This window comes from Sciurus vulgaris (assembly GCF_902686455.1).
Source record: "Sciurus vulgaris genome assembly, chromosome: 17".
Classification (NCBI taxonomy): Eukaryota; Metazoa; Chordata; class Mammalia; order Rodentia; family Sciuridae; genus Sciurus; species Sciurus vulgaris.
The window spans coordinates 25,896,366-25,968,454 of record NC_136478.1 but is presented as its reverse complement, the minus strand read 5'-3'; the positions used below and the strand labels follow the sequence as shown (position 1 = coordinate 25,968,454).

Below are 72,089 nucleotides of genomic sequence, written 5' to 3'. Positions count from 1 at the left end.
AAGAACAGTAAACACGATCAGTCTGAATGTTAGACTAATTCGTGTTACGCCAATTATGCTTGCCACTTGAAAAATATATTTTAAGATGATTTTTCAAGTACCCAGGCAACATTTACAGTGAGAAAACTCTGATGATATTAAAGACTGAGTTGTTGATTACAAACAAGGTGAGTTTTTGGCTTTATGTGATTTGTTTAAAGAGGCAGTGAAATGAATTGAAGCAGAAACACAGTCCACTATATAGCCCTGTTCATCCTTCCTGAATTCGATCCTTACACTTAAATCTCTTCACCTCTCATTCAGCCTTGTTATTATATTGATTTAAGCATAAGGAATGCAAATAATGAAGAAACTCACAAAATGTCCAATTTTCAGTCACTTTTCTCCCGAAAAGGCACATCAACTGGGATTTTAATCAGAGAAGGCAGTCATTTTAATTCTAAGTATTTTCAAAGCATTTTGTGGAATATTTCCAAGGCAATTTGTGTATGATATAGAGATGAAGTAGGTTTTTTTAAAAAAATTATTTATTTATATGTGGTGCTGAGAATCAAACCCAGTGCCTCACACGTGCCAGATGAGTCCTTTACCACTGAGCCACAACCCCAGCCCAAGATGAGATAGTTTTAAAATGGGAGAATCACTGTCTAAATTGCTTTCCCCCCAAGTCTTCTATTAAAGGTCAATTTGATGCTGATTGGCATATTCTTGGAATGGACCATGGTCTGTATTTTCATTGTAGGTCATTAAATGTACACATGTTCTTAAGGGATTTTATATAAGTATAATCTCCATTTTTCAATTTGAAGCTTCTAATGTAGATTGTTTTGAGTAACATCATAGCCTTTATCAACTCACATCAAAAAATAAAAGTAAAATGATAATAGAAAATTTAAACGTATGACCACAGATTATTTTGACTTCATAATATTGTTGTCTACCATCTGTATTGCAGCAGAAACTTTGTGGTTTATTTTTTTTACAGTTGTAGAGCACCACAAAATTTAACATTTGCACATGAAATAAATCATTTTGCTAGGAAACCCAGAAATAGAATACAACCATTTTATTTTTTTTTCTTATTTTTTTTTATTTTTTTTTATTGTAAACAAATGGGATACATGTTGTTTCTCTGTTTGTACATGGCGTAAAGGCATACCATTTGTGTAATCATAAATTTACATAGAGTAATGTTGTTTGATTCATTCTGTTATTTTTTCCCTTCCCCTCACCCCTCCCACCCCTCTTTACCCTCTATATACTCCTTCCTTCCTCCATACTTGTCCCCCTCCCTAACCCTAACTCTAACCCTAACCCTAACCCTTCCCTCCCCCCCATTATGTGTCATCCTCCACTTATTAATGATATCATTCGTCCTTTGGCTTTTTGAGATTGGCTTATCTCACTTAGCATGATATTCTCCAATTTAGAATACAACCATTTTAAATATTGCTTCATAAAATGTTTTTTTATAAATGACAATTTTTAACATTGGTACCACAGTAGAAGTTTGCATTTTTTTTTTTTTTGTGGGAGTGTACATTGGTATCATTCTTAGGATAAATAATCTGTGAGTTAAAAAGGTAATTAAAAAAAACCCAACCTTATGTCTATGACATGTGTGACCTTGAACACATACCACTTAGTCTGAGTTAACTTGTTATTAACATACCACTACCTCTAAGAAGTCACATATATTGTGCACTTACCAGTGGGGCTAGACTATCCTGAGAGGTACCACACTAAAATTGTGCAAGGTAGATATGATTAATCTTGTGCTTCAATTTCTTCATCTGAAATTTAGGGCTAATTAACCTGTCTAGAATCTTACAGCTAATAAATGATAGAGGCAGGAATTGTAACTGTCTGTTGTACTTCACAGCCTGGGACACTTTGAACCACATATACTACTTCAGAATGCTGGTTTTCTTTCTCACCCTTCCATGGCAGGACATCCCATCCCATCCCATGTTCTCTGGGTTGGTAATTTGCACGTTCTTTTTTCTCCTTCCCTATATTTGAGATTTTTTTCTAACATACTAATTTAGGTCAAGGACAACTAGTTTTTCCATCGAGTTTCTTCTCTTTCCTTTTGATTTCCTGGAAGGAACAACAAAAAACCAGTCTTTTCAAAATGCAAATATTATTATATTAATATTTCATGCTAAAATTATTTAGTAGTTTCTGAATCGTCGCTGGCTCTTTGCGGTACAAAATCCATGGATATTTGTCACCGCCTGCAGCAACAACTTGCACGGGTTTTATGGGTGGTGGAGTGGAAACTGAGGCACTTCTATCTTTCTCTTTAGTGCACTGCTTTCTTGTTTGTTCATAGAGGATAGAGGAAATGAGGTTTGCTTGCTTTGAGAGGAGAGAGAGAGCCCGCTTATCAGAGAGAAAGAAACTTTGCTTAAGAGAGAAACTTTGAAAGAAAGACAGGCTTTTCTCCGTTCCGCAATTTGCCTTCCGCCGCTGCCCCTACTGGCTGCTGTGTTCTTTCTTCTGGCCTTTTTGCTAATGGCAGCTGTGGCGTGTCTTCTCTGGCTACTGCCGCACCGCCGCGTGTCTTCTGCTACTGCTTTTCTGGTAATGGCTGCTGTCCGTGTTTTTCCCTCTGGCTGCTTCTAATGGCTGCTGTGTCTCTGTCTCGCTCCGCCTACGCTTATATCACCTCCAGGAGGCGGAGAGCAGGGCCACGCCTCTTACGCAAAGATTAGGCGAGAAGCTCCCAGCAGGCAATTAGTGCTCGAGAACACATGCGCATACATTGTGTGCGTGGACGAGAAAATCACCTGAGTGTGCTTATGTCAATTAACCTCCTCGCTGCCAATGTGATCAGGCGCCATCCTGGTGCTGCCAACATGGCACAGCCCCCAACACTGAATGCTCTCAAAATGAAGTCTAACATATTTACCAGGTTTCAGATTTCTCAGGATCAGACCCCTGACACCTGACTTACCCCATCCTACCTCATACTTTGCTCCACACTTCTTCCTGTTATGGGTCTGTTATAGGAACTCCCTCTTTCATTGCAGAGGGTTCCCCTACTCTTCACCTATTAACTTTATTGGGCATATGTTTCTTTCTCATGTAGTCAATCTGTTTCCTTGGTTAAATGTTCTAATGAAAAGCATTGTCAGTTAATGTTTTCTGCATATTTGTTGACCATTATAAAGAAGCAAAATGAAACCAAACCACACAACCATTATATTAGTTCTCTAGGGAACAGAAGCAAACAGAGGTGATTTATTAGGGGAATTGTCCCCATCTGATATCAGAGGCTGAGAGTTCCCATTATATGTGGTCTGTAAGCTGGAGTAACAGGGAAACTGAGAGTGTGCTTCAGTTTGAAGTCCTGAGAACCAGAGGTGGTGGTGAAAAACCCAGAGTCTGAAGACTGGAGAACTTGGAGTTTTGATGTCCAAAGGAAGGAGAAGATGAGGGTCTCCACTCTGAAGAGACAGAGAAGGTGAGTTGGCCTGTCTTCTGTCTTTTTGTTCTATCTGGGCCCTCAGCCAATCGACATGCCTGCCCACAATGGGTGAGGGTGGGTCTTCCTTACTTAGTCCATTGATTCAAATGCCAGTGTCTTCCAGAAACATCTTCACAGATGGACACAGAAATAGCATTTTACCATTCGTTTTTGTGTCCCTTATCAAGCTGATACCTAATATTAGTCCTCACAACCAGTTAAGACAGAAGGAGAGGACTGCTATTTCTGGTCAAGATGGAATAATAAGGACCTGATTTATACTCTCACCTGCAATAATGTAAATGAAACAAAACAACCGCAAAACAAAAACAAAAACAAAACCACCACCAACAACAGAAACCTCCAACAGACAGATGTGTGAAAAAATGGCTTTCAAGATATTGAACATCAGTCAATAAACCACAGTAATTACTGAGAAGTGGAAAAGCAAATGACAAGGGCCCTGGAGTTTCTAGGCTGCAGAGGGGGAACCAAGGTGGAACCCAGAGTTGAAAAAGTGCAGTTGAGTACAGGGAGGTGGAGGCCACCTCAAAATGGAGTGCTAGAGAAGAGAAATCTGCACAAAGAAAGAACTCCAGGGGTCTGCAGGGAGTCCTGCTCAAGTGACCAGCTGAGTACTTCCTAGTGAATGCATTTGAGGAAAATATCTGATCTTAGGAAAAGAGCTACCTGAAAAGATTAGAGAAAACAGCACTTAGTAGCCACATGGGGTTGAGAATACTATCTGTTCCCACCACCCAGACTGTAAAAGCACGTGAGCTGTAGTGTGCTTGGTAGGGTATGTGGAAGGGTCTTATTTCAGTGGTGTGGAATAATTCCCCACTAGGTGCTATTTTTGTTTGAACCGTCAATGATCTTTAAAAGGTGTCTTAAAATTTAAAGTTCCGCGTTTATCCATATCATTGCTATTACTTCAGTGTCATTCAGTGAATGTCGTCAATAGTAAGATCTAAGAAGCTTGAACTGTTTCAGGTAATTCAACAACATTCAAGAATAATGAGGAATATGTGAATATCTAGCACCCCACAAGATAAACTCCTAATATCTGATATTCAATGAAAACTTAGGAGGCTCCAAAAATCAGAAAAATGCTATTCAAAACCAACTAAGGAGCCAGACGTGGTGGTGCTCACCTGTAATCGCAGCAGCTTGGGAGGCTGAAGGAGGAGGATTGCAAGTTTAAAGCCAGCCTCAGCAATTTAGCCAGGCCCTAAGCAACTTGGTGAGAACCTGTCTCTAAATAAAATATAAAAGAAAAGGACTGGGAATGTGGCTCAGTGGTTAAGCCTCTCTGTGTTAATCCCTTATATGCTCCACCCCCAACAACAGCAACAACAACAACAACAACAACAACAACAACTAAGAATTGATAGGTAATAGAATGATCAGACAAGGATATCAAATTTGGTATTATTCTTATATCATATGTGCTCCAAAAGTTAATTAGACACACAGAAGACATAAAACAGACCCAAAATGAACTTTTGCATGGTGAAAACTGTAATGTATGAGATGAGAAGTGTACTGGATGATAGTAACAGAAGATAACTTAATGTAGAAGAAAAGACTAGTAACATGAAGACAGTAGTAGGAACCAAGAGGAAAAAAGAGAATAAAAAAATGAACAGACCATCTGTCTAAGAACTTCAAGAATACTACACCAGGGCTGAGTTGTGGCTCAGTGGCAGAGCACTTGCCTGGCATGTGTGAGGCACTGGGCTCAATCCTCAGCACTAGATTAAACAACAACAACAACAACAACAACAACAAAGTTTAAAAAAAAACTAATTAAAAAAAAAAGAAAACTATACCATTATTATGTTTAAACTGATCAAAACCAGTAAGATAGAAAAAAAAATCTTAAAAGCAGCCAGAGGAATGATAAGGATGAAAGCAGGAGTCTTGTCTAAGACAATGAAAGTGAGAAAGCAATGGAATGATACTGTTGAAAATACCAACAGAGCAACCCTCAACCTAGAATTCACACCTAGTAGAAATATCTTACAAAAATGAAGTTTAACAGACTTTTTCAGGCAAACAAATAGTGACGAATTGATCACTAGCAGACCTTCACTGCAGAAATGTTAAAGGAATTCTTTCAGGCTGAAGAAAAACGAGACCAGTTAGAGATACAGTCCTAGACGAAGGAACAAAGACAGACATGGTAACTACAAGGATAAATGTGGGTTTTTAAATTTGTTTGAAAATATCTTATAAAAGGCATTTTCTTTAAAAATCATTGACCATTCAGACAAAAAAATAGCAACACAGAGTGGATTTACAACATGCATAAAGTATGAAAACATGCACAAGAGGAGAAGAAGGATAATGAAGTATACCATTAGAAGGATATTGTCCCATACAGGAAGGAGCAGTTGAAGTTCAGTTGTGATATACAGTGATATACAAATGTATATCAGTGTGATTGATCTTCAGAGACACATGCCATAAGCCCTAAAGCAATCACTAAACCCACCAAAATAAAAACACAAATAATCATGGCTGATAAACCAGCAGAGATAAGATGGATTTATAAAAAAATATTTGCTGTATCTGGAAGAATGAAGAGGGAAGAAAGGACACAAAGAAGCCTAAGAGACAGGACTAATAGAAAACAAATTGTAAAACTAAAACCTGACTGTAATCACATTAAATGTAAATACTCTAAATATTTCAAGTAAAAAGCAGAGATTTTTCAGATTAGCTAAAAAGAACCATATCATATGATGCCTACAGGAAATGCTCTTTCAATACAAAGAAATAAATGGGTTAAAGATAAAAGGACAGAAACAATATATCATGTTAATCATAAAGAAATCTGGAATCATATTAAAGTTCAGACAAAGTAGATTTCAGAGAAAACTCTTACCAAGGAAAAAGATAATTTCATAGTGGTAAAGGGATCAGTTTATCACAGTTTATGAAGAAAACATAATTCTAAATCTTCATGCACCTAAGATCAGAACTTTATAAAGTATATGACATGAGGAAATGCTAGAAGTGGAAGTATAAATAGTTTATTCCACAGGTTTAGCTGTCAATATTAATACCAATTTAATACGTTATTGGAAAATAGAAATTTGGCAAAGAAGTCTCAATATTTTTAAGATAGAAATTTAGCCAAAGTTATCCATAGATTCAATGCATTCCCAATCAAAATCCCATGCAGACTTGTGTGTGTGTGTATGTGTGTGTGTGTCTGTAAATTGACAGACCGATTCTATTAAAATTTACATGGCAAATGTGAAGGACCTGAAATAACTCAAACTTCTTTGAAAAAGAAGAATCAAGTTGTTAGATTTATTTGACCTGATTTTAAGACTTAATATAAAGCTGCATAATCAGCATAGCATGGTGATCATGGTGGTGGTTTCCCACATGTATACATATGCTCAAACTAATCAAACCATATACTTTAAACATGTGCAGTTTATTATATGTCAATTAAACCTCAACAAAGCTGTTTAAAATGATTATTGCTCTAAGAAATCATGAAATTTCAAGTAATATCAGTAACTCAAGGAAAATAGCAAATGCCAGAAAATAACAGAGCTGAACTTCTACTCTGAGTACAAGCCCATTGATCCCCACAGCGAGGTTCAAAGCAACAAGCCAGTGAAGTCAAACAATAAGCAGGATGAAAAAATCAGAGTTTTTTGAGGAAACACTTTGCTACATGTATTAAAAACACAGTTATTAACCACATTGTGTTTATTATGCCTTGAGATACTGATTAAAGCTGGTATGAAATCATCACCCTTAGCAAGATACTTAAAAACAGCACATCCCAAATACCAAGTAAACCCTTGCAATGTGTATTAAGTTACTTGCCATACCATCAGGCTCTCCTCCTCTCCATACCTCATTTAAAGATCCCTGTGTTTGGGGAGTTAGTTGCTCTGTTGGCCACTAAAATCTCATCTTGAAATAAGCTGAACCAACAAACATACCTTCGAATCATGGTGACATGATTTTAGTAATAAGAACAAGGTTACTTGTTCTAACAATGCATAGCTAACAATAATTAGTTTTAAAGCATGGTTTATATTCATATGTATTTAGAACATATGAGTGGAATTGTATACACATAAAATTTATAAATGAGATCTTCATGTGTTATCAGGGAATCCAAAAAAAGAAAAAAGCCTCTTGGGAACATTTAAGAAGCATGCAAACTGTCCAAGTGAATGTGACTGAATTTACGGAGAATTTATGACTGTGTTTCTTGCAATTCACCCTCCAGGGCTAGTTCAAGTTTGAGCTTAATAACATTGGAACTTAATAGTCCTGAAAAATACAGCATTTGGACATATTCTATTTTGTGTTTTATAGAAGAGTTGTTGAGATGCTGACCTACAACTATTTACACTAAATCCAAAAAGACTTCAAATTGCGGAGAAAATAGTGGAAATTTTCTCTAGCTTATTAGATGGTAAGGGGCATGCAGAATGTGGATTTAAGATTTTGCTTCTGTTTTTCCAATCCATATTATTTATTAAGAACAGTCAAAGCCTTAAATTGTCAAAGAACAATAGCCACACAGGGTTTACTAAGCCATCCCAAATCAGCCTAATTAACAAATTTATTGCAGTATCTATTATGATTGAGGAAATATTTTGATTCACTATTAAGAGAAAAAAATCAGAATATAAAACTTGTATAATGATTATGATTTCAAGTATTTATTCTGGTGCACATTTTGATACCTATTTTTCTACTTTCATTTTCTAAACAAGAGCAGTTGCCTTTGTGATATGGATCATGTATTACTATGTTTCTGCTTCTTAAATTTGTATACTATATAAAAATTTTGTGTGATCATATGTTTTCTTAAATATCTGAAAGAGTCCACAGACAAACATATCAGGGGATATTTTTTAAAGCTGTATGATTTTTATTAATACAGAGAAGTATATGTGAATTACAGAGTTACCTTAAAACTGTTTGTATATGTGCTTTTTGTACAATCCTCAAACCTGTATCTAAGATCGCATCTGTTTCACTTTTGAAAGATGTTAGAAAAAAATTCATAGTAATATTTGTATTTCCAGAGAATAAATACCGATTATTTTTGAGGATATCAGCAACTTGGTATTGTGATGGCTAAACCTCTAGGATCAAGAATGATAGGAGCCACAGGAGAGACAGACTTGTGGCTTCAAGGAGGTTTCAGAAGATTTCCCATTAAATCAAGAGTGCCAAGGAATACTCTAAAATTATCCATCCCTATTTTCAACTGTCAGATACCCCATGTTGATAAATTATAGATCCTGTTCAACAGGACCGCATAGAGTATAGAAGATGGCTTGCCACAATCACATGAAAAATCAGAAAGGACACGATAAGGCATGATTACACAACATTCCCTCATAAAGATTTTAGCTATATTGAGATCTGTTTGAAAAACTTCTTAATCCTTGGGGAAAGGAGATATCTGCTCTAAGAGTTAGTTGAAAAGATGTCAATATTATTTCTTGGTCCCCTTTTTATATTTTTTTCTTTTTATGTGACTTTATTTCATATTCTTTTAGATTTATTTTAAATCTGTAGAAAACATAGGTAAATGTTTTTATGTAAGCTGCATGCTCTATACATATCAGAATATTGGAAAATTAAAATCAACATACTCAATATGTATGCTATACTATGTGGGAATACCTGAATTTCCTTACAGACATCAATTCAATCTAAATCTCACCAAATAAATTAAATTTTTGATAGTACTGTTGCTTTATGTGTTTTTTGGTATTTTATTGGTTCTTTTTAGTTGTATACAGCATTAGGATTCATTTTGACATAATAATAAATGCATGGAATATGATTTGATCTAATTCAATCCTCAGAACTTCCTCTTCCCTCCTCTCCTCCCTCCCCATTTCCTTCCCTCTTTCTGCTATTTACTTATACATTTTTTAAAATTGGTATCTTGTGGATATACATGATGGTGAGATTCACTGTGGTATATTCATATATGTACATAGGAAGTTTAGGTCAGATTCATTCCACTGTCTTTTCCTAAACCATCCCTCCTCTCTTCCCTTTATTCATCAGGGAACTTTATGTATCATTTATTATTTTTCACTTTTTATAAAATAAATGAAGCACATTTGCCTTTTATCTGAGTCTAATTTTATCTTTTCTGAGGTTTTTTAAATTAAAAACTTCAGAAATTAGAAATTATCTTTAGCTAATCAATGTAGATGATCATTACTTTCAAATGGAGAAACATGCATAGGAAAATGATACAATAAGGATATTTTGTATAAGATATCCTTTGCATCTCTTAGGAAGATTGTTTTATTGTCCAATTTTTCTCATTATAAAGTAGTTTTCTATATACTGTCAGGGAAAACTGACTTGTAGATTGTTTCCTGTTCTCCTTTACTTTGTTTTTAGAATAGTCATATTACGGATGCATTTTTTTCAGTAACCGCCAAATTGAAGTGTGATTGACATACAATAAACTAACTCCTCATACTTAAGGTGTACAATGAGTTTTGAAGTATAACATGCCTGTGAATTTGTTTACCACAATCAAGATGGCACACGTATCTAACATCCTCAAAACTTGTTGCTTGGAAATCCCCCTCTACCATGCAGTACAAACTTCCCCTTCACCCTCTACCATGTTTTTCAGTAAGTTGGTTTATATTTAATAACTGAAGAAATGGAATTATATAGCAAGTACCATTTTTGGGCTCACTCAGTATAATTAGTTTGAAATTCATCCATGTTTACAATATAGATTGATAATTTGCTGCTTTTTATTGCTGAGTACTATTCTATTAAAGCATATAATGCAATTTGTTCATCTTTCCTGTTGATGGACTCTTGGGAGTCCAGTTTGGGCTGTTACACATTTATATCTGTTATGGGCACTTAAGTACAAGTCTTTGTGATAGGTGCATATTTAAATTTTAAAGAAAAAATTGAATAGTTTCTGGAGTGTGCCTACCATTTTACATTCCCATTATTGGTGTATGGAAGTTCCAATTCTGCCAGCTCCTTGCCAGCTCTTCATATTGCAAACTTTTTGAAGCAAATAAAAAGGTATGTAGAGGTATGTGGTTATGATTTAATTTGAATTTTCCTAATAAGTAATATTGATCTTATATCTTTCTTTGTTTTTCTTACATACATATTTATCTCTATATTTATTTATTTATTGAAGTACCTGCTCAAATCTTTTGTCCCTCCCGCTTCTAGACTGTTGTTTGGTTTCTTAACAATGAATTTTGGAAGTTCTTTATTTGTTCTGGATTCAAGTTCTTCATCAAGTATAGGCTTTGCAAATGTTTGCCCCAAGTCTGTTTTTTGTCTTTTCGTTAAGACTTTTTGAGAAGTTCTAACTTTTGATGAAGCCCAATTCATCACTTTGTTCTTTTATGGATCATAGTCTTAGTGTCATAGCTAAAAAATCTTTGCCTAACCCAAGTCACAGACGTTTTCTGTTTTGCTTTCTTCTAGCAGTTTTATACTTTTTGGTTTTAACATGTAGGTCTATGATCCATTTTGAATTAATTAATATATGTGGTGGGAGGTAGGATCAAAGGTTTTTATATTTTGCCTATGGATGTTGGGTTATTGTGTTACCATTTGTCTACAGGAACATTCTTGTCCCACTAAATTGTCTTTGTGCCTTTGTTGAAAATCGGTTTTCCATACACGTTTGGCCTTGGGGTCTGTTTCTCTTTATGGCAGTAACTTACTCTCTTGATAACTGTAGCTTCTAATAAGTCTGTAAATCAGGGAGTATATGCCTCTAAGTTTGCTCTTTTTCAAATTTGTTTTGAAAATTCAAGTTACTTTGCATTTCCATATGAGTATTAGAGTTTGTCAATTTCTACTCAAAAAGCCTGCTTGGATTTTGATGACGATTTCCTTGTATTTATACATCAGATTGGGAAGAATTGACTTTTTAACAACATCGTGTCTTCTGAGTCAGAAACACGCTATACCTTCATGTATTTAAATCTTTTCCAGTTTCTTTCAGCAATGTTATATATTCAGGGCTTGAACCTATTCCTAACAGTTTCATATTTTTGTTGCTATTGTAAATGATATATTTAACATTTCCAAATTCTTTTTTTAAAAATTTTTAAAATTTATTTATTTATTTATTTTAATTAAAAATCATAAATTTACATAGGGCAATGTTGTTTGATTCATTCTGTTATTTTTTCCCTCCCCCCCACCCCTCTCACCCCTCTTTTCCCTCTGTACAGTCCTTCCTTCCTCCATTCTTACCACCCTCCTTATCCCTAACCCTAAACCTAACCCTAACCCTAACGCTAACCCCTCATACCCCCTTATATGTCCTCATCCGCTTATCAGCGAGATCATTCGTCCTTTAGTATTTTGAGATTGGCTTATCTCACTTAGCATGATATCCTCCAATTTCATCCATTTGCCTGCAAATGCCATAATTTTATCATTCTTCATGGCTGAGTAATATTCCATTGTATATATATGCCACAGTTTCTTTATCCATTCACCAACTGAAGGTCATCTAGGTTGGTTCCACAATCTGGCCATAGTGAATTCTGCAACTATGAACATTGATGTGGCTGTATCTCTGTAGTATGCTGATTTTAAGACCTTTGGGTATAGGCCAAGGAGTGGGATAGCTGGGTCAAATGGTGGTTCCATTCCAAGCTTTCTGAGGAATCTCCATACTGCTTTCCAGAGTGGCTGCACTAATTTGCAACCCCACCAACAATGTATGAGTGTACCTTTTTCCCCACATCCTCACCAACACCTATTGTTGCTTGTGTTCTTGATAATCGCCATTCTAATTGGGGTGAGATGAAATTTTAGAGTAGTTTTGATTTGCATTTCTCTTATTACTAGAGATGTTGAACATTTTTTCATATATCTGTTGATTGCTTGTAGATCTTCTTCTGTGAAGTGTCTGTTCATTTCCTTAGCTCATTTGTTGATTGGATTATTTGTATTCTTGGTGTAGAGTTTTTTGAGTTCTTTATAGATTCTGGAAATTAGCGCTCTATCTGAAGTATGAGTGACAAAGATATTCTCCCACTCTGCGGGCTCTCTCTTCACATTATTGAGAGTTTCTTTTGCTGAGAGAAAGCTTTTTAGTTTGAATCTATCCCAGTGGTTGATTCTAGCTTTTATTTCTTGTGCTATGGGAGTCCTGTTAAGGAAATCTGATCCTAAGCCAACAAGTTGAAGGTTTGGACCTACTTTTTCTTCTATAAGTTGAAGGTTTGGACCTACTTTTTCTTCTATAAGGTCTCTGGTCTGATTCCGAGGTCCTTGATCCATTTTGAGTTGAGTTTTGTGCAGGGTGAGAGATAGGGATTTAGTTTCATTCTGTTGCACATGGATTTCCAGTTTTCCCAGCACCATTTGTTGAAGAGGCTATCTTTTCTCCATTGCATATTTTTGGAACCTTTGTCTAGTATGAGAAAATTGTATTTATTTGGGTTTGTGTCCATGTCCTCTATTCTATACCATTGATCTACCTGTCTCTTTTGGTACCAATACCCTGCCGTTTTTGTTACTATTGCTTTGTAGTATAGTTGAAGTTCTGGTATTGCTTCACTCTTCCTGCTAAGGATTGCTTTAGCTATTCTGGGTTTCTTATTCTTCCAGATGAATTTCATAATTGCTTGCTCTATTTCTGTAAGGTACACCATTGGGATTTTAATTGGAATTGCATTGAATCTGTATAGCACTTTAGGTAGTATGGCCATTTTGACAATATTAATTCTGCCTATCCAAGAACATGGGAGATCTTTCCATCTTCTAAGGTTTTCTTTAATTTCTTTCTTTAGTGTTCTGTAGTTGTCATTGTAGAGGTCTTTCACCTCTTTTGTGAGATTGATTCCCAAGTATTTTATTTTTTTCGATGCTATTGTGAATGGGGTAGTTTTCCTAATTTCTCTTTCTGAAGATTCATCACTTATGTATAAAAATGCATTGGATTTATGAGCATTGATCTTGTAACCTGCTGCTTTACTGAATTCACTTATGAGTTCTAAGAGTTTTCTGGTGGAATTTCCAGGTTCCTCTAAATATATAATCATGTCATCAGCGAACAGGGATAGTTTGAGTTCCTCTTTTCCAATTTGTATCGCTTTAATTTCTTTGGTTTGTCTAATTGCTCTGGCTAGAGTCTCAAGAACGATATTGAATAGAAGTGGTGAAAGAGGGCATCCCTGCCTTGTTCCAGTTTTTAGGGGGAATGCTTTCAGTTTTTCACCATTTAGAATGATATTGGCCATGGGCTTAGTGTAGATGGCCTTTACAATGTTAAGGAATGTTCCCACTACCCTAATTTTCTCTAGTGTTTTGAGCATGAAGGGATGCTGTATTTTATCAAATGCTTTTTCTGCATCTATTGAAATAATCATGTGATTCTTAACTTTTAGTCTGTTGACATGGTGAATGACATTTATTGATTTCCGGATATTGAACCAACCTTGCATCCTTGGGATAAAACCCACTTGATCGTGGTGCACTATCTTTTTAATATATTTTTGTATGCGATTTGCTAAAATTTTGTTGAGAATTTTTGCATCGATGTTCATTAAGGATATTGGTCTGAAATTTTCTTTCCTTGATGTGTCTCTGTCTGGTTTAGGTATCAGGGTGATATTGGCTTCATAGAATGAGTTTGGGAGGGTTCCCTCCTCTTCTATTTTATGAAATACTTTGAGAAGTATTGGAATGAGCTCTTCTTTAAAGGTTTTGTAGAACTCGGCTGAGAACCCATCTGGTCCCAGACCTTTCTTCGTTGGTAGGCTTTTGATGACCTCTTCTATTTCATTACTTGAAATTGATTTATTTAAGTTGTGTATGTCCTTCTCGTTCAGTTTAGGTAATTCATATGTCTCTAGAAACTTGTTGATGTCTTCGAGGTTTTGTTGGAGTATAGATTTTCAAAATAGCTTCTAATTATGTTTTGTATTTCACTCATGTCTGTTGTGATATTTCCTTGTTCATTCCGAATTTTAGTAATTTGAGTTTTCTCCCTCTTTCTCTTTGTTAGTGTGGCTAAGTGTCTATCAATTTTGTTTATTTTTTCAAAGAACCAACTATTTATTTTGTTAATTTTTCCGATTGTTTCTTTTGTTTCAATTTCGTTGATTTCGACTCTGATTTTAACTATTTCCTGTCTTTTGCTACTTTTGGTTTTGGTCTGCTCTTCTTTTTCTAGGGCTTTGAGCTGTAGTGTTAAAGTCATTTATTTGTTGATTTCTACTTCTTTTGTTGAATGCATCCCATGAAATAAATCTTCCTCTAAGTACTGCTTTCATAGTGTCCCAGAGATTTTGATATGATGTGTCTTTGTTCTCGTTTACTTCTAAGAATTTTTTTTATTTCCCTCCTGATGTCTTCTGTTATCCATTCATCATATAATAGTGTATTATTTAATCTCCAGGTATTGGAGAAGTTTCTGTTTTTTATTCTGTCATTTATTTCTAATTTCAATCCATTATGATCTGATAGAGTACAAGGTAGTATCTCTATCTTCTTGCATTTGCTAACAGTAGCTTTGTGGCATAAGACATGGTCTACTTTAGAGAAGGATCCATGTGCTGCTGAGAAGAAAGTGTATTCGTTCTTTGTTGGATGGTATATTCTATGTAAGTTGGTTAAGTCTAAATTGTTGATTGTGTTATTGAGATCTATGGTTTCTTTATTCAATTTTTGTTTGGACGATCTATCCAGCGGTGACAGAGGTGTGTTAAAATCGCCTAGTATTATTGTGTTGTGGTCTATTTGATTTCTGGAATTGAGAAGGATTTGTTTGACGTACATGGATGAGCCGATATTTGAGGCATAGATATTTATGATTGTTATGTCTTGCTGATTTATGCTTCCCTTAAGCAGTATGTAATGTCCTTCTTTATCCCTTCTGACTAGTTTTGGCTTGAAGTCCACATTATCTGAAATGAGGATGGATACTCCAGCTTTTTGCTGAGTCCGTGTGCATGGTATGTTTTTTCCCATCCTTTCACCTTTAGACTATGGGTATTTCTTTCTATGAGATGAGTCTCTTGCAGGCAGCAAATTGTTGGATTTTTCTGTTTAATCCAATCTGCCAGTCTAGGTCTTTTGATTGATGAGTTCAGGCCATTAACATTCAGGGTTATTATTGTGATATGATTTGTATTCTCAGTCATTTGGCTCATTTTTGTTTTTTGACATGATTTGTTTTCCCCTTTATTTGGCTATTCCTTTAGGCTACTTCCTCCCATTGCTGATTTGCATCATTGTTTTTCATCTCTTCCTCATGGAATATTTTGCTGAGAATGTTCTGCAATGCTGGCTTTCTTTTTGTAAATTCCTTTAGCTTTTGTTTATCATGGAAGGATCTTATTTCCTCGTCAAATCTGAAAGTAAGTTTTGCTGGGTATAAGATTCTTGGTTGGCATCCATTTTCTTTCAGGGCTTGGTAAATGTTGTTCCAGGCCCTTCTAGCTTTTAGGGTCTGGATTGAAAAATCTGCTGATATTGTTATTGGTTTCCCCCTGAATGTAATTTGATTTTTTTCTCTCGCGGCCTTTAAAATTCTGTCTTTATTTTGTATGTTAGGTATTTTCATAATAATGTGCCTTGGTGTGGGTCTGTTGTAATTTTGTATATTTGGAGTCCTATAAGCCTCTTGTACTTGGTTTTCCATTTCATTCTTCAGATTTGGGAAATTTTCTGATATTATTTCAGTGAATAGATTGTTCATTCCTTCGGCTTGTTTCTCTAAGCGTTCCTCAATCCCAATAATTCTTAAATTTGGCCTTTTCATGATATCCCATAATTCTTGAAGATTCTGTTCTTGATTTCTTAGCATCTTTTCTGTTTGGTCAACGTTGTTTTCAAGATTAAATATTTTTTCTTCAATATGTGAGGTTCTGTCTTCCAGGTGTTCTATCCTATTGGTTATGCTTTCTATGGAGTATTTAACTTGGTTTATTGTTTCTTTCATTTCAAGGATTTCTGTTTTTTTTTTTTTTTTCAATATCTCTAAGTCTATTGAAATGATTTCTTGCTTCCGTATTTGCTCCTTTAACTGTTCATTGATGCGATCATTTAATGCCTGCATTTGCTCTTTCATCTCCTCATTTGCTTCTCTGATTGTTTTAATTATGTATATTCTGAACTCCCTTTCTGACATTTCTTCTGCTGTGCTGTCATTGGGTTTTATTGATATAGTATCTAGGTTTCTTGGGACATTTTCTTCCCTTGTTTTCTCATATTGGTCAGATGTCAGTGGGACTTTGTGATATTGCAGAATTTCTCTATTGGCTTATAGTGTCCCTGTAGATTTCCAGTGTATCACCTTCCTGCCTTCAGTAGCCTGAAGTCTTGGAGTAACTTGATAATGCAGTGTTTCCAAGGAAATCTGCCCCTAGTCCTCTACTGGTTTCAGGACTTGGAGCTGGCTCTGTGTGGAAAGGCTCTGACTGGGGGGTCTGCTCTGAGAAACTAGCCTGGAAAGGCGATTCCCACCGGAGGGGTCCGGGCTGCGGGCTGCTTGGGGAAGTCCCTGGCTGCCCTATCCTGGTCCCTGAAGCATCCTGCGGGCAGGAACTCGCTGCCCTGGTTCAGGAAATTGAAGCTTGGTTCTGTGCAGAAAGGCTCTTACTGGGGGGCCTACTCCGAGATGTTGGAGAATCTGGCCCTGTGGGAGGAGCTCACCTCCGAAGTGCGCAGGGCCACCTGGGGAGGACTCCAGCTGCTCTGCCCTACTCTAGTAAGCCACTCGAATCCAGGCCTGCTGCCCGGGCAGCGCTTCACCGGGTGTGGGAGACTCACCCTGAGGCTCTAGTTTAGTCCGAGTCTCTCAATGCTTCCCTTTCTTGAATCCTGGGTTCTGGAGTGACCTGAGATGCAGTCACCCTCTAGTCTGCCATCTTGGGTCGCCCCTATTCAACATTTCCAACTTCTAATTGTTTTTTTGCTGGTAAATAAAGTTGCTTTTTTTGGGTTGATCTTGTATCTTGTGATTTTTCTAAATTGACTTGTTAGCTCTGGTTGCTTTATTGTATATTCCCTCCAGTTTTCCACGTAGATGGGTTATGTCATCTGTGAACATCCTTTCTCTCCAGACAGGATGCCCTTTATTTATTTTCCTTGCCTTATTACCCTGGTCAGTCTCCACTGCTATCTGGAAGTGGCTGCTTCATGTTTTGTTCCTGTTCTTGGAGTTTGGGGGGCATTTTGTCTTGTTTGATGGTAGCTGAAAGTTTTCTGTAGATGCCCTTATTGGGTTGTAATTTGTACTTTGTTGAGACATTAGGCAGGAATTGATGTTGAATTTTGTAAAATATGCTTTCTGTAGCCACTGAGATGATTGGATAATTTAAATGTACTAATATGGTGAATTACATTTTCCTTTGAATATTGAACTGACAGTGCACTCCCAAGACATATTCTACTTGGTCATTGAACTTTCCTTATTGAAATCATTTTTCTAATTTTTTTCTTAAAATTTTTACATCCATGATCATAAGAGCTATTGGTCTGTATTATTTTTCTTATAATACCATTGATCTTCATATTGGGATAATGCTAGTTTCATGGAATGGATTGGAAAGTATTTCTTCATTTTCAAATTTCTGCAAGAATTTGTGAAGAATTGTTATTCATTCTTTCTTAAATATATGATAGATTCACAGTGGAATTACCCAGGTTTGGAATTTTCATTGTGGGAAGGTTTTTAACTCCAAATGTAATTATTTAATAGATATGGTGTTATTTAGATTATCTGTTTCTTCTTTAGTAGTTTGTGCTTTTCAAGGAATTTGTCCAGTTCATCTCATGTTACATTTATTGCCATAAATTTGTTCATAATATTCCCTTATCTGGAGTGATGTAGCTCATTGGTGGAGTGCATATCTAGCATGTACAACAACCCAGGTTCCATCCCTAGCACTGAAAAAAATATCCTTACCTTTAGAGTCTATAGTAATTTCATTTCTCTTATTTTTCAGTTATTTGTTCTATCTGAGAAATCTAGCTACAGATTTATCAATAGTTTTGTATCTCCAAAGAACCTGATTTTCATTTCATTGGATTTTCTCTTGCTTTTCTGTTTTCTATTTCTTTGATATTCACTTCATCTGTATTATTTCCTTTCTTGTGATAACTTGGGTTTAATTTTCTTCTCTCATTTCTCAAGTCAGATATTTGAGTCATTGATTTGATACTTCCTCCTATTTCTCCTCCTTCCTTTTAATAAAGTGTTCAGTGCTATAAATTTTGTCTTAATTACTACTATAGCAGCATGCCTCAAATTTTAATATGCTCTTTTCATGTTTATTCAATTAAATATTTCTAACTTTTCTGTTAATTTATTCTTTAACCTATGGATTGTATAGAAGGATGTTCATTTTCAAATACTTTGTTTCTTTTTTTGGGAGACATTTCTGTTACTGGTTTTATTTAATTGTTTAGAGACAATGGTCTGAATTCTTTTACCTCGATTGAGACTTATTTTATAGCCCAGGATTTGACCTATTTGTGTAAATGCTCCATGCACACTTGAAAAGAATGTTTATTTTGCTGTTGTTGGGACGGGAGTTCTAAAAATGTCAATGAGGTCATGTTGTGGCTTCCGAGTCTTCATCCTTACTGATAGTCTGTTTACTTTTTCTATCAGTTATATCTGTTTTTCATTGTGGTTTGCCTATTTTTAGTGTTAGTTCTATTTTTTCTCATGTATTATTAAGCTCTGTTATCAGGTACATAAATGTTTAAGATTTTAAAAGTCTTTTGCTTGGGACATAATGCACAACACTGCTGCAGGCATCTTAGTAATGAAATATAACACAGCTTAACTCACTTTAGTATCTCTTCATTTCACAATCCTCAGAATGCCTTTCTCTTTGTTTTGCAAGAGAATATGGAAATGTGATCATTCTGTTCACTACAAATATTTGACTAATGTCCATGTGCTATGTTTCGATGACTTCCTGTGTTCAAACTTTCAATTCAATTCTGAATCATAATATAATATTTCCAAAGATTTTTAAATGGCAGTTAAACTCTATACTCATGGTTTCAATAGTACACAAACTCCATTGAAGAGTTGATCAGCTAAGAGCAGCTATGGCCAAGTTTACGCACAGGAAGGTAATGTCATCATACCTCAGTTCTGTCGACGTGACACTGGTGTCAGACATTTCGTGTTTAAATCTGAACAAAACTCACCTTGAAGTCTTAGGTATTTGGCACCTGCTAGATGGAAGTACTGTATTCTGTATGGTGATGGTTGAGAAAACCAAGGTTACTGTCCCCATGGACTTTGCACTCCAGTGTTTAGGCCAATATGAAATAAGTACAAAATTGGTGAGATAATTCTCATCCATAATATGCACTAGGAAGAAAAGGAAGAGGTTGCAACACAAGGATGAAAGTGTGGGGTGGAGATGTCTTTAAGCTGGCAGCAAAGACCTTTCTGAGAACAAGTGAGATGAATGGTGAGAAGGTACTGGGCGGTGGCCTCAGGGAAGAGCATTGCAGCAGAGGGAGCAGTAAGCAAAGAGCTTTTGGTTAAGCATGAGCCTTGGTGCTAGAGAAACATACAGAAAATGGGTGTGGTTGGAGTGTAGTGGGTATGTATGGTAACAGGTGAAAGTGGGAAAGTAGAGTGGATGGTGAGGGCTGTTTTTGCTCTAGTTTCTCTAAAATTGAACCAGAAGAGGAAATCTTTGGAAAAACGCATTTAAAGACATTACAACTCATGGGTGTGTTTGATTTCAAACCTGCTTGGGGACTCAAAGCAGAAGGAAATAAGTTGAGCCTCCCAGGGTGCTTAGCATCTGTACAACATGCAATTTAGCACTTGGATATATGTTTCCATGTGTTCCCTGCAAATTGTATCATCTGTTTTAGCCTTGTCACTCTGAGGGGAAAGGACCATGTTATATTGGTTCAATTAATATGATATGGCTTCTCAAAGGATGGTTACACTTGGGGGAGGTAGGGGGTAGAAGAGGGTTGATGCAAAATCAGCATGTTTCCTGGCAATTATATTAACCAGTTAGCACTTAGAAGGAGTATAATTGGAACATCTTTCTGGAGGGCAATCTGGAATTATGTATCAACAAATCTGAGGGTGTTTTTATGCTTTTATCTAAGAAGTCTATGAAAAAATGATCACGGCAAAGATGGTTTTTTTTTTTTTCTAAACAAGGATGTCCATTGAACTATTTTTTATAATAGCAAAGTTCACGTTGGAAAGCAGAGTTACTGAGAAACACTATGTAGTATTAAAGTTGTGATATAGATTTATGCTTTTTGACATGAAAAAATGTCTAAAATATTCTAAAATATGAGCAGAGGCAGAGTATAATTCTGGCTTTGGGTAATAATAAGTTTGTGTATATGTGAAGAGTAAAAGAAAAAAATAGCTGGTCATTTATGAAATACAAAACAGCAGTTATTTCTTTGTAGTGGGATTATGGGCAGGTTTCTTTATACATTTTTTTATCATCTAAGTATTTTGCAATGAACATGCATTATGTATATAAAATGATTGGGAAAAAGGCTATTTCTGTTTTGAAAAAAAAAAATGTATCCGTAAGTTGCTAAAGGAGTTGACTCTAGGAACAAAAAGATTTATGAGGTAAAGCTAAGAACACACTTGGGACAAGTCCAAAAGAAAGTGGTTCTGGCATTGTGCCTGACACATAGTAGATAACATAGAGTGAGTAATTATCATGGGTTGAATTGTGTGCCCCTCAGAATTCATGTGTAGAAGTCTCCGTCCCCAGCACCTCTGAATGCTACCCCGTTTGGAGATGACATCTTTACAGAGGTAATTAAGCTAAAAGGAGACAGTTGGTGTGGGCCCCTAACCCAACATGACTGTCCGTATAAGAAGGTGATGAGACCAGGGAGGTGCACACACTCATAGCATGTGAGGACACAGCAAGAAGGTGGCCACCTGTGAGCCATGAAGAAGGGTCTCAGGAAAAACCAAACCTGCTGAGAACTTGGTCTTGGACTTGTAACCGTTTGAGCTTTTTGTTGTCAGACTGGTGCTGTAGAAATACATGTCTTCCCACTCCATGTGCTTGAAGAGGAAGACCATGCTTATGGAGGGAATTAACCCTTTCTTTGCAACCACTAATATTTATTTTGTGTTCACCCTTTACAAGATATTTGGGATGTGACTGTGTAGAGGACAGTTTGCGTTCTTGGCTCCCCCAACTTTGGACTTCAGATAATTGAGTTCTTGGACAGTTCATTTCCTGGAAATAATTTACTGGAGACTAATTGGGAAAAGGAAAATCACTCTTATAATTCAAGAACTTCCTTAGTAATACTAAGGTTTAATCCTTTAGCGTTTTAGTTAGCTTTTGCATCACTCTGACCAAAAGGCCTGAGAAAAACAATTAGAGGAAAAAAAGTTTATTTGGGGCTCCTGATTTCAGAGGTCTCAGTTCATAGATGGCTCCTGGTCCAAGGTGAGGCAGACCATCCTGGTGGAAGAGTATGGCAGAAAAAAGCAGCTCAGGTCATGGCCACCAAGAAGTGAAGGCTGTTGGGGGGAGGGGAGAAGGAGCATGCTCTGCTCATCAGGGACAAAATATAAACCCCAAAGTCATGCCCTCTGTGACCCACCTCTTCTAGCTACATCCTACCTGCCTAGAGTTAATCCCTATTGCTTGTTTAGTCCAGTGATCAGGTTACAACTCTTACAATCTAATCATTTCACTCCTGAGCATTCTTGTATTGTCTCACACCTGAGCTTTTGGAGGTCACCACATATCCAAACCATAACATTCAGCAAATACTTTCTATGCACCAGGCACCATGAAATACATTGTCTTATTTAATCCTCAGTTGCTTTGAAACAAACACTATCGTTGTGTTCAATTTCTATATTAACTTTCATATATACATATAGGATTATGCTACAGTGAATTTCACTATGGTGTGCATGTACAAGACTGGGATTCTAATTAGGATAAGATGTATGTTCCATATTTTTATAAATATATCAAAATAAATTCTACTGTCATGTACAACTAAAAAGAACCAATAAAAATAAACAAAATATCATATGCCAATCAAAAGGAATGCTTAGAGAGAGTGGGGCCACCTTGGGCCAGGAGCCATCTATGGACTGAGACCTCTGAAATCAGCAAATGGGAGGGGGCAGAACTGTAGCTGAGGTGCATTACACATATTTGTTGACCTTGGATCTAACCTTGAGGGACTGGAATATTGATTTTTCATGCTCACCTCTGAGTCTTCTTACAAACCCCTTGGTGGCTGGCAAAGAACTGGCCTAACAGGAAAGGAAGCAGAGAGCCTTCTAACAGGAAAGGAAGCAGAGACCCTCTTTGTCCCCTTCCTACCTCATCTTAAGCCAGTTGTTCATTATCTGTTTTATACACTGAGATGCTGTAGAGGGTGCTGCCTTGCACAGACCCACCTCCCTTTTCAGCACAAGGCATTTATTTCTCCAACTGGTGGGAAGGTTAGTTGCTGACAGCTCAGAGCTGAGTCCCTCTCTGGAAATTTCTATTGGCCAAATGGGTAGTCCCCATTCATGCCTCGCTGATGTAGGGTACCAAAGGAGCAGTACAACTTTGGAGAGTTATGCAGAGCTCACCCAGGAGTTGGAAGAGAAGTCTTTGTGGTTTATTTTCTCCCTCTGACCAGTCCTGTTTCCCTTGTTGTTCCCGAGACTGCGTCCCTAAGTGCCTTCCTATACTTGAATCTGTGTCAAAGTCTAGTTCCTAAGGAACCATATCTAAGTCAGATGCCAAATAAAATTTCATTCATTCACTCTTGCATGCATGCATGCATTCACCAAATAGTATTAAACACCTGCTATTTCCCAAACAATATTCAAGGGCTTAAGAAAATATTCCTAAAAGCAGGATCCTTGTTCTTGTGGAACTCCTTAACTTCTGCTTTAAAAAAAGTGCTTCATGCTAAGAGAAAGGTTTAGTGCTATATCATTAATAAATGTTCATTTGTTGTTTTTTTGATTATATGAATCACCCCATCACTATAAATCCTGGTTTGGGTTGCAGCATCTCTCACCCCGAATTACTGAAATACCTTCCCAGTTCTTCCTAATTAACTCAAAGTCATTTGTTCTCGTCTACCCTCATTTTTTTTTCCTTCTTCTTGAAAAGCAGACTTGAAAATGTAGAGCATTCTCTCTCTCAGTTACTGATACCATGCAGTTTTCTCTGTGTGGTAAGCAGGTCCCTTCCAACCCGGTTCCTCTCCATATTCTCGGCTTTAACTCCCATTTCTACTCTCTGACAACCTAGTGTCTTAACATGAAGCTCCACTGATAACTCTTTTCCTTTTCTGTTTGGAAATCATTGCTATGTCACATTTCACGTGTGAGACTTTTCTTGAAAGGCCACGCCATCTCTCATATCATCTGCCATCCCCATCAACGTTTCCACTCACGGACCTTCTGGCTTTAAGTTTGCCTCTTTCCCTTCCACCCCAAATATCCACCTAATACAGTAGGATGGCTCCTTTCTCCTTCAGACCCCATGATATCCTGGGACCCCTTTTTTGTTTGCTTTACCACTCTGCATTGCGAGGAGTCGTTTGTGTCCTGGTCTTCTAATACGTTTCCACTTCCTTCAGAGCAATGACTGTCTTGTTTATCTTCATATCTCTAGAACTTTACGGTGCGTATATGGCAGAAACTGGATATATTGCTGTTGAATGAACCTCTCGCTCACCTGTTTGACTATTGGAGATGCAGAATTAGCATTCCATTCCACTGGATTTCCTTTAAACAATGAAAGTAATATTTTCATATTAGTTCCTCCAGGGTAAATTTCAACTGCAGGGAAATGGATACACATTGGTGTTAGCGGCTTTCCTTTATTTAAATGATCTATTTCTTTGTTTTTGCTGCTATTTACCATTGTCTTTTTGCACTGACTTAGTTCATAATGCAAATCTCTTCAGTCAATAGATATGCTTGAAATAGTTAGCTTGTGGTATGCTGTTTGAATAACTTTTCCTCATTCAGCCTTCCTTCTGCATAACAAGTACTGCAGAAGGGATTTGGGGGCTTCAGTTGGGAGAGGGGAGCAGCAGGAGGAGAAGAGTTATATTGGAAAGCAGGTGGAGGAAAAATGGGGAGTCTTTTGTAGATGGAAAGTGGCATTCATCTTTACCATAAAACAGTTTCATTTTTAAGGGTGGCTTCTTGACCTGGAGGAACCTCATGCATGTAGTATGTGCGGACATGTAGGAATACGAATGGCATTAGTTTTAACCTTCCACTTGTTCACTTCTGCACTCTTTTTCATTCATAATTAGGGACCCGTGATCATTAAACTCACCATGACTCTCCTGCTGTCCCACTTTGCATCTGCCTCTCCCTGTTCTTCCCCGTCTTGCACTTGAAATTCAGTCCTCAAATGTCATCTCTTGGCAGCCACCTTTCCTGACTCTTCCCAATTCAGAGCCATTTATTTTTTCTTCTGTGATCCTATGATAGTTTGTTCGTATAGACTTGTCCATGTAACAATTCAGGTCGCGTCATTAATTTGTTTACATATCTGTTTCTCCTTTGCAACCATTGACTCCAAAGAGAACAGTTCTTTTTCATCCTATCATTCTCAGCAATTCCATGGAAAATGGAACAAAATAGCTGCTAGATAAATTTTCACTGAATATGTGATTAAATGATTGAGAAGAAATATTTATTGAGGATTGCTTTTTACATATTACCTAACATGCTGGCACTATGGTGCACACCTGAAGTCCCAGTGGCTCTGGGGGCTGAGGCAGGAGGATTGTAAGTTCAAAGCCAGTCTTAGCAACTTAGCAAGGCCCTGAGCAACTTAGTGAGACCCTGCCTCTAGGTGAAAAATAATAATAATAAAAAAAGGAACTGGGGATGTGGCTCAGTGATAAAGCACCTCTGGCTCTAATTCCTGGTACAAAAAGAGAGAAAGCAATAAAACAACAACAACAACAACAACAAAGCCCAAAGCATATTACCCAACACAACTCTTCCAAAATATTCACCAATTTTAACAAATAATTGGTCTTATTCAAGAATATGATGTAAAGATTAGAGCATGCCAGGGCAAATTAGAATTAGAAATATCATGACTCTATTTTTTGTTTGTTTATGTCTCTTCCTCTCAGAAATGAAAGTTTTTTTTTTTGTTTGTTTTGTTTTTTTTTTAGATGGGTTAAGTGAGACAACTTCATTTTGGAGTGCAAGCAGCTATTATTAGATGTGACTTAAGCCTTTGGAATGTTGCATATTTAAGAAATCAGAACTAGTGTATGATTAAAAATGTCAGTCATAGAAATCTGACAGAATTTTATTCTTTATGGAAATAAATGATACGAGTGTGTGCAGTAGTCAGGTTGTTCACATTGTCTCAGTTGGATATGTATTTTGTGTATATTTAGTAAGTTTTATGATTGATCATGATTATGTCACCCATGTCCATTACTTTGAAATATTGACTAGTAGCTGCCCAATCTGGTATACACCTGCTTTTGTTAAAATTTATCTCTGTATACTTTTCAGTATTATGGGTTCATTGTTTTGAGGGGAGAGGAGCATGTTGGTCAGACTTTTAGTAATCCCTTCCACTAAACCACTTACTAGATGTGAAATGGGTACCAATGACCCATATCAGCTCTAAATGTTGAACAAAATGGGCAAATGAGCTTTCCCACACACAAAAGTTTCATATTCACCAAATTAATATTGATAATCTAGCTTCTAGACTGAGCTAAAAAAAACCAAACAAGCAAATAAACAATCAGAACTCCCTGAGTATTTTTAAATTGTGGCTTTTAGAGCAGGATCTGATGTTCAAAATCCAAATCCCTTGGAATTAACAAGACTATAAGGCTCTGAGACTAGCAAAAATGTAATTCTGATGTATGATCCTATTTGAAGCAAGTTGAACTCAAGAGGAATTTAGGGAATTGTAAACCAAAACAGCCTATCTTTAGTACTCAGTCAGGGTTAATAGAAGGAAAGTGTCAGAGTCCTGGCTCAGAGGCCAGTCCCTACGGTGTGCTAGGTTACAGTGTTATTTGCTCTGGTCTCCTAGGAGGTGTGCAATTGACAAGGTGATCAGAATCAATCTGAAGGAAAGAAACAGCTGTTGACTAAGAAATAGAAGGTACGGTACCAACAAGCTGATTTAGCTCAAATGCAATCTTCTGTCTTGAAAATATCATCATCGTAGCATACACTGGTGTGTGTGTGTGTGTGTGTGTGTGTGTGTGTGTGATAATGAGTTTCCAATTTTGTTTCCCCAATAAACAGTAAATTTCTAGGGAATGCATTTTGTATCTTCAATGTTAAATAGGAAACTTGGAATCCAATATACCCACATACCCAACCACCCTGCATGGACATGTGGGACATTAATTAATATCCTCTGTTGATTTGACAGGTGCTCAACTAATTATTGCAGAAAGAAGGCAAAGGAGGAAGCAGGAAGGACAGAATTTTTTTTTTTTTTTTTTTTTTTTTTTGGGCGGTGCTGAGGATTGAATACAGGGCCTTATGCATGCAAGGTAAGCACTCTACCAACTGAGCCATATCCCCAGTCCCAGAAATTTTGTTCTTAATCTTAACTTTTCCACTGATTTTGACTTCATCTTTTTGTTAGGAAAGCAAGTCTCTGTCTGTCTGAAACATGGTGAGATGAGATAGGTTTCACAAACATTTTGCAGAATTAATCTTTTATGCTTCCATTGAAATATGTTGGTATCCAAAGAGTGAACATGATAAAATGGACTTTCTGGGGAAGCACTACATGCAATGAAGTATTGAGGAAGTAAGTCTTGTCCAGATCCACCGCCCTTCCCAGACCTGCTTGTTACCAGCCTTTAGTGTGACACAGTGCTGCCATCCTGCTTATGCCCCTTGCTGTCAGAGGTGAGTGGAGAGAGGAAGACAATTTGGAGGAAGTCACTTCTTCAGTTCCTTAGAAAGCTCTCAGACATATTGGCAAGGCACCTGGCTTTCAACATCGCTGCACTTATTGGGGGATGAGGAATTGTTTCAGGGAGGGACTTCAGAATCACAGAGAAATCTGCCTTTATCACTTATAGATGTGACACTGGACAAGTCCCTTAACATATTCTAAATCAAATGTGTAAAGTATTTGTAAACTATAAGGAACCAAACAAAAGTTGAAAGTGATGTTGATGGTGATTGTTGATGTTTTTATAAATAATTCCTCTCTCAAATGGTTATGCTCAGTCCATTAGCATTGTTCTCTGGGTTCATAAAGGATTTTACTAATGCAATTTCAATTCATTTTTAAAAATCTTGTGACTAACCTAACCTAATGCAGAGAAAGACAATGCTGAAGTGGACAGCACAGGAACTTTGGGGTATATATATATTTGGGAAAAATACTAACTCAATCTTTTGGTATGCATGAGATGTTGATGAATCAGTAAACATCGCAGAACCTCTGTTTTCTTTGTGTAAATTGGTGTTTATATCAAGGTATTTTGGAGGATTGACTAAAAACACATGATCAGCTTCTTCTAGTGGAGTGTTGGGAACAAAGCAGATTTTTCCTTATGCAACCAAAATTTATGGAAATATCTATCATTTCCTGATGAGAAAACAACAAAATACAAAATTCATCTCTAAAAATGTTGCTGTTTGGTTTCTTTACTCTTCCAAGTTTCCTAGTTAATAGAGACAAAATACTTGAATGAAGGAGTTTTAGGATGGTAGATATTAACTAGGGTGGCATGGACTTGTTAGTTGAGGACAATGGTCTTTATCCCAGGGGACAGACAGGATCACAAAAAGCCCATGCACAAAGGGGTCAACCTAATTGAGAAGAAGTCCAAGTCAATGTTTACGTGTTGGTGCCAATAATATTATTTGAAAATAACAATAATTAATTATTTGAATATAGTGTTACTAGACTTAGTTATTTAAAGTTAGGAAGCATTGCCTAATGTCTCAAGTTTTTATTCCTTGCACCTTTCCTTGAGTACAGGGGGACTCCAACATTTGTTGTGCATCTTTGGGAAATAATCATTCATTGAATTCTCTCAGTGAACTTATTTGAAAGTAATACTTTTAAGAATCCCCATTGTATAGATGAGGAAGTTTGAGACATGAAGAAATTTGTTCAGGGTCAGACATTTGATAAGTAGTTTATGTGAAATTGAGTTCAGGTTTCTTTGGCTTAAACATGTTATCCCATTTTAATTTCTCAAGAAATAAAAAGAAAGGAAAAATGAAAGGCATAAAGAAGTGTTTGGAGCATGGAGTGAGGAACAAAAAATTTCCTTGTGCCTTTAGGACCATACTGTGCACAGTTTGTCTGTTCAAATATTGTGTTTAAGCTATGAGGAACAGTTGTTTGTTAAGAAATAATGATCCCCTCACAAATCCAGAATTTTCCACCAGCTGCTGAGTAAAATTATCAATTGGTCACTTCTTGTTTAACTTGTTACGTGTTTGTTTACTTGAATCCATTTTCTGTCTAAATTATTTTCAGACATGGCATTATGTTATTTGCACAAATTATTTCACAAGAAGATCTTTGGCATTTTCCTTAGTAATGCCAATATTTTGGATAAAACCTGTGAAATTACAAGTAGGTGTTTCTGAATGCTTTGAAAACTGATTTCTTTGGGTAATTTAGCCATATGAGCAAGGGATGAGGAAATCTGTTACAGTTGTATAGATGTGAGTGTGTATTCTCTCAGTTGTTAAAAAAAAAATTCCTGTCATGAACAGAATGAATCCTGTCATGAACAGAATGACAGGGACCTCACTCAAAGGCTACTTATCATCTCTAAATATAAGAGACGTGCAAGATGTGGAAAAGATAAAGACTATCATTCTAGGATGTTCTCTTCATTTAGAAAGGTTAGTATGGGAACAAACCTTAAGAATTTTGTCTTCGTGGATGTTCTGGTTTGGATGTAAATTGTTCCCTAAAAGCTCTTGTGCTAATGCAGAAATTTAGACATAAAAAGACTAGATTATGAGAGTATAACCTAATCACTCCATTCTCATTTGAATGAATTGAGGGGGTGGTAACTGTAGGTGGGGGGTGTGGCTGGAGGAGGTGGGTCACTGGGGACACACATCTTCCCTGCCCTCCTTCCCTTCTCTCTCTCTGCTTTCTGGCTGCCATGAGCAGAGCAACTTTCCTCTACTGAGCCCTTCTGCTATGATGTTGTGTCTCACCTTGGGCTTAAAGCAATGGACATGGCTGACCATAGGCTGAACCTCTGAGAGCTGAAACAAACTTTTCCTCCTCTAAGTTGTTCTTGTCAGGTAGTTTGCTTACAGAGATGAAAAGCTAACACAAAAGAGTTAGGATATTTTCTGGAGATAAATTCATAGCGGTAGAAACCTCTAGAAACAGCTTCCTTCCTAGTCTGTGTACATTTTTGGTATAGTTAAGGCATGAGAATATTTTATTATTACCTGTTAAATGTGTAGCTCAAAGCATGTATTCAGACTCTTCTTGGAAGACTCCTTTTATCTAGTCAAGTTATACCTTACAGCCAAAACACATACCTTAGCTCTTACCATGTAAGTATGAGCATGACACCTGAGGAGAGGCTCCAAATTCTGTGGTTTAAACCTGTAACTAGCATGGCTGTATGATCCAGGTGGCTCCCAATATTCCCTCAACCCATTTCAACTAGCCACATGGGCTAGAGAGTGTTTAATGGGTATACTTAATCTTTTCACTCATTTGAAATTCCCAGTCTCTCAGTCTTGGCATGTGAAACTTTCCTGGAGTTTGTCCAGTTCAGATCAGCATCCTCCTTCAAACTCTAGGGGTGGGCAATGGGACCAAGTTTACACACCTCACAGGGTATTTGTTGGGAGAAAATGTGATCGATGAAAAATGCACATTAAATAGCTCACTGTGTGGCATCAGTGAATACTTTACTCATAACGTAGATTATTATAAAAAGTCTTAGCCTGTCACCAGTCTAATTATAATTATTCTTTAAATTGAAATGACATAATATGTGCCTATCAGAATAAGTAAGTCAGTCAGAATTTGGATTGATTTTATGATCTAGCCACCCTTTAGAAGAAAAAAATATTGGATAGAATATTAAAAACAAAATAGTATAATATATACGTGAGAACATGCAGGATTACCCTAAAATACCCCAAATTCTTTTTGTTCTTGATGCCTATCCACTTAAAAGCTCTTGGGAACCTGAATTAGGACATCAGCTGCCTCATTTCTGTTCTTCATCCTCTGAACACCATCAGTTTTCTTGGTATGACTTGATTTTGATGACTCTGTTTTAAAGAGTAAATTCTTACATGCAGTGTTTCAGTCACTGACTCCTATGTGCAAATTTATGTATCTAACTTCCTGTCTATATTCTCTCTCATGAACTGTATTGAGAACAATCCCAATGATCAAAATCACTTTTAGATAACATTTCCTCAACTACTCAGAGATTTTCAGAAAAGATTAATTTTTTTTCAATCAATCATCCAAAAAAGTTTATATACTACTAAAACTATCTTTTGAGTACTTTTTTAAAAAGTGGGTGCACATTGACTCTAGCAGCGAAGGTTTGTATTCCCTCATTTTCTGGTTATAAGTAACTAGAAAGAAGAAAAGAAAGAAAAACACAAGCTAATACAGAGAGGAATATTTTCTTATGGAAGACCTAAAATCACTAACTCAGAAATTAAAAGATCTACATATGCTGTTCCTGCTTCTCAAGCCGTGTCTTTATATTTGGCTGTGAGAATAATTGTTGTTGACATAGTCAATTGATCCACATTTTATTGTCATTGAATTACAAATAAATTGTTTTTCCTGTGCTGTTCTACTCTTGCTTCAGATTTGTGTAATCTGTGCTGAACTCGTGCCTTATATTTTACTTGTAGAATCCTATAATTTTCCTTTTCATTTGCTCACACATCATTATTGGCATAAGAGAAAATTTGACCCCATCAATTTTCTTTGTATGACTCAATTTTGATGACTATCTCTTTTAAAGAGTAAATTCTAAGATTTCAATGTTTTCCCTTTTGTCACCCAAAAACTATCATTCAGATAGGAGCAAAACATTATGTTTTAAATAAATAAGAATGTTCCAATGTGCAAATAATCAGTGTAATGTGATGTGATATGACAACTCTGCTTCAATGCAGAAACTTGATATTACTCTGTTATTACTCTAAATGGGAAAAATATCCTGCTTTCTGAGGGCAACTGTGTGCAAAATGCTCCTTGGAATATTGCACAATCTCTGAGATTTGGTTAAAAACTTTGATTCTGTATTTGACATGTCTTCATATGTGCGATGATGGCAAGTGCTTTAAGGAGTTATAATGTAAAAACTTTTGCCTGTTTTTTTTTTTTAACATTTTGATAGTTTATTTTTTTCAGAGATTGCAAGGTCAAAACTCTGGGTCATTTTGTTTTTGTTGAGAAGACATTCATTGAATTCTGATGCTTCTTTCCATTGGAACAAAGAAAACTGATTTTAGGGCTTCCTAAGTAGTGATTTACCGGTGGCTTCCTAAAAATGCACAATTGCTCATTTTTTTCAACAATTGTAAATAAGGATATAGGAGACATTTTTCCGAAGTGAGGTTCAAGATATTCAAGAACATCCCACCAAGAATTCCTACACATGCATGGGATTGTGATCCCTTTACAGCTACTAGTTTCTCCCACTTGCTTTTGCGGATGACTTGCTATCAGGCTTTGTATGCATACCTTATTTGGGAATAGACTGCGATGACACTTGACATAGAAAGAAAACTCTAAATGATGCTGAGAACTATTTTGTCTAGCACCAATTAGGGGTAGGGAATTATGCTCAATATTTTGTAAGCATTATCCAATTTAATCTTCAAAATAATATTGGAAATTGGAAGCAATTGTATCCACCTTATAGATAAGAAGAGCAAGATGGGCTGGAAACTCAGCAATGACATTTTTAACACTGTGATCTTTGTTATATTTCATCTGTTGGACTCCAGTTAATTCCAAATGCCTTGCTTATTTTATTGTGTTGTGGTAGGGGGAAAAATTCACAAGTTTTAAAAATGGAGGTTATCTCACAGCATGACCAATAAATATTTATTTAATTGTACAGCATTTACCCTACTATGGAGAGGGAGCCAGATTTCTTCTAATGCCATTAACAAATAGCTTCTATGTTTCCAGCAAATCTCAGGAAAAGGTGGGTGGTACATCCTCTTAAACAGAGACACATATTTCTCCCTTAGTCCTATTACTACTGACAGCTTCAAAATTTAATAACAAAATGCTCACCTACAAATAAAAGGAGTAAAAGCTCAACTTGCCACAGGGGAGAAAAGTTCTGCAATGTAACAGGTCCAGGAATAAGTGATATTCTTGGGAAGGTCACTGCCTGAGGCAGCTTGATAAACTCCAGTCCTTTCCTATACCCAAGGTTTGATGTTGAAGCTTTGGATGCTGAGACTGGTTATAACAAACTGTTCAACAGTCTCTCACTTAGACTTCCCAAGAAGGCCACAAAGCAAAATCAATGTAAACCTGTCAAAGGAAAGGCTCATCACTGAATTATGTTTTGCTCAATCACCCATTTGAAACTAAACGTGTCCTTAACTCAACACCGAGGGGGCTCCAATGATTGCTTTCCATCCAAGTTTCTTTTAAGAAAAATGCAGAAAAATTCCTAAGCCGACCTTGTTCTGCCAAGTGTCCTGGAGGCAAGGTCATCGTGATTCTCACCCACATTTTCTGCTGTCTTGTCAGTTGGATCCGTGAAATTCACAGATTAACCCAAGTCCCTCTCTCAGACATTCTAAACGCGCCAAATGTTCAAGTGTAACAAAAAATTACACATCTGGTAATTCTGCATGTTATTTATAGCCTTTCTGATAGAGGCATAATTGATTCAGAAATGTAATTTACATCTTGGCATCTCCGTTTCAAAGCCTCAATTCCATGACATCCACCAAGAGAGTAATCTCACTTTTGTGGGGAAGCAGAGATAATTATTGCAAAGAATTTTTGTATGATAGCCTCATGCTTCTGCATAAAGTTTTTCTTGCTCCTTGTCTTTCATTTGCAAAGTGGGCGATATTCATGTCAGCCACACACTTTTAATTCCATGGAATGATTTATGGAGACGTAAATGGAGCATAAAGTTGATCAACAAACCCTAGGGTGATGGCAAATGGCTAAGGCAAGTTTTCCTTGCCCTCTATTTTTAATTGCAACCCTCATAAGAAAACACTCTCTAATTTAGCTAGGTAATTGTTCTCTTCAAAGAGAACATTTGTTATTTATTGCCATTTTGAAAATTGCCACAGAATGCTGGAATGTTTTCTGTATCCAAGAGTAGTCATAAAATCACTTTTTCCCTCTCTGATTCTGCCTTCCCCACTCTTCTTAAGCATAAAATTGATGCCTTTATTATTACCCTAACCCCTGTCTAGGTCATGTGCACATTATGAGGAAAATAAGCAAATGAGCTCTGTGTAGGGTGGGGAGGGAGAGAAATTAATTTCCTTTAGCTAATGGGGTCTAGTATGAATTTCATTGAAATCAGTCTTTCTGTCTTATATTCATTCTCAAGTCCAAAAATTGGAGTTACCCTAACTCTGGCCAAGTGTATTGGATCTATGTACTGTAAGTTTTATTTAGTTCTTAATGAGCAGCTCAGGTTTCTCTTTGGTCCTAGAGATTAATCCATTTAGCATTGTTGAACTATCCAAATCCATGGGCCAGATTATTTTTTAGTGCAATTCATGACACTACAAGCTATTCTAGGAGATTTCCACAGGCCCCTGACCATATCAGTGAGCCTCACCTTTTGGACTTGCTCTTGGCTTGCTGGTTTTCGTTCCTGCCTTTGAAAACAGTGTCAGACACTAATATTGTCAGTCCCCTAACTTTGCCAGTCCACATCTGCAGATGTCATTTCTCTGGTTACAGATGCTGGCCAAGATGAAGTCAGAAGTCATTGTTATTCTTTTGCTCTTATTTTTTTACTGGAATCATTTTAGGAAATCAGAAATACCTTTCAAAGTATAAAATGGAAACAAAAATTACATATGTCAAATATGTATGCTGTTATCATATTCATTTATTTTTCCAGTTATTCTATATCACCCACCTACCAACCTACCTACCTTCCATCTATCTTTCTATGTATATAAGATTGACATTACATTGCTAAGATTTTTACCTGTTATTTTCACTAAACATTCTATGATTCAATGCTCTTATGTAAGAAAAATTTTCAAAACATTTATTTTGAAAAGGAAATACTATTTTCTGTTTTATAAATAGGCCAAAATTTATTTACCTATTTCCATATTTAGGCCTTCCGATTATTTATCACTTTGGGGGGGGTTTGTATTCAAACCTTGATGAATATCTTGTTATTCATTAAAAATTTTTTTATTGAGAACTTATTTTGCATGAGGCCCTGTTTTTGTGCATTGGAAATTCAACAAACACAATTGCTGACTATAAAAATCTGAAGAAACAGGAAGGTTAAAGTGAAATGAAAAATATAGGCAATTCTATTATTATTTAACAAGTGTTAAAGGCATATAAAATTAAGAGATAACTCAAGGAAGGGGTAGTCTCTAGACTCAAATCTAAAGCATCATTAAGAGTTAATCAGAAAAATGAAAATTTGGGTAAGAGGTCATTTGTAGTAAATAGCAAGTATGAAGACCTTTGGACAAGATTAAAAGCAGATAGGCCTGAAAAATTACAAGTGATTTCATATATCTAAACCAAGAAGGATAATAGGATTGACTGAGAAAATGTGATGTGACCATATCATGAAAGAACTTTAACAAGTGTTGCCTTTTTTTTATTATTATTATTTTATCCTCAAGATAGTGAAAAATCTTAAAATGTGATAGGCAGGGAGTCACGTAATTGGAAATGTAGTGTAGAAAGATTACAGGAGGCTTTGTGGAGTTGGCATTGGTTAGGAACAAGGTAAAAAGGAGCCAGTCAGGAAATTATTTTCATGATGCAAACTTAAATGGTAATAATTGGACCTAAGATAGTAGGAGAATAGGACTTAAGAAGGTAAAAAAATAATTTTTTAATTAATTAATAAAGGGAAGGAAGAAGCGGAGGGAAACAGGAGGACTGGGAAATGAAATGGAGCAAATTGTGTTATATGTGTGTATGAATATGTGATGATGAACCCCACTATTATGTTTAATTATAATGCACTAATAAAACATAATTTAAAACAAAATTAAGTAGTAAGAACATGATGATTCTACTCAGCAAGCGTGGGAGAAGAGGCGGCAGGGTGGTGCTGATTGCATCAACTGGGGTGCCGTGTGCCTAAGAGGCAACAGGGGAAGAAGCCAGACTATGGCCGTGTGTTGGGTTAAATCTGTGAGATACACCGAAGAACTGGCAGTTTGTTATGTGAAGTTTAGAAGAGAAGTCTGAGTGGGAGTAGAACAGAGATTTGGAAGTGAGAGCTGTATCAATTCTGATCATTTTATTAGAAGAGGGTTCTAAGAGTGAAATTATCCATCAAAGGTTATTGACCCAGGGCTGGGGATAGAGCTCAGTTGGTAGAGCGCTTCTCCACATGCACAAGGTTCAATTCCCAGCACCGGAAAAAAAAAAAAAAAAAAAAAAAAAAAAGGTTATTGATGCGTTTGACACAGTATCTAGAAGGGTCACAGAGATTGGCCCGTTGGCACAATAATTTAGACTTTGGGCCAGCTTGTCACTGAATTCTTAGGGGCATTTTGTAATCTGTGTCTATTGCTTAAGCCCCACAATGTCTCTTTCCCTCTGTTCTCTGTTTTAGGACCAGCATGGCTGCAGGAGAACCGTTTTATGTAAAACTAATCTTTCTGGTCCTCATGGGATGGGGGAGATCAAATGCATGACATCTTTGAAGTATTATTTTAGCATTCTAAGCAGCAGCTGGAATATTTATACCAACAGTAAATGGAAGGAAGACCTTTTTCAATATCTGGCTTCCACTCAAATTGTAGACTCAGCTGTGATTCCTAAATGTTTTAATTAATGTCTCTTGAAGGGAGATTTTACTAAAGCAAATGAAAAGCACCTTGATACATATCCATTTATGTACTGAGGCTTATGAGCAGGGGACTCTGACATTCCCGGAAGTCCTTACCTCTCATCTTGGGCTGGAGGATGCTTCCCACTGTGATGGTGGGAATGTGCTCTTTGTCACTTCATTCCCAAAGATAAGAAAGGGATTAGTCCATCAGTCATGTGGTAAGCCACCGAGTGCTGGGAATTGGCTTTACATTAGGATACATTTGGGATTTTAGGAATGTTTATTCTTATAGTTAGTTTATTAATAACTTGAAAGGACAGAGTGGAATGAATACTACAAATGAATCTCCCACAAGTCTGTTGTAAGATTTGGTGTTATCTGCCTGAAGAAAGTGCACTTTTTTTTTGGTACCAGGGATTGAACCCAGGGGAACTTCACCACTGAGGCATGTCCCAGCTGTATTTATTTATTTATTTATTTATTTTGAGAAAGCGTTTTACTAAGTTGCCTAACTTAGTTGCTGAGTCTGGACTGTGAATTTGCAATCCTCCTGCCTCAGCCTTCAGAGCTGCTGGGATTACAGATGTGTGCCCCTGTGCCTGGCTTAGTTGTGCTTCAAGAAAATAGGTACTATTACCTACTGAGTATTTATTAACTACCCAGGAGTTTTGTTAAATAGCTCATCTTTTAGATCTCTTTTATTGCTAATCTCAAGCCCATAGTATACACATTGTCAATATCACATTTTAGAAGAGGAAACTGACTGAAAGATTAAGTAACTTGTTCAAGACCAGACTAGTACTAAGCAGGGAGACCCATATTCAAATGCAGGCATTCTGATTGTAGAACATGAGCTGGAGATTATCCATGAATCAGGGTTAAATAGTTTTAAGAGTGTCTAAGGCAGGCCAGGCACAGTGGTGTATGCCTGTGATCCCAGCCACTTGGGAGGCTGAGGTGGCAGAATCATTGAGTTCAAGGCCAGCCTTAGCAACTTAATGAGACCTTGTCTCAAAATAAAAAAAATAAAATAAAAAGGGCTGGGGATGTGGCTCAGTGACAGAGCAGCCCTGGGTTCAATCCTTCACATGCACACACACACACACACACACACACACACACACACACAAACACACACACATACAGAATGTGACAAGTACAATAAGTCTCACAAGGGAGGGCAGACTAACTCATGTAAGTGTCAAAGTGTATGGAAGAGAAGAATTTCTATGTGTCTTATAAAACAACGTCAGAAGGTATGGGCCTTCTACCATTTCTCGCAAGGAATAAGCAGATTGACCTCCTAGTTTTATCTATTCTTATCCTTAATTGGCAAATATTTGTCTTCTGTGAGCAGAAACTGAACAGTCACTGGGGTTTAAACAAGTCATAATCCACATGAAAAGAAAACAGTAATTTCTTTTTGGGAAGCACACGAGATTTCGTTATTTGATTGGGTTCTTAAGGTCTCGATCTTAGTCAGTGGATACCCACTGAATCCACAGTGGATCTTGGCTGAAGCAAAAGGCCAAACCCTTTTCTTTGATTAGTAAAGAGGTACTTCAAGTTAGAGTCAATATGAACTCTGGATGTGGCTGGACTGTTGAGAAGGGCCAAGGACAATCTCCTATACAACCCAACTCTTCATGCTTGGCTTGTCATTTGCTTTCTATCCTTGATTGACCTTTGAAAAGTTAGTCATTTTTCACATTCATATACATATATATTTAAAATTTCTCTATCAGCACTTTTAAAAGCTTTTCTATAGTGGCTGGTTCTGTCTCCCATAGAACAAGCTGGCATTAATCTCTTGATGTCTAAAAATACTGATTAATTTTCTGGTAATATTTCAATATTCATCAGTAATGAATTTTTATAAGGGCTGATCTTTGAGTCTCTCTTCTGCCATGTAGGACAAACCTGAGTCGACCTCATGTGTCTGTCTGTGGAAGATGATATTTGGCATTTAAGGACTTCTAAGGTCAAACAAAGTAGGTTACTGATTGTTGACATATGGATGGGCTGTCAATAGTTGACACAGCATGCTAAGGTCACTCACTAACCTCAGGACTTCAAACCAGGAGTGCCAGCAAGCTACTAAAACAGGCAGCCCTCACATTGCCAGGTAAGCTCCTGTGTCAGTATTTCTGTGCCTCTCTTTCACTTCCAGATCTTCAGGGGCTCTGTTAACCTAGAAATACTGAGTCAGATGCCTTGGTTAAAACAAGGTGGAAAACACCAGCGAAGGCGTTAGCAGGCAGTGGAGGTCTCGCAAGTGGGATTTCTTGACACAGGGCTCCAGGTTAAGTGGCAGAATTACAAGAATAGTCCTGAATTCTTACGTTTAAAGGTCAAGCTTCTGTGAATGCCAGCACCATTCTTGGTCTTTTTCCAGCCTGGCATACCAAAGGTCGAGGAAACCACCTGAGATTGAAATCGGTTAGACTGGCGTGCCTATTTCTTACAGCTGGATTCTCCCCCTATAATGCTAATATTTTAAGCAGTACTCATACGACAATTATATGGCATTCACAGACATATTCACATTGGATTTTAAAACTGTGCATGTGTTGGGAGTGTTATATAATAACAAGAAAGAAAAAAATGTAAAAAAGAGGACTTCAGAATCAGAAAAACTCAGGAGGGAATTAATAACACTACCATTTACTAACTGGGCAACTTAAACATGTGATTTATCTCTGTGTTAAATAATTCCATTTGCAGATCCAATATCCAGTCCCAGTGGCTTCGTTCTTTCATTGTTCCTTTGTTTCTTCATATATTAAATACATATTACTTACTTTTTGTCAGATCTTATTCTAAGAACTTTACAGATATTAACTCCTTACTAACCCTGATTTTATTCAGTGCTCTGCTTGAGTTTGGAATACTCACTGACTTCTCTTGCAAATGCAGGTGGGTTATGTGACATAGTTTTAGGCAAGGAGATAAAACTTCAGGAAGGGTTTCCAGAAAATAGTTCATATTTCGAATAAAAAAGGGACAGACTTGGTTGCATGGCCCTTTTCTGTTTGCCTTTGCTCTTCTATTGTCTTCTATCTTCCTATCTGGAATACATTCAGAAGTCAGAGGTTCAGCAGCCATCCCGAAGAACAAGGATGAAGGCTACCCGCTGGGGATGGCGTATCAAGGAGCCACATCCCAGATGGCAATGTTGACCCTCTGCACTAGCATCTGCTACCCACCCTAGGCTGCCTACTGAATGAGAAATAATGCTTTCCTTGTCCAAGCCACGGGAGTCAGGTTTTCTGTATTTTCTACCTGACCAATTTTGATTATTAAACTCTTTGGGATCTGGTTTGTTCATCTGCAAAATGAGAGCTGTATCTCTGAATGAGAGGGTTGTTAGAATTAAACAAGATAAAGCATGTAAGACATAAATATCAGTTCAGTATCACTGTTCAACAAACCCTAGTTCTATCTCTATGTGGACATAAACCTATCTTTATATCAACACTAGTGATGGTAGGAATAAGTGCATTAGATAATCATCATTGTCATTAACCTTTCACACTCATTGATTTAGATCTTAGGTTCCCTTTCAGGGGAGGGTCTTAGTTGCCTCTACAGCTATTGCCAGAAGGCATAGTATCTTCCCATTCAATGTGTCCTCATACCAAGTTGGCCTTTTTAAGTTTCTTCCTATATTCATTGTCAAAGTAGGGAAAAGACTAAGGTTGAGATGGAACTGCAGAATGAGGCACTGCTTTGTCTTGGGAAAAAAAATATGTACTTTGACAATAGAATGATATGCTTTTGAGCCCATCTCTTTAATCCATGAACTGTGTGATTATATTGGTAAGTTGCTTGACTTTTCTGAGCCTCTCTTTCCTACTTGGAAACCATAGGGGTAAAGCTCACTTCTGCACTCCTTACAAATGTTAAATAAGCTAATGCCCTTGGAGGAATAATGCCTGGCCTCAGAGGGTTCCAGAAGCATTCCCTTTCTTTCCTACTTCTCAGTCAATAGACTCTTTTTGCTGTTCCTGTCACTGGTGGACACACAATTCCAAGAAATTGCTCAGAGCTTACTCTTCTCAAGTGGTCAGAGAAAGAAAGAATGTTTTTGCATTCGGCAATTTCTGTAAGTGTGGAGCTCCATTATGATAAAACTGAAATATCACTTTAATGTCTCTCCCAAAAGGATTTGCTCAAAGTGATGATTTGCACCACGGGAAGATGGATTTCATTTGTAAGAGAGCTTTGAACAAGGAAGATTCTTTTAGATGCAGAATCTTAATAAACACTGCATTCTGTCGAGATTGAGGTTTGGAAAACAAAATGGAAATGCAGACAGAAAAATGAGAAATATGAACCTGCCTTCTTCTAGGTCACCTCTTATTGGCTTATGTAAAGTGGAGCTTTGCTCTGTTTGAAATAACCATGACACGGGAACCCTTCCAAATGGGTAACCCAAACAGATAATGGAGAATAACACACATACTTAAGCTCTTTCCCTAGACTGCAATGGTGGGTGGGGAATGGTGTAAATGGCAGAAAAAAGTGGCCCAAATCATATCAAATGGTGAAATTTCAGAAGCTCAAAAGATTACAGATTTCTGGTCACTTAATGAAATTCTGAGACATGGCAGATATCATCTGTGTTACCTTATGAAGCAGTGGCCTCATGTAGTTCCAAAAATACTCAGAGATGGAGAGAAATATTTAGAACTATCCCCAGATGGATTAGCGGCTTCAGAAGAAAGTACATTCTTTTGCATCAGAGGAATCGTAGAGGGGTATATTTGTCAGATCATTTTAAAGTATTACTTTTGATCATAGCAGATGGGGTCTGATCAGAGGGAAACTTCTCTAGGCTGAGACTATGACAACCATTTTGTATTAGACAGCCTTCCTCTTTGGGAAGAGAGTGCTGGATTAGAGAGAGACACCAAATCCAAGCTAGGTCAAACACATATTTGTTTGATTATTTATACCAAGAAAAATAGAGAAGGTGGGAGCCGAGCCAGAGCACAGGTAGATTTCTAGATGGCAGGTTGATAGACTTTTAAAACTGAGGTCTTTGGGGGTTTTTCATACTGTGAAAGAGGTCATTACAGTCCACCCTTTGTGCCACTAGGTTTTATTTTTCATAGAGTTTCAGGAAACAACTCCTCCATGGTTTCTGGGGGTCTTTCTTCTTTTTAAAAAATGTTTTTAGATGTTGGCAGACCTTTATTTTATTCATTTATTTATATGTGGTGCTAAGAATTGAACCCAGTGCCTCACACAGGCGAGGCAAGCGTTCTACCACTGAGCCACAACTGTAGGCCTGGGGGCCTTTCTTCTTGAGGGGAATTTCAAGAAGGAGATTCATGGGATTAAACTACAGCTCCTACCATGGCATTTCATCTGGTCCTGCCACTGATATTCATCTCCATTATCTCTTCTAACTTCTCCTCACCCTTGGTTTCATCTCAGTAGGTCTGAGTAGCTTATCTGGTGGTGTGCCCAAAACTTCATTAACTGAAATATTTGAACACTTGATAATCAGGCCCTTCTCAGGCAGGAATGTTACACATGTGTGTTCATAGTTGTGCTGGAACACAAGAGATACCCTGTGGAACAGCTGAGTTCCACACATACTTGTCTCTGTCCCTACTATGTACAAGCTGTCCTATCTCCAATTCCTGATCAGGGTAAATTATTCCTGTAAGGAGAGTGATTCTTTTTTTTTTTTTTTTTCTTTTCCTAATCTGCTGATACTTAGACACAAGAGTTCATAGGACTCTGGAGACAGCTTTTGTTATAGTTCAATGGGAAAAAAACCCCTGGTGATATCTGCACAGAGGAATGTACAGCCTCTTGGGATAGGATCTCCAATATTATATATTCAAGAATTAGAGGGGCAGGAAATAAAAAGTCCCTTGTGGATTATTGGGAGAGATAAGTTTGTCCTTCTCTTTTCACCCTTTGGTTCCCAAACCCAGGTATCATTTCTAAAGGGAGGAGAACACCAACCATTAGTCTCTAATGTATTAAGAATATTATGTCTTGAAGAGCAATCCTTTTAGAATGTTTCTTCTAAGCTGGCATCTCTATTGTGCCTTTAGGTGTTTCAATGTTCTCTGAATCTGGATGCGTCTGGAAGTTGTAGTATATAATATGACCAGTAAATTCCACAGTTACCAGTCCGCTTCTAATACCTCATTTCCTGTAAAGCGGGTCTCCTGTTTGGTTGCCATGCCGTGTGGAATTTCATGCTTATGTTCCAGGAATTTCACAAGTCCCCAGTAGTGGTGCTAGAATAGGCTCTCCATGAATGAAAAACAAATTAGTAGCTGAAATAGTTACCTATCCAGGTAAGAATAGGTTATGATTTGGATATGGTATGTGCCCAATAAGTTCCTGTGTTAATCAGAAGGGTTCAGAGGTCAAGTGATTAGTGAGAACTGTAACCTAATCAGTCCCTTCTAGTTTAGATGAACTGACTGGGTGGTAATTGTAGGCAGGTGGGTCATGGCTGGAGAAGGTGGATCACTTGGGTTGTACCTGGAGGGGTTCATCTTCTCTGTGGTGCCCCCTCTGCTTCCTGGCTCCACCTTGAACTGAGAAGCTTTCCTCTATTGAATCCTTTGCCACGATGTGCTGCCTCACTTGGGCCCAGTCCATAGATCCCATCCATGGACTTGAGATCTCTGAAACCATGAGCCCCAAATAAATTTTCTATCCTTTAAGAAAAGGAAACTGAATTTAAAAAGAAATTTTATCTCGTGGATTGCTATGGTATGGATGTGGTTTGAATTATGTACCCCAAAGTGCTCACAGATTGAAAGCTGTGCCCCTGTATGGACAGTGGGAGGTGGTAAGGAACCTTTAAGAGGTGGGGCTGAGTGGGAGGTATTTAGGTTGTTGGGAGTATTACCATAATTAATAGTGTAGTTGTTTGGGAAATTGGTTAGTTCTTTGAAAAGAGAGTTATAAAAACCTGATCCTGCCCCTTCCCCTCACTCTGGTTTTCTCTGTAACCATGTGATTTCTCCCTATGGCTTGTGTTTCTGCCATTTTGATGCCATATACTCTTAGGTCATCCCAAGAGACCCAACCAATGGGGTTGTCCAGTCTTAGACTTGTAGCATCCAAAACTGTGAGTCAAATAAACTTCTTTTCTTCCTAAGTATTCAGCTTCAGATATTACATTATACCAACAGAAAACTGACTAATACATAGATCACTTTCATAATGGAAAGATACATAGAATACCCAGGATGAGACAAATATTCAATTCATTCCAGTAACCCTTTTAATCTTGAGTTTCTGTTTTATAATATTATTCCAAGAGAAGCTGGAAAGTTTCTCTTTATTTTCTTCCAGAGAAAATGGATCTTTCCCTAAATCTGGACTGTGAAGATTTTTGATTTGCTGCTTGAAGATTAGTAGAAAACTGGTCAACCAAGGTGAGAATACAAAATCCCTATGAGTCATAGGAAATATTAAGATAGGCGTGTATGGAAATAAATGCACATTTTTGTTAGGGTTCACAAGATTTGCCATCTGGTTAAATCTACAGAACTAATTTTGAAGAAGATCCCCTCTTCTTCCACCCCCTTTTTGCCTCAACAATTTTGCTATATGAAATCAAGCCCTGAGTTTTCTTTTGATTTAGCTCTAATTGAAGCCATGCTTTGCCTGAATCTAATTTCAGTTGGAACTAATTACAGGGGAAAAGGTCATAGCTGTACTGAGAGTATTACTCTGTTCAAAATATACTGACATCATATAATATTAACTCTACTTCTGTATAAATGAAGGCAAAAATACATTGCCAAAGCATTTCATATCTTTCTTTTGTTTAAATCAGCAGGGAAAAATTCATACATAGTTATTGACAAGAAATCTTTCCTAGGTATGAATAAATACAAGTTTTTCAGTTGATTTGTGTCTACTTCCTGACAACAATCTGGGAATTGCCAAGTAAGAGATGTATTTTGTGCCTATTGAGCTTGAAATGATGATACAATTGTGTGTAGATTGGTGTAACATACTTACCTATATAGAATGCTCTTTTATAATAATTTGGATGTTTGTAGGAGGGAAAAGGAAAAAAAAAAAAAAACAAATACCATTCACTGTTTTTTCTGGAAAAAAATTTAGGTACATGTACAAAAGAAACATTTGCCCTAGCTAAACAGTTACATGACATCTTGGCAAATGCTATTACCTTTCAGTGCAAGGCAGCCTAATTTTCCACATCTGACACATATTGGACTTTATTCCAGTGCATCTTCTAGTGCATTCCCTCCTTTATCTGCCAGTCAGTGGCTACTACTCACATCTGGTGTTTTATACACTTTGATGTCAATTAATAATACAGTATTGATGTCAGAGATGCAGAATCATGGCATAAAAGATGCCAGCAGAGTATATCACAGCCTCTACAGAATGCTATTCATCTATTATTCAGGGTGGAGTGGTCATCAAGGTCTTTTTTACTTTGAAAATTTGAAGCATGTTTAACAATATCTCTCAGTTTCTCCAATATAATGGGAAGCTGACTCATTTTACGAGTAAACAGATCAGGCTATCACAAGGTCCCCTAATTTCCCTTCACTGCATAAGCCTCTGTGAAAATTTATCTTGCTGTCTTTTGGGAGGTAGTGTGTTAGGAACATTATTTACTCATGAAAAAGGAATGCGAGGTTGGTATCTTTGACTATCAATTACCAAATACAAAGAAATTCAGCAACCTACCAGGGTGGTGGACTTGCTTGTTCTAGAATGCCAATAATATACATAATATAATATATAATATATAACTTTACCAGAGGTCATATGCAGACCCTGGGATATCTATTGAAAAATCTTTGACCTAAATATGAGTGATAAAATACTTTCTCTAAGACTTCATTGCTTTGAAAATGCATATACAATCCAGAGTTTAGTCTTTCTAGTACCAGACAGTAATCACTAAAATATATACAGTGGTGAAGGAAACAGGAGACCCATCAGGGTCAAATATTGTTATGCATGTTAAGGGATTATCAACTAAAATGCCCCTTTGTCTTTGTGTATTTATTTATATATTTCTTTGTTTAAATCTTTCTTTTTCCTGTGCAGAGCACGTTTAACTCAAAGCAGCTGGACATGGACCTTATGCCTCAAGGAGCAATCATGGACGCCCCTACTTAATGATTTGCAGATTATATGTGAGGTCTCTCTCTGATTCTTCTGGTCCATATAGAACGCTAAATTATAGCTGTATGTATCATTTCAAATGAGCTAATTGCTATCTCCTGGCAATAATGAATCTGTTAATCAGGGAAACTAAACACAGTTCTAGTGGTTTCGCTAGAGAGGGGAACCTTATAAAAGAGTCATTACTCCACCAGGGTCCTATCTTCCTCTCCCACTCAATACACTGACATTTTATAATGCTAACACAAGTAAAGAATAATCATAATACTTAGCATTTATATGGCTCTTAACAAACATTAGCTAATTAATCCTCATACCACCTCTGAAAGGCAAGCTCTGTGTCTATTGTCATCCATGCTTTTCAAAGCCTGGAACTGGAGAAATGTTAAGAGATTCTCAGAAAGGTTAAGAGACTTGTCAAAGGTCACCAGACAAGATAGTAATAGACGTTAAATTCCAGCGGAGACATCGTGCCATGCAGCCATGGCCTCTCGGAGGTTTGAAGGCCCTTCAGTAATACGAGTCCATCCTTGACGATGGGAATCAGCCAGTCGGGCTGTGGAGAAAGTGCAGTTCAGCAGCTAGAAATAGCGAAATTCTATTGATGATGTGCAGCCATCAGTATCTGATTGGAAGAAAGCAGTGTGAGCGTCGATTTCTCAGTCTACCACTGGCAGGAGAGTGTGTGTCCTGCAAAGCAGCTTCCTTCCCTTTTTGCACTTTTAACTCAAAGTAGGAAACATGCATAGCTCTTAAAGATTGCCAAAACATCGAGAGGCTTCAGAGCGCTCTGCTTTTCTCTGGGGGTAGTGTCAGACTTCTGCAATCCCCCACTGAGATACAATGTGAAAAGGATAGCCAGTTTCACATTGAGAGACCCAAGAAAACTCAGGAGGGATGGTAATTGCATGACTCCCATGTCCTACTTGCAAAACATACAAACCCCCAGACAACAAAGAAAAAGCCCCCCAAAAAAACCATCACTACCACCACCAACAACAACAACCACCACAACAAAATTCCCTACCGTTTTTATTTTTTTAATCTATTCAAATGTGGGAAAATACCTTGATTTGAATAAAGACTATTCTTTTTCAGTAGTCACCAATTCACATGAAGTAGCAATCCATGATAAAATATATTTTAAACAGCAAAACTGGGGATAAAAAGGTGAGGTCAGGAACTTGAGTTTATAGTAGGAATAAAAATGCTTATGAATGGGTGAGGGTGAGCTGTTTTACCAAGTCGAATACTAAAGACCCAAATTATATTTTCTCAAAAATCTTTTTTTTTCCCTAGTAGTTCTTTACCATGACTAATTAACAATCTTAGAATAAAAATTTTATTTGATGTGCAGAAAGAGAAAACTTGTCTCCCTTAATAACATTAATACCTGGAGAAGGTCAGGAAAAAAAAGTATCTCCAGACGAGGGAAGGTCAAATGGAAAGGTGCCTCTAATTAGAATGTGAGACGTCAACACACTCGTTACTAGAGAATTCTTGCACTCTTTCTCACCCCCTTAAAACAGAGTGTGGATGTAACAAAATCTCTTGGTTTGTAGAGTCAAAATGAGATAAAAAGAGACTTTCTAAAAAAACTTCACAAGAAAGAGAAAAGGAAATCAGTAACAAAATTGAACCATGTGACCATATGAAGCAAGAAAATCTGCCCACTATTCACACTAAAATGACATTAAGAAAAATCAGCTAGTTTATGAGGCTCAAGTTACCTGTTCTGTGGCTCCCAATGGTGCAGATTTCCCAGCATTTTGCCTGTTTTGCATGCTTAAGATGACATACCTTGATTGGGATGGGTCTGGCCGATTTTCTTTCAGTGATTTTGGTGGGTTGACAGTTTACATTATCATCTATTCATCGATAGAGAGGTATTTTTCATTAGCAGAATCAAGCATGTAAATGTATTGATCATTCGTATATGAAAGATAGGTTTAGAGAGATGGTAATGATCTTCTTATTAAATGCTGTACTTTTTTTATTTGCCAGCGATTGACAGGGCCTTTTAGGAAAGGCCTGTGTTTGACAGTAAAATGACTTCCCTCTGAGTCATGGTATTAGAATTCGGGCACATGAAGCCTGAATCATCACCTAACTTTGTGACTTGAAAATGTCCTAAGAACAAGCACACTCTCTCCATCAGGAAACAAACACACAAGAAGATGCCCACTGTGAATCCAAACTCAGGTGGCAATTTTGAATTGTCTATGGTGAATTTTTTTAAATGACTTTTCTGTATTCAAACCGAGGCTGCAACTAGAATGGCTTTAAGCAAGATGATTATAATTCTGTGGGGAATTGTCATAAATCAAAACAGTTCTTCTTAGGCATCAACACATGGTCTTAATCATCTTGTAATAAATCACTCAGAGTTCAAAGGGTAAAGGTGGCCCGTCATAATCAAATCCTAAGATTGCTTCATCTACCCGCATGTCTTTATATTAGCCTGCAGTCTTTATATTAGCATTGCGGTGCTGCATGGTGCTTTCATCTGATAGGCAGAAATGTATTTGAATCATTAAGATGCTTGGGCTGAAGGCAGCAGGGCCCTCACTTCTGATTCTAGAAAGGCTCTCTCTTAAAGGTGACTTACACATTCATTATATTCCGGTGCCTTGCCTATGTAAATTAGTAATCAAATATTCTAAATGGATGATGGAAAATAATTTTATCTATTGCCAGCATCCTAAATCACAGTCATAAGGTTTTAAAAGTCTGATTAAGGAGTTTTGTTAAAATATCTTTCTAAGTGTCATTTTGGTACATTTTCTAAGTTATTAAATCTTCTGTAGACATATGAAAAAATTCTATATGCATACATGCAAAATTTATTTAGAAAGGCAAATGAAATTGGTTACAAAAGTCTTTTACTACTCAATTTAGTCAACTTCTTCCTCATGAGATAAGCTGGTGGAATGAATGAATATTAATTAACTTATTGACTCCTTGGTCACATGATGCTGTGTGACTCCATTATTTTAATAGTCTGTCTTCCATGAGTATTTTTTATAAATGTTTGAGAAAATGAACCAACAAATTAATTTCTAATAATTCTCTATTTACACAGTCCTTCAGATGTTCTCCATCATTTTCTGATTTTAATTACAGTTCTACAAATATGCAAGAAGAAGATGAAAATTCTTTTTTCATTCTAAAGAATTTGGAGAGAACAAATAATTCAAGTAATGTGAGATGAGAAGCTTTCACAGTAAAATTTATCCTTCGTATTGTAGAATCTTGACTTCTGATAAAACATATGGTCATTAACTATCACCCCATTGAGATATGAAAGAGGTTATCATCCTCCAAATTTCCCTCCTGCCCTTTGTATTTTACATTTAGCAAAATGCACTAAAGGTTCTTTCATGTTGTGTGTAACAGTAGTTCAATTCATTCTACTGCCATATAACATTCCATGTGACAGATACATCAGTGTATAAGTTCACCAGTGGATATATACATTATTTCCAGGATAGGTGATTATGAATAAAGTCATCAAGTGTTTGTGTCTGAGATTTTGTGCAAACATAAGTTTGGATTTTTCTTGCATAATATGTGGGAGTGCACCTACAAGGTCATATGGTATTTGTGTATTTAATTCATTAGACTGTCAGACTTCTCCAAAGTGGCAGTAACATTTTGCATTCTTATCAGTAATGTATAAGAGTTCCAAGTGCATATATGTCAGCTCTTGGCATTTTGTCACAGCATGTTTTTAATTTGCATTTTTATAATGACTAATAATGTTAGGCATCATTCATGAATTTATCTGTGATTCATAGCTTGGTGAAGTATATGTTCAAATCTTTTGCCATTTTAAGTATTAATTGTTATTAACACATATCAATTGTGCACATTAAGGGAGTTCAAGATGTAAGTTTTATATGTGTGTGTGTGTGTGTGTGTGTGATATATCTATACGTGCATTCAACTTGCACCAATCAATCACTTTTTTTTCCAACCCCCCTTCCCAATCACTACTCTACTTTCAGGTTGACTTTTTAAACCTCTCACATAGGACAGAAAATAAACTATATTGATCTTTCGTGTCTGGCTTATTTTGCTTAATGTAATGCCCTCCAGTTTCACCCATTTTGCTACAAACAACAGGATTTCATTCTTCTTTATGATCAAATAATACTCCATTGTGCTCTCTTTGTCCATTCATCTGCTGATGGGCACCTAGTCTGATTCCATATCTTACCTATTGTAAATAGAGCCACAGAAGACATGAGCATGCAGGTATTTGTTTGCTCTGCTGATATCATGTGTTTGCTCTGCTGATATCATTTCCTTTGGATTTAGACCTCAATGTGGAAGAATTGGATCATACAGTAACTCTATTTTCAGTTTTATGAGGAACATTCATACTGTTCTCCATATTGGCTATGTTAATTTACATTCCCATCAATAGTAAAATAGTTTTCCTTTTTCTCTATATACTCCTTAGTATTAGTGATTTTTTTTTGGTAATAGGCTTCTATTGGTGAGATGGTATTTCACTGCAGGTTTGATTTGTGTTTCCTCAATAGTTAGAGACACTTAGCGTTTTTCCATGTATTTATCGTTCTGCCATTTCGAGCTTTGAAAATTCTTTATGTATTCTGAATATGTGTTCTTGTTACAAATCCTTTGTCAGATGCACATTCTGCAAATACTCTCTCTTAGTCTGCAGCTTGTCTTTTTCATTTCTTACCTATCTTTTGCAGAGAAGTTTTAAATTTCGATTTATCTAGTTTATCAACTAGTTTTTTTTCCTTTGGTGTTCTATTTAAGAAATCTTTTCTTAACTCAAGGTCACACATGTTTTCTCCCACTTTTCATGTTATAAATTTTATGGTTTTAGGTTTTGCATTTAGATTTGTGATGTATTCTGTGCCAGTTTTTCCATATGATATGAGGTAGGGATTGAGGGACTGTTTCCTCCTCCTCCTCTTTGTGCTCCTCCCTGTTTTCTTTTTCTTTCTTCTTGTATATGCATGCTTATTTTTTCCAGTAGCATTTGTTGGCAAGATGCTTTTCTCCTTGAATTTCCTTTTTATCTTTGTCAGAATCAATTGATGCTAGTTGAGCATGTTTCATAGAAACCTTTTATCAAATGGAGGAAATTTTTTTCTATTCCTGGTTGGTTTAGATTTCTTAAAAAAATCATGAATGGATTTTTGAATTTTGTCAATTTTTCTTCATCTATTGAGATGAAAATTTTTTTTGCGTATTAATATGGTGAATTACATGGACTGATTTCTAATGCATAATATGCCTTTTGACCCTGAAATAGAGTGTTCTTGGGCATATTTTTATCAAGGAAAAAATTGTATAGCATACAATTAGCCATTTTAAAATATATAACTCAGACTAGAGAGGATGGCAGAACAGAGCCAGGCAGTGATTCCTGATCCCACCATGGCACATAAAGGAAGCAGTTAAGAAATAACAAATCTGAGAGGTGGTGACAAAATAAGTGCTCCAAGACCCTGTATTACAAAGTATCCACCAGGAGAGACTTAAAAATTGATTATCAAGGTAGAAAATAAGGACAGAGTTCCCCAACCCTGAACACAGACCAGGGTGGGGGAAGAGGGAGGGATGACAGAGAGAGAGAGAGAGAGAGAGAGAGAGAGAGAGAGATACATAACCCAGCAGAGCTGGGGAGGCTGAGGCAGGAGGATCACAAGTTCAAATTTAGCCTCAGCAACTTAGCAAGGACTCAAGGAACTTAGCAAGACCCTGTCTCAAAATGAAAAAATAAGAAGGGCTGGGGATACAGCTCAGTGGTTAAGTGTCCCTTTTTTGATCCCAGGTACCTCCAGAAAAAAGGAAGAAAGAGAAAATAATAGCATGCAACCTCACCCCCTTAACAACATGAGAAAAGAAAGCCAGAAAAAAATTAAAATGTGACAGGACTGCATACAGCAGAGTCTTTGAAGCAGACCGAGCAGTATAAAACCAAATTGTGAATAGAAAACTGTGCCAGACTCTGCAGCCATTCGTGGAGTCCAGAGCTGAACAGTCACCTCCTTAAATTCACATGGCATCCCCCCAAGCAGCAGGTTCTCCTGAGAATCTGCTGGAAAGAACTTAGAGAGGGATCGCTACTAGTCCAAAGTCACTGAAACCCGCTCCTGTCCACCACGAACAAGGGGAGGAGTGGAGCAGCCCCACTCGGGAAGTGTCATCCCAACCCAGTGCTCCGCAGAGCCACGGCCAGAAACAGGGCAGAGAAGGAGGGCGGTGGAATTCAGAGCTCAGATCTGAGTAGCATGGCAGTTTTGGCTCTGAGCAGAGGAAAGGGAAAAGGGGAGGTTAAAACCACTGTGGCTGCTGCTGACACATGGGGAGGTCCGGCGGAAGTGGCTTGAGTCCCTGGAAGGGACCGCTTTGGGTAGCAGGACTATTGCGCAATATTAAGTGTTACAATCTCTGAACATGAGATAGTGTTCTATGTGTGTTGTCTTCAGTTCTGTCACTGGGCTTTATCCTCAGACTTCTTCTATTTTTTTTTTTTTTTATCTAAATGTTTCTTAACAGAAGTTGATTATTTTTTATTGTTCATTTCAAAGAAGTAGATTTTACTTCTTTTTCTTTTATTGGTTTTACCTTTTTCTCAGTTTCACTCATTTGGCTTCCTTTCTCATTGCATCCTTTATCCCATTTGGCAGAAGTTTCATCTACTCTTTCCAGTTACTTAGAGTAGAACCTTAGATTACTGATTAAAGACTTCCTTTTGACCTACACAAGCTTTTTATACTATATAGTCCCCTCTACACTTCAGCTGCACCCCGAAAGGTATTATATTTTGTCTTTTAATTTTTATTGTTGAAAAGATTTTCTAATTTTCTTTGTGAGTTTATTTTTTCCCTTGAATGATTTAAAAGTATGTTGCTTAATTGCCTTAATGTTTGGAGATTTCCAAGATATCTTTCCATTACTGAAAGTTTAAAGTTTAATTCCATTGTCAGAAAATATGCTCTATATGATTCATTTTTTTCATGTTTTAGTTTATTTATGATCAAAAATAAGGTCTGAAAATTCCTTATGTACTCCAAAAGAATATTTTCTGCTATTTATTGTTGGATGGAGTGTTCAATAAATGACAGTTAGGTTAATTCCATTGGTAATATTATCCCTGTGTTCTTTATGTGTCTACTTTTTATTAATGTAAGAAGAGAGACTTTATGGATTTCTAAAATTGCCTCTTGAATTTGCTTCAGCTATTTTGAAGCTCTGTTGTTAGGTACATAAACGTTTAGGACTGTGACGGCTGCTGTATAAACTGATCCACTTATCATTAAGTAATGTCCCTTTGCCCCTGATAATCTGTCTTTTCCTCCAGTCTTCTTGATCCAATGTTCTGGCAGCCAGTTTTACCTTTATTTTGTTAGTATTGGTATGGTATAGACTTTTGTCCCCCTTTTACTTTTACTGTATCAATGATTTTATTTTTAAAGTAGGATTCTTTTGGAAAGCATATAGTTTGTTGCTTCTTTTAATTTGGTCTGAAAAGTCTCTGACTTTCGAACGTGAGGTTGTTATAGTTCAGAGATGAGATATTCTCCAAAAGCTTATGTAGGAGATATTCAGAGGTGAAAGGATTATGCTTTGAGAGTTTTAACCTAATCAGTGAATTGATCCCTGGCGTGGTACTGTATGCAGTAGGGTGTGGCTGGAGGAGGTGCACAGCTGGGGACGTACCTTTGGGGTATATATTGTGTCCCTGGTAGTGGAGCTTTTCTGTGTCCTGCCATACACTTCTGCCATGTGTTGCCTCACCTGGGGGCAGAGTGATGGGCTCAGCCGATCATGAACTGAACCAGAATAAACTTTCCCTCCTTTACGTCGTTCTTGTCAGGTATATCGGTCACAGTGACACAAAAACTGACTAAAACCTATGTTCAGATCACTTTCACGACATAGAAGCATTGAATAGAACCTTGTTTCTACTTGTTCCGTCTGGCTTTGTTTCTGTGCATTTTGTTGTCTTTTTATTCCTTGTTTCGGGTGGATTACTTTTAGGACTCCATTTTCTTCACTCTTGGCTTGTTCATTATTCCCCCTTTAAAACATTTCGTTTTGTGTGTTTGCCTTGGAATTTACTATATGCATCTTTACTTAATCAGTACCTTCAAATACTCTATTTCTCATGTAGTATAAGAAACTTGCAGCAGTGTGTATCTCCCTCCTTCCTTAGTATCCGGTTGTTACTGTGATAGTTTTCTGCTAAATAGGCTATGGACACATAATCCATTGTCACTGTTTAGTTATCTTTTACATCAAAAGTAAAAGAAAAGTTCAATATTTACTTTTAATAAAAAACTGTTTGTTTTAAATATTAAATGAGTTAACATCTATAAAATGTTCAGAACAGGGCTGCCATAAAAGAGCTATATAAATCTGAGTGACCTGCCAGTTTAGAGCTAGAGTGCAAAAAAAGTAATGATAGAAGAATGGGGAAATCCCCACAGAGTGGGAGAAGGTCTCAGTCAGCCTATGAATTAGGGAAAATTATATGAAACATAACCCCAAGAGAATGCAGTTATAGACACAAGATTTTCCTAGTTGGAATGAAACATTTCGGTACAGAGCAAAGAGACCAAGAGAAGTACTCTCATACTAAGCCAAATAAGTCAAACCCCCAAAACCAAAGGCCAAATGTTTCCTCTGATATGCAGATGCTAATTCACAATGAGGGTGGGAGGAGAAGGAGCCTGGCGTTAGGAATGATCGTAGAGTGAAACAGACATTATTACCTCATGTAGAGGTATGACTGCATGACGGATGTGATCCTACAATGTGTACAATCAGAAAAATGAGAGATTATACTCCATTTATGTATGCTCTATCAAAATGTATAAATGCATTCTACTGTCATGTACAACTAATTAGAACAAATTTTAAAAAACCCCAAAAAACTATTTGTAGCATTCTCTATTTTTTTATTCATATTCAAGTTGCTATTTGTGGTACCTTTAACCTCCTTTAACAGTTCATATAGTGAATTGTTCCTGGAATTCCTATAATAAATTCTTCCATTTTTTTTCTTACAAAGTTTTAATTTCTCCTGTATTATTTGAATTGTAAGAGGGGTTTAAAAATTATTATATTCTGGATACCAGTCTCTTTTACATACAGGATTTGAATTTTTTCTCAGTCTACAACTTTTAAAATCCATGAATTGTATTTTTCAGAGCAATTTTAAGTTCACAAAAAAATTGAGCACAAAATAGAGTCCTCATAAAGCCTTCTCTCTGCCCTCTCTACCATGCAGTGTCTCCCATTATTAATCTTGAATTAGTGCAGCACATTTTTTACAACCCATGAACTCATTATTATTAACTAAAATACATTACATTAGAATTCACTCTTCGTATTGTATAGTTCTGTATACAAGTTTTGGACAGATGCATGGTATCATACCCGTATCATTACAGAATCTTTCATACTAATTTCACTGCCCCCAAAATTCCCTTGTGCTGCGCCATTGTCCCCTCCTTCTGCCTTATGAATCCCTGGTAACCATTGTTCTTTTTACTGTCTCTATAATTTGCCTTTTACAGAATGTCAACTATTTGAAACCACAGGGTAAGTAGCTTTTTCATACTGGCTTCTTCTACTTAGCAGTATGTATTTAAATCTCAGCCATGTCTTGTTATGGCTTAGTATTGCTATTTCATTTTATTTGGAGTAAAGTTCCATTTTATGTATGTGCCACAATTTGTGTATTTGCTCAGCTTTTGAAAGACACTTGTGTTGTTTCCAACTTTTTGCAATTATTATTATTATTACTCTCTTTCTCTCTCTCTCTCTCTCTCTTTTTTTTTCTTTTTGCACCAGGGATTGAACCCAGGGGTGCTTAAGTACTGAGATACAGCCCCAGTTATTTTTATTTTATTTTATTTTTTAAATTTTTAGACAGGGTCTTGCTAGATTACTGAGGCTGCAACAATCTTCTCGTCTTCTCCTCCTGTGTAGTCATGTACTTGGATGTTGGGTGCTATAAACATTTGTGTCCAGGTTCTCGTGTGGAGAAAGTTCCACCTCGTTTGGGTAAATACCAAGAAGTGCTATTTCTGGGACACGTGCTACTATTATCAATCACTTCTTTTGCTCACATTCTCATCTCCACTTGGTGCTGTCTGTGTTTTGGAATCTAACAATTCTTGCAGATGTGCAGTGGTAGCTCATTGTTGTTTTATTTTCCCCTTAGTACAGAATTCTGAATTGAGAAATTTTATTTTTAAATGTCACTTTGTAAAGGTTGGGTTTGGCCCCCTCCCTCTCCCCTCTCCCTTTCTCCCTCTACCTCCTTATCCCTCTTTTTCCTTCACTCTATGCCATGAAGGTCCTCACCAAGTACTAGCACCTTGATTATGGACTTCTGGCCTGCAGAACTGTGAGCCAATAAATCTATTCATTATAAAAAAGAAATGTTACTTTGTGGTCTTTTTGGTTATGTGTCTTCTTGTGAGTTTTCTGTAATTAGTATCCTGTTCCTTTTGTATAATGGGTCTTTTTTCCTCTGGCTCTTGCCAAGATTTCCTCTCTATGTTTGACTGTCAATCGTTTGAATGTTTGGGTCTAGTTTTATTTATTTTTAAAATGCTGTTTTGTGTTTTCTGTGAGTTTTATGGATCTTTGATTTGTTATCATTTATTATTCTTGAAAAGTTCTCAGCCACTATCTCTTCAGATGTTTCTTCTGACCTGTTCTTTCTCTGTATTCTTTTGAGGAATCCAATTACATGTATACTGGACCTTTTGATATTGTCCTAAAGTCTTAAAGGTCTTGCATCTCTTCCTTTTTCCACCCACTCTTTTGACTTGGTATTTCAGCAAACTCCCTTATCCTTTCTGGTGCTCTGTAGAGTCTACTTATGAACAAAGGCATTTGTCAAGTCTGTTACTCTTTTTAAATAAAAGCTTCTACCATCTCATTTGATTCTGTCATGAAGTTTCCATCTCTCTGTTGAAATTTCTTATTTGTTCCTGCATTTTTTAAAAACCTTTGTCACTGGGATTGTCTTAAACAATGACTGCTCTGTGTCTTGACAGTGGGTTGTGTTTTCTTGCTTTTCTTGTGTCTCATGACTTTTGATTGGATGTTAGACATCCTGGGTAAAACCATAGAGACAGAGATTTATGTCTGGAAAGACACCTCACTCCTTTTATACTAATTACTACGTAGAGTTCAATTCATTTACTCAAGAACTGAGCCATGGTTTTGTTTTGTTGCTGCAATGGCTTCTCTCAAGGGACCATTGGCTTCAGATTCCTTGCTACTTCCTTTTACTTGAGTTAAGGTTGGTGGTTGAAGGGTTTCTTTCAATAATTCACTTTACCCAAAGATCTAGATCATTCTCATGAGCATGCACCTCAGGGAGGGCCTTTCCTCTTAGACTGTTATTACTTGTTCATTGCTAGCTCATGGTATAAGTCAAAGGGGCACCCTCTCTTGTCTTCTTGTAGCTTCCTTCTTCAGCAGACCCTGTGTTCATTGGTCCTGAGATTGGAGAATTTTCAGTGATCTTGCCCCTATGTAGTGGTAGGATATCTAATGGTCAAGGTTCAGGATGATTTTCTGCTTCTTTCTCAGTGGTAGGTGATGATGATGATGAAGAAGGAGGAGGAAGAGGAGGAGGAGGAGAAGGAGGAAGAGGATGAAAGAAGAAAGAACAAGAATTATTTCCTTCTGTATGTCTCAGTTGGTTGTCACCTGTGCTCTGGGGGCCACAGAATTTGTTGCTTATGGCTTTTGCTGGTCGGGGAGGACAGGAGAAAAGGATCCAGATGGGGCTTTGTGCCTTTCCTGAAGTGAAGGCTGCTCCTTTCCCTCCACTGTCATCAGAGGGAAGTTCTTTGGTTTCCCACTCTTCTCGCTTCATTCAGGAGCACCATATTTGCTGGGGCTGACTGCCTTAGAAAAGCAACTCAAGACTTGAACTACTGGAGGCTAGAAGTTCAAGCAAGGAGTTGGCAGGGTTGGTTCCCCCTGGGGGCTGTTAGAGAAGCATTTGTTCTAGGACTTGTGTGTGGCCATCTTCTCCTCTTCACATTATTCTCCTTTGTGTATCTCTTGTCAAATTCCCCCTTTCTATAAGGATGTGAGTCACATTGGGTGAGAGCCTCCTCTAATGATTTCCATTTTAACTTGCCGGCCACTTTAGAGACCTCATCTCCAAGTGAAGTCACATTCTATGGTACTGGGAATCTGATTTCCAACTTGTGAATTTGGTGGTTGGGGGACACAATCCAAACCATGATAAGCACCCCATGCGTTCTGTGAGAATAGTCTAGAAGTAGCTGTAGACTCGTGTCTGCAGCTCCTAGAGGTTCTATCTTCTCTTGTTAACACACAGCTGACCTTTAGTAATTTGTTGAAAATTTTAACTGAAATTGAAGTATTTTTGCTTCTACAGTCGTTCTTTCTTCTTGTGCTCTGCCTCAGGTGAGGCAGTTTCTGTGTCTACATCTCTCCTTGAAAGTGCCTGTCTTTCCTCAAATTTCAGGTTATTTGGTTGTGTGACTTCAGCTCTTTGATGAGTATGAGAAAAATTGTGTTTTTCTTTACAATTAGGTGGGAGTAATATTCTTTGCAGTGTTCTAGTTACTAAGAAAGATATGACAATGTTTTAAATTTCAATTTCCAATTTTTTGTTACTCTATGTAAAAACACAATTGATTTTTATGTTGATCTTCCATCTTGCAACTTTGCTAAACTCACGTAGTTCTAAATTTTTAAAAATAGGGTCCCTAGAATTTTCTATGTAGGTAAAATTTTTAAAATTTTTATTTTTAATTGACATGTAATAATAGTACATACTTATGAGATACTTTGTGATATTCCGGTGCATGTATTCCATGTGTAATGATCAGATCAGGGCAGTTGACATAACCAACATCCCAAACATTTATGGTTTCTTTATGTTAGAAACCTTTAAAATCCTCTCTCTTAGCTATTTTGAAATGTATAATTTATTGTTGTCAACCATAATTATCCTGTTGTGCTTTAGAACATTAGAAATCATTCCTCCTATCCAAATGTGCCCTTCTGTAAATAATCTTGTAATTTACAGATACAATTTTATTTAATCTTTTGCAATATACATGAATATCATTATTTTTTCTTGAGTGATTGCACTGGCAAGGACCTTCAGCACAATGTGGAATAGCCTTGGTGAAAGTGGACATTCTTGCCTTGTGCGCATCTCAGGAGGAAAGCATTTTGTCCTTTACAATGGTGTATTACGTGAGCTGATGGTGTTTTCCTAAACGCTCTATATCACCTTGAGGAAGTTTACTTCTGTTCCAAGTTTGCTGAAAGTTATTTACTATGAATGGATGTTAACTTTTGTCAAATGCTTTTTGACAAAGCATTTTCAACCTAGTCAATTCTTTTCACTTCTTGAAAAGAAATACTTCTTAGACCAAAAATATTGAGTGACTTGAGTGAAAAAAAAAAAATAGAAAATTCAATAATGGCTGTGATCCCAGACTGAAATAAATATACTGTTACCTCATTCTCCCCTTCTGATTCATGGACTATTATCCAGCATAGATCAGGTTAGTAGAGATTTTCTAGTCAAGAGGGAGATTACCCAGAGGACCTTATTAAACGTCATTATTGCTCCAAAATGGTCTCATAAGAATTGCCTGAAAAAAACATTTGTAGCCTTTTAAAATTCCATTATTAGTAACTGTTTTTATTTTCTACTATGTTTTGGACATTGTGCTAGGTGCCTGGCATCCAGTATATCATTTGGCTCTAACAAGAACACTGAAGAATTGATGTTATTATGTTCACGATATTACAATGTTTCAGAGTATGAACAAGGGTCTGGGCTTGTAGCTCAGTAGTAGAGCACTTGCCTCATGTGCTAGGCCCTGGGTTCAATACCTAGTACCATGAAACAAAACCAAACCAAACCTACTAAATCAAAATTAGATATTCCTGTGATCTAACAAACTGGGCAGTTGAGAGTTATGGGAACAAATGCCTAAAACCAATACAAGTCAGACCTTAGATCTTAAGTATTGCTATTTCTAAAGCAGTCTTGCCTCACCATGCTCCTATTGTATTGTACACTGATTATAGAGATGTTTTCCTAATATATAAGTATAATCATATATCCTGGTTTTTGATTATTTTCTCAGTGAAGTTTTTTTTTTTTTTTTTTTTTTTTTTTTTGTGGTACTTGGGATCAAACTCAGGGCCTTGTGCTTGCAAAGCAAGCACTCTACCAGCTGAGCTATCTCCCCAGCCCTTCAGTGAAGTATTAATAGTGCTCTTCTGAATTCTTGTGATTGTCCATTTTATTGGACAATAAGTAAATTTTATTATCTCCTCACTATTATCCCACATTTAAATTTAGGTTTTGGTCGCAAATTTTTATTTCTTGTTCTAACTTTACCTATGGCCCAAACTCCCTACCAAACACCTGTACATACACGTACGTGCGCGTGCATGCACACATGCACGCACGCACACACACACACACACACACCAGTTTATGGTATTTTATAAAGAAATAGCAGTCACTATTTGGTGACCTAATTTGATGTATTTTGCTTCCAAGACATTAATTCTCAATTGGTGGCTTATGCACTGCTGTTGATTTCCATGGTGGTCAATTCCATGGTGGACCCACTCAGGTGGAATTGGCATGTGCTGCCATAAATCGATACCCATAAATGGTTGACCACTATTGAAATCAATTTGGGCTAATAATAAGTGTTTGTTGTTCAAATCAGAAAAATATGGTCTAATAGATGTTTAGAGTTTATTAATGGTGTCTAGGTGTGATGTTTTTGGGCGAATGTCCCAGGAAGAGAGAATAATAAAGGCTATGACAGTACTTCCTACATAAGAATTTTTTCCCCTAAAGGGAATTAAGTTGTATCTGACTTTTAATATTTTCTTAGTAAGTAAATAAGTAAACATATTTATCCTATAGACGTCCTTATTGTGAAATGAAGTCTTCCTCTGTGGCTTCCACCTTTAAATATGTGGTGTGTGTACACACACACACACACACACACACACATCTAAGTGTGTGAAGTCTATGCATGGTGTAATTGAAATATTTGCATTAGCAAAACTCACAGCGAGATCCAAGAACTGTTTCTGTTCCTTACATCCTACATCTTTATAGAAACTCAAATTCAAGCAATTTTATTTTTCCCTTGAGGCCTGATGCTGTTCACACCTTTATTTTCCCTTATAGCCAGCATTTTATTTACAATGTGTATTTCAGTTTCAAGATAGTTAATTGCTTTTGTACCACATTTTATGAACACATTTTTTTCCAATTGTCATTGGAGGCCAAACCATAAACAATGTGTTTAGCCTTCTGCTCACCCAATCACATTCAGCCTAAAAAATAGACTTTCATCTAAAGCAATTCCCTGTGGAGTAGGAAACACCGCTGTTTTATCCTTCTAGGCAGCCTGCAGAGAGATACTATTTTCCTTGGGGGAAAGGACACTCAACTTTTGAGAATGTAGGTACTGCACCATTGGGGAAAAAGCTGAAAAGAAAATAGACCATCTTTTCCAGTTCTATTGTGCAGAATATAAAGAAACCCTTTGTTCAGACTCTGTGTCCTCCTCCTCCTTGCTCAATCTTTAGTCTTTTAAAATTCTACCCTTAACTAAATGGGTAAGCTGCAAAAAAGATTAAACTTAAAAATATACCAGGAATACAGAATGAAGAGAGGTGATTGATCTCTGAGTAGGTATCCAACAGTGCAATGAAATTCTCAAGCAGGTTCCTTTTTATTTCAAAATGGGTTTGATTCAGAGGGATTTTATAGCTGCTAAATCATGCAGTTGGCAGAGATTGTGCGTGCTTCTCACAGTTACTTTGAAAGATGTCAAATTTGGCAAAGGCAGTAAAAATACTGGGATTTACTGAGCTTGCTTTTTTCCCCCCTCCTAGAGAATGCTTTAAAATCCAGCCTGCTCAGAAGTCATGCAGTACAACAGAAGTGTGCAGAATTGTAGGTTTCATAGGAAGAGTATGACTTTCTCGGCCAGTCTGCGACTACATCTTTGGCAGAGGCCTGGAAACCTATGCTTGTTATTACAAAAGACTCCTTTTTGCCACCAGTGGACTTAGGTTCAGTGTCATTGCCATTGGCATCTGAAAGCTGCTCATTTCCAGCATGACGGTGGCTGAACGGCCTTCTTTGCTCATCCGGGGGGAAGCAGGTTTGAAGCGGCATCTCTGGACTGTAGGAAGATCTTCATGGGACTGCCGCCCCGTGGCTGATGGCACAGTGACCATGAGCATAGCTCTGGAATTAGAATGCCTGGATGTCACTCTCCGTTCCTTCAGTGACTTGCATAACCTTTCTAAGTCTAGCTTTACTACATGTCAATGGAGATAACAGACTATTTCGTTAGGCTGCTAGAGGGTTGAGATGCAAAGTGCTGAGAAGCACATGCTAATGTTCAGTAAAAAACATTACTATTATCATGATGTTCAATACATGCTATTTATTATTATTATTATTATTGATTCAGGAGGATGGTTTGTTATTCGTAGAGCTTGCTCCCCCCTCACACCAGTATAAATGATGTAATTGATACCATTATACTTATGATACAATATCTCATCTTTTTCTTGTCTGGGAGAAAATGATACCCACTGTGTGGGTCCTAAGTTGCTGCTTTGCTATTGGCAAGATTCAAATTGATATCCCTCCCTCTGTATTAGTTTTTTATAGCTAATTTTGCTTCTAGAGCCAAGCTCATGGTCCCTTTAATAGATTAAATATGTGTTAATATCCAAGGGCATACAGTATAACTGAAGGTTGCCCTCAACTGGTCCATGTGATCTGCTAACAAATTACTCAGCCATACTAAACCATGTATAAATCCATTCCTAAAATCCATTGACATCTACAGCTTAAAGAAGGGTTGATTATTAGACAGGTCATCGTAATGGGTCTAAAAATCTAATAACTTTCATTTCTGAAATGAGCAACTCTCTCGATATGGCTTCTTAGAAATGTATTCATCTAGATTCTAATCAATTCGATATTTTTAAACATTTGATCCTTACAACCATCCTGCAGGTCATGAACTAATGTTCTCTCCATTTCCAGGTGAAGAAATAGTCTTATGTTAGAGGCAAATTTCACTAATTAGTATGAACTTTGACTTTAACCTTATAAGTTTTGTTCATTCATTTATTCCCATTCAAGTAGAGGAGTAATCAATAAATGATTACTATAAATTTAATGTCTGGCATGATGCCTGATACATAGTACACATTTACTAAATATTATAATTAAATGTAGGCATAAATGTAATAAAGAGGTGCTGAAGAACTACATTATCTTCATTGCATATGAAGTATATATGAGGTATAATAAAGTATGTATGCTCTGTTTCTTGAAAGAATGGCAAGGATTGATTAAGGCAGAAACCTAGGCTTTCAAGTAATCTTCAGGGATTATTTGAAACTGAAGAAGCCTTTATTGTAGGACTAAGGGCATCAGAAATTAAACTATCAAAACAAACAAGATGATTGAAATGTGAAACTAAATCTCTCAGCTTTACCAAATGGAATAAATATAGATGAGAAGGCCTAATTTTGCAGACTGTGGACAGGTTGGTAGGCCAACTGCTCACTCTTTTTCTCTGTAGAAGCCCAAGGAGCATGTTTAAAAGGCAAATAGGTTCCTTACATGCCCCCGCTTATGTGCATGAATGTCTTCTGTTTTTAAACACAGTACAACACTTCCATGGCCTCTCTGACCTCATATAATCTGGTCTCCCAGTCCCCAAGACTTCACCTTTCATCTGAATATTCTAACCCCTGCTTGCTGCAACCTGTGCAGCTAAACCCAAGAAACCAGCGAGGGGTGACGTGGGGTTGAATAAATAACACACACAGAGCAGATGAAAAGATGATAGCTGGGATCAGGTGGGGCCCTGCTCACTGATGGAGACGCAGTGACTAGAGAGCTAGCCCAGCGAGTTTTATTTATATGTGTCTCACAATTAAGTTAAAGACTAGGCAAGCATTAGTCTTTGTGCTCAAGGAAGTTACAGGGCCAGAAACATCGATGTAGCTTTTCCACAGTTGAAATGTGCAATGTTAGGAGCTTTATGCTGCACTCAGGAAACCCATTGTCTAAAGTTCCCGTTCTTGGGAAGGCTCAGGAGCAGCAGCACTGGTGAAACATTGTGGTTGTTTCGCACGCTCAGAGTCCCTGTGTCTCTGGGAGCTGTGTGCCTGAGGTCAAGAAGGAAGCTGATAAGACTTTTGCACAGATCCTCTTTGGTTGGGGTGTCACTCTAGGAATTGGGGCATCTTGTACCCGTGCACAGAAACATTCCCAGGCAGTGGACATGCCACAGCCATGAAGTCATCAGAGACCCTCAATCTCAGTCACTGCTCTCCCAATCTGTTACCATTCTCCACACCTTTTCCTGTGGCTCAAGATCATTTTGCCAACTGTTCCCCTGCCTGGAGATTCTTTCAATGTTTTTCATTCTCTGCTCTTTCTGCTCCTTGAATTTCAGTTTAAATATTGCTCTCGAGACCTTTCCCAACTGTGCATCTAAACTGTCTTATACCTCTAAACTTGTTGATTTTACCTTCTGGTAAGTGCCATGAAAGAATTCATCTTCCTTTCTAACTAGCTTTCTTCCCAGTGTATGAAGTTAGCTTTGTGTGAGTAGAGGAGGCCCTTAATTCCCAAATTTCAGACAGGTAAAAACGTAGAATTTGGTATATCTTCAGTGAGTATTTATGATACACATTAATGGTGAAGAATACAATGCTAAGTTCCATGGGGGGGTCTAAAGCAGAGCAGTTTTGTGATTTTGGAATCTGGTCGTGTCTGAAGTGTGTATACTTGACACCTAAGGACTGGTTTCACAGCAGGGGAAGCCACGTGGGTCAAAACCCAGACAGAGGAGACCAGCATATATGAAACCCTGTATCGGGGCTGAAGGTTCTGCATCATACAACCTGCTAGGACAGCTGCCTTAAAAAGTATATTAGGGTAAAGTCTCCAAAGAACTCTGAAAAGGTGAGGGGTAATTAGGATAACTGTGGAAGAAGGTTTATCATGATTAGTGAGACATTGACTGGGATGATTTTATTCTGAAGTCCAATAGGGCAGTGGTTTGCCATCTGGGAATCTGTTCAAATGAGGGCAACTTTTGCTCTGTGGTTTGGGGGTTTGCAGAAATGTGAAGTTTAGAAAACAAGCCAAGATTATAAAGTATCGAGTCATCATACAGAGATGAGAGGAGTACTATGCAACTTTTCTAAGAAAAGATGAAATGGGAATCTAGAGTAACAAAGACAAGTCTACTATAGAGGCTCTCGTGTATGCTTTATAAGCATAATTTAATGTAATACATAGAAACATCCTTTAAGGGAGATAAGAATATCCCTGTATTACAAATAAGAAAAAACTCAATTTTGTATTATAATTATTAACACAGGCTACTTGCACAAATTAATGCAGTTCACTGTGATATTTCCACACATGTATTCATCATGCATTGATCTTGTCTATTCATGCTTCTTCTACCCATCCACCTTTCATCCCTGCCTTCCCTTGGGAGTTTCCTAGTCCCTAGTAATCCCTCTTCTTCTTTCAGGTCATCTTATTTGTTTTTAAATTTCCACATATAAGAGATAACATAAGATACTTTCTGTGTGGCTTATTTTGCTTAATATAATGACCACCAGTTCTGTGCATTTTGCTACAAATGACAAAGTTTTAGTCTTCACGACTGAATAATATTCCATTGTGTGTATTGTATATACCATATTTTTTCCCCATTCATCTTTTGAGGGGGCACCTTGGTTGATTCCATTATTTAGCTATTATGAGTAATGCTGTAATAAATCTGGGTATGCAGGTACCTCTTTTGTATGTTGACTTTATTTCCTTGGTATATATACTCAGGAGTGAGATAGCTGGATCATATGATAGTTCCATTTTTATTTTTTTGACAAACTTCTGTCCTGTTTTCCATAGTGGCTGAACTAATTTACATTCATACCAACAGGTTATAAAGGTACCTTTGTAAAAAAAATTAGTACGTTTTAGCTACACATAATATTGGGGTTCATTTTGACATAATCATACAAGCATGGGATATAATTTGCTCCAATTCAGTACCCAGTACTTCCTCTTTTCCTCTCCTCCTTCCTCCCCTGCTGTTCCCTTTCCTTTACTAGTTTTTCTTCTATTTTTTTATAGTTTTTTTTAATTAGTGCATTATAGGTATATGTAAAGGTGAAATTCACTGAGGCATATTCATTTGTGTACATAGGATGGTTTCATTCCACCATTCTTCCCACTTCCCATCCTTCCTCCTTTCCCCTCAACTCTCCTCCACTGGTCTCTCTTCCACATCCTCATCAGTGTTTGTGTGTGTGTGTGTGTGTGTGTGTGTGTGTGTGTGTTTTGTTTATTTGTTTGGGTAATAGCCATTCTAATTGGGGTGCAATGGTATTTCTTTATAATTTTGATTTGCATTTCCCTGATGTCTAAAAATACCGAGCCTGAGCCTTTTCATCTATGTATTGATGATATATATTTCTTCTTTTGAGAAGTGTTTATTCAGATAATTTGCCCATTTTAACTTGGATTACTTTGTTGTTGTTGTTGTCCTTAGGTTATTTGAGTCCTTTATATGTTCTAGATATCAACCCTCAGCCAGATGCATAGCTGGATGATATTTCTTCCCATTCTGCTGGTTGCCTCTTCACTCTGTTGACTGTTTGCTATGCTCTGCAGGATCTTTTTGTTTTGGTGTAATCCCATTTATCATTTTTTGCTGTTGTTTCTTGTGCTTTTGGAGTCCTAGCTAGGAAATTATGGTCTGCACCAATATCTCCTCTGTGTTTCCCTCTAGGAATCTCAGTTTCAGGTCTTACATTAAGGTCTTTGTTTCTTTTAAAGTTGATTTTTGTACAGGATGAGAGATAAGGGTGAAGCTTTAATCTTCTGCATGTGGATATCCAGTTTTACCATCACCAACACATTAGAAAGCTGAGACTTTCTCAGTTGAGAGTGAAATTACCTTACCAAATTCATTTTTTTTTTTTTTCAGTAGGTGCTGTAGACAGGACCCACAACTAGGCACGGTGTTTCCAGAATCTCTCTTGGACTTCAGTGGACTTTCCTTTATTGATTATGAGAGAGACTTGGAGGTAGGGGTTATTAGAATTTCAGCATTTAGATGTTTGGACAGAATCCCTGGATCCTTGGACTAAAATTTGTGTTCTTTATTTTTAATGCCTAAAGTATTAAAATAGTATATTCCTTTGGACACAGCTAGCACCATCCCTCTTTCATGGTGGGTGTGCATTTGGATTGCTCGTACTACAATGAGTCTTAGAACCAGTTTTTGAAACTGGAGTCTCTGAGTGCATGAAATTTCATCATATTTTATAGTGGTGGGCCCTTCATATCTGCAGTTCCACATGCATGGATTCAACCAGCTATGGATTGAAAGTATGTTAAAAAGTGGCATCATGTAGACTTTTTTTTTTTCTTGTCCTCATTTCCTGAACAATATAGCACAATAACCCTTTTGGTAGCATTTACATTATATCAGGTATTATAAATGATCTTGGGTTGGCTTAAGTGGAGGGATGTGCATAGTTTAGATGCAGTTAGTATACTGTTTTATATAAGGAACTTGAGCATCATGAATCCTGGAACCTGCCCTGTAGATACCAAGGGATGACTGAATTCATTCTCCTCCACTACTTTCTTGAAGATCTGGACTTTGTTTTGACTTGGGAGGTCATTGCTAACCGATGGAAAGGGTGGACACATGAAGAGAAAAATGATTCATACTATGCCTCTCCAGAATAAATGCACTTGAGTATAAGAAAAATGTCTTTTCTTTTGAGAGGTTATGCATTCATATGAATCACCTTTCCCCATCTGCTCTAATTAAAGACATTCCACTCTAGTTCCTCCATTGTAAAGAAATGCAGAAAAATAAGGACAGACGTGTGAAGACTCTAAAATGTATTTCAACAGGAAAAGCTGTCTTTTAAACTCTACCTTTTTCTCCATTATGTATGGATTGTACTTCTGTCACTTTGTCACCAGTGTGGTTAACCAACAAGAGGCACAGGAACAGTTCTCAACTTGGTATTTGGCTTGGTTATAAGTAAAAACTGAAAATAGGTAGAAAAGTGGATTTTAGACATTTCTCTCAAAGATCAGACTCATTGCACTACGAGCAATCTGAATACACACCTACTGTGCAAAGGGATGGTGTCGGCAGAATTTAATATGTCATTTCACTTAATTCTCCCAACAATGGTGTCTCCTCTTTACTTATTCATAAATTGAGACTCAGAGAAGTTCAGATGTTACCATGGTCACATGCTAGGGTAAGAGTCTAGCTGGGTTCAAACACAAGCTTGTCTGTTCTTCAAGCTCGTGTTTCTTTCACTATGAATATACATCGAATTTCCTGAAATATCTACAAAGATTTGTGCTGCCCAGTGAACCATGAGACAGGGGAACCCCATGCTATTTCCTAGAACAGTGAATTCCTAAGTAACATGCAGTGAGAGAATTTGGGTATCAGGAGTTCCAGCTGGGAGTATGACCAACCAGATGAGCCAAAGCCTCAGGGAGACTGTATGAGAATTTGGATGTTTTCTCATATTTTAACAAGAAGCAACAAAATTTCACATACCCGCCACCCACCCACAATACCATTTGACACATGCAAGAAGCCTGCTGTTGGGTCAAAATTCTTCCCTGGAATCCTCAGGCATCTGTTTCCCAGCATCCCCCGGAAATCAAAGTCTATTTTCCCTTCTGGTTCTTAAATCTACAAGACTATCTCAGAGCTACATCTAGCAGGCACTTCTTTCCAAATGGAACATTAAACATATTTTCTCTCTTGTTGTCTCCTCATGCAGCCAGTCTCCTTCTGTTGCTAGCTTGAGGGGTTATCTCTTTTTAGTCACAGCACCAGGGAGACATTTTGCAGCCTTATCATGGAGTCATGCTCTATGTTTTCTCTTTTATCCAAGCAAGTCTGTCTAATAGAATTGTAATGCACAAACCCATCTTGCCCTCCTGTAGCAGTATTTCATGGCACAGAAGGCTGTGATCGCTGAATATCCTTTGAGTTCTGAGATGTAGTGGTTATGTTTAATTCTTGTAAAACAAACAAACAAACAAAATCACTGAAGGAATTACTCGATTTTTATTCTTTCTTTCTGTCTCTCTCCCTCTCTGTCTCTGTCGTCTCTGTCTTTTGGTTTCTCAACCTGAGCACTATTGATATTGCTGGAAAATAGTGGCTGGAAAATTTCTTGTTGTACAGTGCTGTCCTGTGTGCTCTAGAACATTTAACTGCATTCCTGGCTTCTAATAATTAGATGTTTGTATCAACCCCAGGTGGGATCACCAAGAATATTTCCATACCTTGTCAAATGTCTCCCGAAGGGCAAAATCACCCCCAGTTGAATCATTGTACTCTCTTTCTCTCTCTCCCACTTCTCTCCCTTCTTCACACATACAATAGCACTTTGAAGGTACAGGTTGCTTACTGAAATTGTCACTTGTGTGCATGGTGTTTAACGTGATTTCGTGCATTTGACTACAGAAGAATTTTTTTTTTTACAGTATCAATGGTTTCTTTTTTTTTAAAAAAAAATTTTATTTGTAGATGGACACAACACCCTTATTTATTTATTTTCATGTGGTGCTGAGGATCAAACTCAGCTAGGCAAGCGCTCTAACACTGAGCCACCATCTCAGCCCTCTATGGTTTCTTTAAAGACAAAACTTGAGATTGTGTAAATTCTTAGGGCTGTGAAATCAATCACTTGAAGCCATCTGGAGTTAAACCAACCCCAAATCCTGACACACCTGTGCTGAAACTTGCAGATGGAAAACTTGGAGGAGAGGGAATCATTTCAAATTTTATAAAAATGAAAGCCTAGGAATAAATTGCTTTTAGCTCTCGAACAATTCTGGCTTCTGGATTTCCATTCAAGGCAGTAATAAATGCTTCTTTCAATTGCTCTCCACTTCGCATAATGGCACAGGGTCAGAACAATAGCAGGGAGGTCCTGTGTGCAGAGAGGCAGTTTATAGATTAGTTGTGCTGATGCCAAATAAGGAGCAAGGTCCGTTCCCTGGAGGACTGGTGTGAATGGCAGTCCTCTTGCCTCTCTCGTGGAATTAAAACACACACACACACATACACATTAATGCAAATGGTCTATTTCTGCCTGTGGGGTTTCCCAGAGGATGCTAAATATCAGGTCCATCATATATACTAACCCACTGAACTCCATGTAGTGGTCCTCAGGGCATAAGTATGAAAAATGTCCTGGATTCAAGTGGCTTACACACTATTTTAGGAGGAAAAAAAAACCCTGATATACTATATCCCCTGAAGACTTCCTTTATTATCACTGAGAAGTCAATTTCTTCCTCCTCCAGGTTATTCTGCACTGAATCATAGTTCTAGTTTGCACTTTTACCACTGTGTTGTCACATAATTGCTTACCTTCCTGTGTCTCTGTGAAAGCTAGGATGCTGATATATTCAAATTTATATTCTCAGTGTCTTGCAAAGGTCTCAGCATAGGGTTAGGGGGCCTCTCTGCTGCATTTAATGAAAGGGAACTTGGAAGAGTTTCTGAAATTTTTTATTCCTTGAAGTACCTCTCACTCTTTTCCTCTTTCGTTATTCTTTGCTGTTTTCTTTGTTTAGTTGATCATTCCTAGTCTATAAAACTCTTAAATACCAATATTTCCTAAAGATTGTTCATTTTGCTTATTCTTATAATTTCCCTAAATGATCAGTTTATTCCTCATTATTTTGATTGCAGAGATTGTTGATTCTCAAATTCACTACCACTCCATCATTTTTATTGTCATTCATTCCAAAAACATGGGACCATCACTGTCAACCAGGGTAACTATGGGTGGTTAAATAGTTTTGATTATGCTCAACTTATGCTAAAGAGGGGTGAGAAACTCATTGTGGGGCCCCTACATAGCTCCAGGATGGATGTTGCCAGAAAAAACAAACATGGGATTAGAGGAATAGAGCTTTTAGCCTCACTTCTGAACTCGGGGAAGAGGAGAGTGAAGATTAAGTTTAGTAATATGACCAATGATTTCATCCATCATACCTATACAGTGAAACTAATAAAAACTCTGAACAATAAGGTGTAGAGAGCTTCCTGGTTCACAGATACACTGATGTACTGGGAAGGTGGCACAGTCTGACTTCATAGAACAGAAGTTCCTGTGCTTGTGACCCTTCCAGACCTTTACCTATACATCTGTTTGGCATTTAATTTTGTATCTTTTATAATAAAAAGGTAACAGTAAGCGTAATGATTTCCCAGGTTCTGCAAGCTACTCTGCAAAATTATTGAACCTGAAAGAAAGTATCCATTTGATTGAATTGTAGGAGAGCTGGTTAGTATTAAAGAATTGCTACTGGAAATCATAATCACTCAGATTTAAGAGGGGGCACATAGGTTCCCACCTCTTGGAATGAGAAGTATAAATGCTTTGGGGTCATACTTTTGAAACTACCACCTTTCGACTATGCTTTTTGAAATGGAACAACCATAGTTAATTATCTACATTTATTAATTTATATGCTCTTTTACAAGTTCATACCTTAGTTATTTATGTTTCCTTTGCTATAATGTCTTTTCTATCTTGGTTCATCTGGTCAAGGGAAGAAAAGGACCAGTTCTTCTACCTCATATTTCTTTTCAATGTAGTTTTGAAGGAGGTAGAATTAGGCAACACAATGAAGGAAACTATAATTGACTGGAGACTTACTACATGCCACATCATTTGCCTATATCATCTTTAATTCCATGAAAAGTTGTCTAATGTGTCGCCCCCATTGTGCAACTGAACCAACTGAACTTCAGAGGCTTTAAATCATTTGCCGGGAACCTTAGCAAATATTGGACAACCTGGGTTTAAATACCTGTGGTTATGATTCCAGAGTATTTTCCCTTGCTTTTCTTTGGAATACCGCCTACTCCATCTTGGCACCCCTGTGTAAATCAGTGACCTGCAATGTGACTGCTGAACATTGGTGTCTTCATCAGGGTGCATGAGTGACAGGGAAATGATTAAGAGGCATGTAGGTCCTGGTCTATCATCTACCTCCTCCTTGGGTTAGTTTCAATAAGAATTGATTTTCTGAGTTTTTTCAGAGGCAAAGTCAACAATGAATAATAGAAAGGTACCACCTATCTTCTTCCTTACCAGAGTCTGATGAGATAGGAGGTGAAAGGATTAGTGGTTAGTTTATCATCCCTTAAGATAGTAACCAAGAAGGAACTGTTCCTCTCTTAAGAGTAGTGTGGATTAAATTCAGATTCTACTGCTTTAGGATCCTCCTTAGACAGAGGGTCCTTGCCATCTCCCT

General features: G+C 37.3%; 1 long non-coding RNA gene across 1 annotated transcript; it reads left to right on the top strand.

The window, feature by feature from the left end:
- Positions 1 to 38,563: 38,563 nt before the first annotated feature.
- On the top strand, positions 38,564 to 45,974 carry LOC306647561. The gene is made up of 3 exons (XR_013760123.1): positions 38,564 to 38,618; positions 43,829 to 43,911; positions 45,572 to 45,974. It is a non-coding gene; the product is annotated as an uncharacterized lncRNA (long non-coding RNA).
- Positions 45,975 to 72,089: the final 26,115 nt, after the last annotated feature.